At 40.1% G+C, this 60,948-nt stretch overlaps 4 protein-coding genes, 1 long non-coding RNA gene and 1 pseudogene across 10 annotated transcripts; 1 reads left to right on the forward strand and 5 right to left on the reverse strand.

Moving 5' to 3' along the window:
* Window positions 1-7,458: 7,458 nt before the first annotated feature.
* Window positions 7,459-11,186, reverse strand: LOC135645912 (uncharacterized). Of its 2 annotated transcripts, none has more exons than XR_010498917.1 (2): window positions 10,436-11,186; window positions 7,459-8,061 (listed from the first exon to the last, which is right to left on the reverse strand). It is a non-coding gene; the product is annotated as an uncharacterized LOC135645912 (long non-coding RNA). The 2 variants fall into 2 exon arrangements; XR_010498915.1 differs by having other exon boundaries at window positions 7,459-8,084.
* Window positions 11,187-12,926: 1,740 nt separating this feature from the next.
* On the reverse strand, window positions 12,927-13,993 carry LOC103981667 (fasciclin-like arabinogalactan protein 14). The gene has a single exon (XM_009398409.3). The coding sequence runs from the start codon at window positions 13,979-13,981 to the stop codon at window positions 13,052-13,054; it is 930 nt and encodes a 309-aa protein (XP_009396684.2). The 5' UTR covers window positions 13,982-13,993; the 3' UTR covers window positions 12,927-13,051.
* A 2,721-nt stretch (window positions 13,994-16,714) lies between these two features.
* LOC135645919 (U-box domain-containing protein 52-like) lies at window positions 16,715-21,985 on the reverse strand. Of its 5 annotated transcripts, none has more exons than XM_065164831.1 (12): window positions 21,574-21,985; window positions 21,294-21,477; window positions 21,082-21,164; window positions 20,190-20,311; window positions 19,902-20,101; window positions 19,742-19,799; window positions 19,389-19,635; window positions 19,126-19,227; window positions 18,633-19,061; window positions 17,719-18,474; window positions 17,095-17,220; window positions 16,715-16,995 (listed from the first exon to the last, which is right to left on the reverse strand). In XM_065164831.1, exons 1-11 carry the CDS (start codon window positions 21,817-21,819, stop codon window positions 17,119-17,121), a joined length of 2,529 nt encoding a protein of 842 aa, XP_065020903.1. In that variant the 5' UTR covers window positions 21,820-21,985; the 3' UTR covers window positions 16,715-16,995; window positions 17,095-17,118. The 5 variants fall into 5 exon arrangements, with proteins under 5 accessions (XP_065020903.1, XP_065020897.1, XP_065020894.1 ...); XM_065164825.1 differs by having other exon boundaries at window positions 16,715-16,992; window positions 21,568-21,984; XM_065164822.1 differs by having other exon boundaries at window positions 21,568-21,983.
* An 867-nt stretch (window positions 21,986-22,852) lies between these two features.
* Window positions 22,853-31,651, reverse strand: LOC103981199 (YTH domain-containing protein ECT1). The gene is made up of 9 exons (XM_009397834.3): window positions 31,451-31,651; window positions 29,709-29,776; window positions 29,454-29,631; window positions 28,780-28,850; window positions 28,353-28,695; window positions 28,141-28,265; window positions 25,422-25,922; window positions 25,079-25,291; window positions 22,853-23,620 (listed from the first exon to the last, which is right to left on the reverse strand). The coding sequence occupies exons 1-9, from the start codon at window positions 31,482-31,484 to the stop codon at window positions 23,276-23,278; spliced, it is 1,878 nt and encodes a 625-aa protein (XP_009396109.2). The 5' UTR covers window positions 31,485-31,651; the 3' UTR covers window positions 22,853-23,275.
* A 2,452-nt stretch (window positions 31,652-34,103) lies between these two features.
* LOC108952642 (uncharacterized) lies at window positions 34,104-39,528 on the reverse strand (annotated as a pseudogene).
* A 327-nt stretch (window positions 39,529-39,855) lies between these two features.
* LOC135645940 (chaperone protein dnaJ GFA2, mitochondrial-like) lies at window positions 39,856-51,947 on the forward strand. Its single transcript, XM_065164873.1, has 18 exons — window positions 39,856-40,090; window positions 40,179-40,257; window positions 40,386-40,454; window positions 40,576-40,667; window positions 42,276-42,356; window positions 42,429-42,467; window positions 44,408-44,533; window positions 47,319-47,369; window positions 47,463-47,550; window positions 47,650-47,714; window positions 47,807-47,881; window positions 48,699-48,771; window positions 49,266-49,357; window positions 49,429-49,500; window positions 51,057-51,113; window positions 51,220-51,268; window positions 51,448-51,511; window positions 51,616-51,947. The coding sequence occupies exons 1-18, from the start codon at window positions 40,004-40,006 to the stop codon at window positions 51,713-51,715; spliced, it is 1,359 nt and encodes a 452-aa protein (XP_065020945.1). The 5' UTR covers window positions 39,856-40,003; the 3' UTR covers window positions 51,716-51,947.
* Window positions 51,948-60,948: the final 9,001 nt, after the last annotated feature.

Consider the following 60,948-nt stretch of genomic DNA (forward strand, 5'->3'; position numbering starts at 1 on the left):
TGACAAATGGAGACTGATCATGAATGTACCTGAAGCTTCATCAAGCTTTTTGTTTCGCCCTTTCTGCAAGGTACTCTTTGCAGTTTCTCTTCCAGTGCCCATCTTTACCACAGTGGAAGCACTGGCCTTTGTCCTTTGTTGGGTCTTTCTTAGCAACCTTTGCTTTACCTTGTTTACCCTTGCCCTTTCCCTTCTTAAGGGACCTTTCTGCTTTCCTTTTCTTTCTGGTCTCACCAGTGTAGAGAACTGGCTTCTCTTTCTTAATAGTACTCTCTGCCTCCCTCAACATATTGAGGAGCTCTGGGAGAGTCACCTCAAGCTTGTTCATATTAAAGTTCATTATGAACTGTGAAAAGGAATCTAGTAGGGACTGAAGCACAATGTCCACACACAAGTTATCCTCTAGGACCATTCCTAGACCTGTGAGTTTCTCTATCCACTCAATCATCTTTAGGACATGGTTCTGAACCGGTGTCCCCTCAGTCATCCTAGCGCGGAAAAGGCTCTTGGATATCTCATATCGTTGAGTCCTTCCCTGTTCCTCAAACAATTTACGGACATGTAGGAGAATGGATCTGGCATCCATCTTTTCATGTTGTCTCTGTAACTCTGGAGTCATAGAGCCCAACATATAGCACTGAGCAAGAGTGGAGTCATCAATGTACTTCACGTAGCGAGCGATCTCATCCTCGCTTGCCCCTTCTTCGGGCGTAGGCATCACTGTATCAAGGACGTACACGATTTTCTCTGCTGTGAGAACAATTCTCAAGTTACGGAGCCAATCCGTATAATTTGGACCAGTGAGGCGGTTGACATCAAGTATGCCACGTAAGGGATTTGAAAGCGACATTTTCTGAAAATAAAGATGTAGCAAAAATGAATAACATGCAGATTTTGCAAGAAATAAACTATCAAGATATGGACTTCTATCTTAATATGCTCCCACTATTTTACTAACGAGTCACGCGACACCCTCAGCACATGAAACGGAAGTCTCCGGCAGACTTCTAGTGGGGATCAGGATCCAATCAGCGTCTTAGTGTAACCTCGAGGGACTCGACCAATCACACTAAGCCTAAAAGGTAGACAACTCTTGCCAATCACAACTCCTTGTGATTCCCGTCCTATTCGGCCTCCGAATCACCATGGCCTCGAGGGACTCGACCAACCATGATGCTCGGTTAAGTCAACACCTTCGTTACAAGATGAGTCTGATTTGATGATATACCCTCGAGGGACTCGACCAAGCATATCATGCCCTCAGGTCACCGGTGACATCTCTATGTCGTAAGCAATATAGCGAATCGCGATATAGGTGAGTCTCGAGGGACTCGACCAACTCAACCTACACCGGGATTCGGTTCCTACTCATAACGATGGAAGGCCACGTGGGTCAATCTAATTGCCTCACGTTTACCGACTTAATATTATCGAGAGATGTTTCTATGATTTGGTCTCCTAATATAACATGTCACACATATACATATTTAATATATATCTACATCGCATGCAAATATATATACATATCTAGTATGTGTATAAGCAATCACACCAGATGATCATGGACCACAACCTAATATGATTAGGCCCGAGCCAGTAGGCCTAATCACTCACATCAAGATCTATGTGTGCAACGGTGCATCTCCATGCCCTGTGATCGTCCATCTCGTCCTCGTCGGTTTCATCAACATCTTGATGCATCTCCATGCATCACGATCGTCCGTCTCGTGGGTCCCGCTATGGCTTCCACGCTCCCGCTGCGCCTCCTCATGTGATTACAACTTAATCATAGGCACGCAGGCCCGACAATAAACGAGAAATGTAATGGAGGTTCGCAGACCTCAATAATAATAATCACAAGTACACACATCACACGGTCCATGATCATCCGTCCACTCATCATACATCACATGTATAAATAATTGTCATTATGTAGGACTACTAGATAATAAAAATAATAATCAACTAAACCTTTTAATTAATTAATATTTTCTGAAATCAGGGATATATAGGGAATTTCTCAATTCCTAAGGGTATTTTCGTAATTTGGACAAAAGACAGAAACTGAAATTTCTCAAATTCCGAGGGGCAAAACTGTCTTTTGCGCAGAAAACCCTAATACCCTTTCCCCTTTTCGCTGCTGCGCCGCCGCCGCCGCCACCCTGCTGGCGGCGGCCTGTGCGGCGAGGGCGAGGGCACTGCCCTCGCCTGCAGGTGGCACGCCCGCTGGGGTCGCTACCGCTGCAGGTGGGCGCCCCCGCGGGCGCCGCCGCCTTCGCGGGCGGTTCTGCCCGCGAGTCAGCGCCCGCAGGTGGTGCTGTCTCGCTGGCGGCCGCCCCTGCGGGGTTTTTGCCCGTGGGAGCAGCGGCCACAGGCGCCGCTGCCCTGCGGTGCCTCAGCCCGCGCTGTTGCCCCGCGGCGCCTCTGCCCGCGGGCTTAGTGGCCGCAGGCGCTTCTACCGAGCGGGCTCCCAGCCCCGCCGGCCGCAAGCCTGCTGCAAGCAGATCGCCGGCCGGCTACTGCAGGCACAGCGCTTGCGCATGCGCCGGCGCTGTGCTGCCTGGCTGCGGCTGCGGCTGGCTGCAGGCATGCAGATCGAGGGCAGCAACTGTTGCTGCCCTTCCTTGCTTTTGCGTCAACGATTTTGACGTCAATATTCTTCCTAAACACAACACACGCAGTTCAAAAACCAATCATTCGCACGAACAACCTGGCTCTGATACCACTGTTGGGAAATCATGGGGGGCGACATCATATGCGCAGCGGAAGAACAAGAAAACAAAATCCCCGATTCCCAAAAAGATGTTCGTCGTCGTGCGAAGATTGGTGCGCAAAATCCGCAAATCACAAAACTGCGTATAGAGATTGTGTTACCTAGGGAGATCGTATATCCCTGTTTCCTTGCAGATCCTTAGGAGAGGGTGAAGGAGGTCAAGCGTCCTCCTCTCTAGCGGTGATCCACACAGCAGGGTTGCGACGACGCTCCTCAAAACTCCAGGCCTACTCTGAGGTGGAGAGGGAGAGGAGAATAGGAAGGGCAAGCAAAGACTCTAGCCTATGAGGCTGTGAATCCCTCCTATTTATAGAGATCCCGTGTCAAAACCCTAATGGGTCCTTTCCCTAGTGGGTATTGGATCTGCATCCAATAAGACAAGGGCTCCGTCGGATATCTCATATCCGAACCTCTACTCATCGCAATGCCTACCATATGTGTGTGACCCTCTAGGCCCAATATCGAGCTGGCCGTGAGTCATACTTGTCAGAACTCCTTCTAACTCAGTGAATTATTATCTCTGTAATAATTCACTCGACTCATCGACTACGGACGTACTAGGCCACTACGCCATAGTCCCCAGACGATACAGGGGAATCCAATCCATTGGACCTGTCTATCCTCAGTTACCATGTACCTATAGTCCCTCATCCATCTAATATCTCAGAGACCGTATATCGAGCATGGTGCTGTCAGACCCATACGGTTTCTACTTGAGTCTCGCTCTAATCGGATTCTCCCGGAGAACTCTTTCTCTCTCAACCCGAATGACCCTGGCCAGGGATTTGTCTGAGCAAGAACACATGGGATATTCCTCTCATGATACCGAGAGTGGATGATCCTCTATCGACACTCAATAGCCCTCGTAAGGTCGACTACCACTCCCAATGACCAGCTGTACTAGATCTGGGAACAGCCAAACCTATAAGTCTGGTATCAAAGAGTGGAGCACTCATACAGGACATCCTTGGTGTCTCAAGTCTAAGAACCAGATACACCACTAGGACTACGGAATCGTTGTCTGACAATAAGGCATCATCAACCATCCAGCATTCCGTAAGCGGATCAATCAGTGAACTCATTCTCCAATTAGCACCTGTACTGTATCCCTAGTGTCCCTACACGAGCAGCTATGAGACCAGCTGCATCCATCATATGGACGGGTATACAGCACACCAGTCTATCCGGTTATCACGATGTCCCTCTCGAGTAACCTATGACCGGGATTATTTAGGATATGTGTTTAAAGGTGAATCGATCTCATTATCGTGATCTCATCACGATCCGATTCCCATTGCACAAATCCAAGGACATCACTATACATATGCATTTATGCAATAGTTATAAAGTGATATACGCCAAAAATATAATAAGCAAAAAGATTCTGTATCAAGTCACACGTGCCATCACTCACGTGATTGGCTTGCTGGGCACTTATGACTAGCAACAACATCGCTCTGAGCTATTTCCAAACTCAGAAGAAGCTCTCCCCAAAGCAGGACTTCCTAGCTGAATTTGATATGGCAATGGAGTATAAGCCTGGGAAGGCAAATGTCGTGGCCAATACATTGAGTCGGAAAGTGGAGCATGTGAATGCCGCACAATTGGAGGGCGGAGGCCAAGCAAGTCAATTGCACTCCAACTTCTTTTCCAGGATCAGGGATGGACTATATAGTGACCCCCAGGTAGTTATCCTGATGCAACTCATCAAAGAAGGCAAGGCACGACGATTTTAGATCCATGAGGGACTCGTTTACACAAAAGGGAATATGGTTTATGTTCCCCGAATGGACAATTTGAGGCGTGAACTCTTAAAAGAGTGTCACGATTCTCTTTGGGCTGGACACCCAGGCATTCACAGAACGTTGGCTCTCGTGGAGAGGGCCTTCTACTGGCCGAAGATGGGGACTGATGTGGAGGAATATGTTCGAACATGCCTTACTTGCCAACAAGACAAGGTGGAGCAACGGAAGCCAGTGGGACTTTTGGAGCCGTTGCCCGTACCAGAAAGGCCGTGGGAGAGCATTTCCTTGGACTTCATATCAAGCTTGCCACTTGTTGGGAGACTCGGATCGATACTCGTGGTGGTCGATCGGTTTTCAAAGTATGCAACTTTCATTGCTGCCCCCCTACACTGTTCAGCAGAAGAGGCGGCCAAGCTGATGATGAAGGATGTGGTGAAGTATTGGGGAGTCCCGCACAATATCATTAATGATCGAGACGCTCGGTTCCTGGGACGATTCTGGACCGAGCTATTCAAATTGTTGGGGTCAAAGTTATACTTCTCTACAAGCCTCCACCCCCAGACGGATGGCCAGACTAAAAGGATAAACTCGCTCCTGGAGCAGTATCTTCGGCACTACATGAGTGCCAACCAACGAGATTGGATGACGCTGTTGGACATTGCCCAATTCTCCTACAACTTACAGCGGAGCTCTACATCCAACAAGAGCCCCTTCGAGATCATTACAGGACAACAACCGTCGACTCTGCCCACCATGGCGATTGGGTATATTGGGAGTAGTCCGTCAGCCTACCATTTCGCAAAGGAGTGGCATCGAAATGCAGATATTGCGTGGGCTTACTTGGAGAATGCGGCAAAAAAGATGAAGAAGTGGGCAGACTTAGGAAGGCGACATCAAGAGTTCAAAGTTGGCGATTTGGTGTTGGTAAAGCTCCAACCAGCATCACTCCAATTCTTTAGGAACAAAGTCCACAAAGGATTGGTGTGCAAGTATGAAGGGCCCTTCCCAATTATCAACAGGGTAGGCAACGTCTCTTACAAGTTGCAGCCGCCGACGTGGTTCAAAATTCACAATGTTCTTCACGCCAGCAACCTAAATCCCTACCACTCGGATCCGCAAGATGCTTCCCCAAGTGTTCCAACTCGGCTACCTCCCATCACAGCCTCCTACGAGAAACGAGTTGAAACCATTCTGGTGAACTGCAAGATAAAGCTACCCAACGAAGTTGAGCAGACAGAGTACTTGGTGAAGTGGCGAAAGCTTCCCCAAACTGAAGCCAGTTGGGAGCCTGAAGACGCCCTACGACATGAAGAAGAAGTCATCAACAACTACCAACAAGCGTCGACGAGGGCATCGACAGTTTAAGTGGGGGAGAATGTCACGAACGATCGTTACGCACTCGCAACAACTCTGTTCAACGAACCATTCGTCGCTCTCATCTACATGTACAGCTACTTGGTAGCCTGTTTTGCCTTGGTTTTGAGTCATTTTGCTTGTAAAAATGGAAGTTCGAACAAGCTGCAGCGTTACAAAGCGATCGCTCATCGAACCGAGCAAAACAGCCCCAAAACAGCCCAAAATGGCTCCGTTTTCGTGTGCCGCGGGCTGATTTATGGAATCTGCCTCCGCTCACCAAAACGTCAGCTATCTCAGCCCCTTAGAACCCCCCGGGTGGCACAGGGCTGGATGGGGCTTCGGTATAGTACCGGGCATTGAACACTCATTCGCAAGTTCGCACGTTGCCTTGACGGGAACTTGTTGTCGCGCCCGGGACTCGGTGAGCAGTTGTTTGTGGGCTTGCAGTTGTTCGTTCAACCTTCTAAAGCCCTTGTTTTCCCCCTCTCCCTCTTTTCTCTTGTGCACGCAAGGTGCTCGCTGAATTGCTTGTAAAGCTTTCCCTTTCCGTGAGACTTCGAGACTTGTCTATCGCTTGTTCTTTCGAACTAATCAACTTTCTCTTTTACAGGTCCTTCGGGACCTGTGAGAGGTTACAAGTGAGCTGATCTTTGCGGAGCAATATCGCAAGGGCGGAGCGCGACTTAGGTAACGCAAGCTAAGTTCGCGTCTTAGCCGCAAGGGTGCCTCACGCCTTAGGCAATTCCAACTAAGGTCATGATAAGCCATCCACCATATATCAGATGGATGGTTGTGATCAAATAGAAATCCATTTCACTGCACATATTTATGTCCCAAAGATTAAACATATTCGAGTAGAGAGCTGGGTTGCGTAGCCATATATTTGCCCTTATAAATAAATAGATAATATATTACTTATTAGCAGTTTTCTAATAAAATCAACTCAATAATAACCATGATTATCGATAAATAATTTGAGTTTAAAACATAAGAATTTTCATTACCCCCTTCATTGCATTAACAATACAACATTTGATCAAATGATAACTAACACTGATTAGATAGTTAATAACTATGTCATATCATATCATAAAACGTTAGGGGTGCTTAATGGTGAATTTTCAAAAAAATTTTTGAACTTTTCTCAGAAATACTCTCATTTTCAAAATTTCCTAATGACGTCCTCTTTGCCTGAGACATGAAACATCTTCGATCATCTCTCTCTCTCTCTCTCTCTCTCTTTTTGGTTCTGACTGATTCGGTTAAAATATTTTTACACTGTTTTCAATAATTTCAGAAAACAGTGTAGCACTGTATAAGAATATTGTAACTGTAGCGTGCGTAAAAACACTATAAATATAATATTTTTTTAATATAAAATTTAAATAAAAATATTATTTTATAATGTCGTAATCATTTTCTAATATTGTGGAAAATATCATAACACAATTTAAGAATATTATAATTGAAACGAGAAAAAGGAGGAAAAATGAATAGGTGATCGATTGTCAAATTAAGAACATTTCAAATATTAGGAAAAAGACAGACGATATTAAGAAATTTTAGAAATGGAGGCACTTCCCATTAAAAGCCCAAAAACAAAAGTTTTTTTCTGGAATTCGTCCGTTAATCTATACAAATTTAAAGAAAAAAAAAATCTATAGTAACTTATAAAGGCAACTCACAAGACCGCACTCTTAATGAACGCATCTAATAGTATAGACTATATCACTACTTCAAACAGTAGTCCACCTTGATCTAATCATGATCTGACCTATTTAATCAGAATACAAGGAAGAAGAACATGGAACAAGTTGACTCGGAACTCAACAACGTTCTCATAGTCTCAAGGACAAGTCAATCTCTACTGCTAGCTTCTTCCTATCATCCACACCGCCATTGCTGGTAGATCCGAAGCCGTCTGTCTTCTCACGGATGGCCAAGGCCAGCTCCCGGCGCTGCATGGCGAGGATCCGCTCCAGCTTGTGAGCGTTCTGATGACCTCCTAAAGCCTGGGAGCTGTGGAACTTGCGGGGGCAGTAGGAGCAGGTGAACATCATCACTGGCTCCGGCAGACTACTCCATGGCTGCAACCCCAGCTCCAGATTCAGGTCATCATCTGCGTTCTTGAGTCCCAACTCCATTGCTCAATCATCTAATGAACCGGAGAGAGCAATGCTTGTGTGTCTGTGAACTGTGGTGTTATATAGCTAGAAGAGAAAGGATACAAGACAAGCGACATGAAGAAAAAGGATAAGGACAAGAAGAGAAGACACTGTATTCAAAAGGAAAACATCTATGAGCAGACTCAGCAATGTTCTTCACGATTTTAAAATGTCACTGAAATATTTTCTGCATATTGTCACATGCATTTTTTTTTCTGAACAAAGAAACTTAAGGGAGCATGACAAAACATGCAACTGAGTCGTTAGCTGCAAAGTTACAAAAACGGGACATGTTCAATTTTTTGCATAATTGTCACATGCATGTTGACATGTTCAATTTAAGCTTTCATTTTCATTGGAATTTGTAATTACCAATTTGTGGTGTTCAAGAGTCTCAAGTCTAAATGGAAATTTCTCAAGAACTCCAAAAGACAAATCCAATATTATCAATTATTTGTTTCCTGTCAATGCAATACATACTGTTCATAGGAACTATCCAAGCTGTGTAACACAACAAAAATGAGTGACGGAGATGAATCAACCGCATGGTGTCAGAAAGAACACAAGCCTCATGAAAGCTTAATTTTATGTTAAACTCTAAACAAAATGGTTTTACCGAACAAAGATACACAATTTTGAAGGAATCCTTCTGCTCAAATTTGTTGTAAAATTCCCGATGTTTATTATGTTAAATTGACTGAAGTTACAGTGATTTCATCTCATAGCACTATCCATCAGAAAAGCCAGTCAGTTTTTACAAGTAGGTCCTTCTCATCCACTTATCTATTGAGATGCATCTGTAACTAGAGGACATACATCCATATTGTCATTTTGGACATGTCAAAATACTGAGATCATAAGCTTGTGATGCTCAACTCAGTACCATGCAGAAAAATTTGCTCAGTGGGCAAGAATAATTCAACACATGCTTGATGTGCCATGATACATCCAAACAAGTCTAGACCATGCAATTCTTATCATTTCAACCTTCCCGAATTATTGGGTGGTGACTGGTGACAGGAACAGAGACCTTGTACCATATGACAAAGGGTCTGCTTCACCAGTGGGGCAGTGAGTCAGTTGCGGTGGCTAGAGAGAAGTTGCTTGCTTCCGTGTGCATGTAACGGACCTAAATTGATGGAGACAACACTAACAAAGAAAACTTGCTGGCTAAAGAGAATGTATTTGCCAGCAATCCGACATTCTTCCATGTGATAGCCAGAAATTGACGAAAGAAACGTGCTGGCTGAAGATGCAGCCCCACATCCTTTTCTTTTGTGAGCCCATGATGTTTCTAGACCTAGTGTGACATGTTCAAACGACCAAATCTTATTCTGTACCTAAAGCTGCTCAACAAATGACCACTTCATTGTTTAAATTGTGCTAATCTCGAATTAGTAAGAAATTCCCAGTATCTAAATTATACAGTCAAATGCCATGGATCAATATAAGGTTTGAAATACCATACGATATAGATTATATTAACCAGTCCAACAATCCACCAGTATGCATACCAATGTAAATGACACACGACATCTACCACCAAATGAAGGGGGTTTAGGCCCTGTACAGGTTATTTTTTTTATTGTTTCAGTTTTTTACTTTTCAGAAATTTCTGAAATCCAGTACACTGGTACAGATCAGTATGATACCGGTCTATGCCCTGACCAGTAAATGAAACTGTGAACCTTCCATTAACATCTAACGAAATGTCCATGTTAGCAATATTAGCAAAAAAAGGTCTACATTTCTGTTTAAACAAGGCTAGCATTGTCAAAAATAATTTTAAAAGACTATGTATATCGATCCTCCTCGAGCCTCATATTAGCAGGAGGCTCGTTTTAGGGCATAATTTGTTTCATGTTACACTAGAAAGCCAATCCAAACATAACTTCAATTGTGCTCAACTCAATAAAACTCAACGCTAACTAAAATGACTAAACATATGTAACATCAGATGAGAAGTAAAGGATGTCTTTGGCCAATACATCTTGCAAGTGGGTGGGTCAGTATTTTCATTTGATGAATGTAGTTGCTATCATTTCATCTAAAATCTCAAGTCTTTACACAAGACAAAATTTATGCATTTATATTCTTGATACTAGGAGAGTCAATATTTTCATTTGATATTTGTTTAATTATTTATTGTTATCATTCCATCTAAAAACTAAGTCTGTATATAAGATAAAATCTATTTATTAATATCCTTCATACACTGTGTATGAGATGATAAAACCCACTTTGATTCAATGTTCAATCATCGATTGCTATCTCTCCATCTAATCGTTAGTTCGTTCTCCAAAGACAGTGACACTTCAATGATTGACATATTTCTTCAAATAATTAACATGCATCTCGCTGTAAGACAAGACAAGAGGGGTATTTAGCCCAAATACCTTTTCCTCGAGGTTGAATCCGGCAACTTCTCGTTCCCACCAACGAACAGAGACCTTCGTGAATACGACGGTCAGAAAAAGAAGCAAGAAGCTACCACGGATCGGTTTCCCATCTCAAGGGCAAAGCGAGCATACGAAGACCATCAAATAAACGGCATACCATCCGCCGCGGGAGTCCACCAGATCCGCGATCCGGGTGCGCAGCAGAAGGCGGGACGAAACGGCACCGGAAAGTTCCAAGGAACAATAACTAGAGGATCAAGAAGCCGGCGATCGGGCGGCAGCCGCGTATGGGCGAGGCGAAGCGCATCTCGGCGCTCATCTACGAGGAAACGACGGGGCGCTTAAGATCTATTCGGAGAACGGCCGCGACCCGCAAGATCGTTACCGCCATGGGGCGCCAAGGCCGCACCTCTACGGCTTCGGTCTTCCCATCCTCCCTCTCCTCGGGTGGCGAGTTCGATCGGCTCCCACCACAGAAAGGGCAGAGTTTAGTTAGTTAGTTAGTTAGTGAGTTAGTTATTTTGGTCTTCCATATTAATTGGGATAGAAAATTAAATATTTTAAATTAATATACGAGCGCTTCTCAGTAATTTGGAACCATTAATTTTACATTTAAATTAAAATCCCAAATTAATATATTTGGGATGACATATTCCTCTCAGTACTAAAAATATGGCATGGTCACTTCTATCTTTGATTTAAAATATAATATCTAACATATATCCAAAGGATACTAAATATTTTTATCATTGTCATGATTTAAAAAGGCATCTATTAGACTCCTTCCAATAATAATTATAAGAAACATATATATATATATATATGTTTTTAGAATAATGATAACATATTTATTACTGTTTATGTCATATTTTTTCGGGTATAATATATTTTTTTGAGTCACGAAATTTTTTATGAGATTTTTATTTTCGAATGAAATGGATAACTATTGATTTTTTACTTATTCATGATAATATCTAAAATGGTGAGCTATATATCTCACATCTAAAAAAAAAAACATTGAGAGAATACATTACGGCTGAAGATAATAGGAAAGGATAGAATTTATGGTAATATATTATTATGATTTTAATAAAAATATGGTAGTAAATATGTCTTTATTCTATTCACCATAATATTATTGGTAGGTATTTTTTTGCATTTATTCTTGATTGACAAAGCATACAATTTTCCTATTTTATAGTATTTGTTTGTGTAGATATATTTCATAATCAAAATTTAAGTTTGTGATATGTGGTTCCATTGTTGTGTCACCTCGTTGAGAGAGAGAGATATGGTCCCTCCTTCCCATTAGATTCTTCCTTGCGGCCAACCTTTCTCTCTCGTCATATGAAGTCTCCGCTCACCACCCCTTCCTCCTCCCATCATCTCCTCCCAACTCCGAAGGCCAAGGAGTTTCCTTCGACGCTTCCCCAAATGGCCGTCCCCTCTGGCCCCGGCGGCCGCTCTGATCCCGCGGCAGAGCCTGATCCCTTCGAGTTCTTCTCCTCCTGCTCTCCCGGCTCCCTCCCGCCCATGTGCGCCGCGACGGACGTCTTCCTCGACGGCAAGATCGTCCCCTTCGGCGCTCCCCAGCCCAAACGGGCAGACGTCCCTAGCGTCGTCGTCCGCTCGCCGAAGAGTTGCGCCGTCTCCGATGGCTCCGACCGGCGCAGCCGGTTCTGGGTCATCGGTGGCAAGAAGCCAGAGTATCGGAGGCTGAGGAAGGCGTCGAACTGCGACGGAAATGCGCTCCCGCAGACTCAGGTGGCGAGGCAGCCGCCGGGGTGGTATCTCTTCGTGCTCGGGTCGTTGCGGGTCCCTGCGAAGACGGACATGAGCGACATCAGGAGCCGGCAGAGGCGGCGGAGCGCCGCAGCCGGGGCTTGCGCGAGGTCGGACGGCGACGTGCTCAGGGGCGCATGGAGGCTGCTGCAGACTCTGAGCTGCACGGCGCTGGAGAGCTCCACCGACGTCATGCCAACTCTCGAAACCAACGGGAAAGGCATTAAATTGGCAGGGGCGGGACGTTGGGCGTCACGAGAAGAAGCACAAAGTAGGTCACGGATGTATATCAAAGCAAGTAATTAGGTAATGTTATCTGTAGGAATACAAGGTGAGGTTAATAAATGTTACGCTTGCAGGTGTGTCTTAATTCATTGTTTTAGTAAGCTCCAAGAAGTGGAAGTAATGAATGAATCAGAGTCTCATTAGTGTTGGGATTGAAAGACTTTGTTGCCTGGAAAATAAGAAGAAGAGTGTTGTCAATGGAGGAGATGCTTGCTTTCCCAGTGAGCAAAGAAGGCTTCATCGAGTTGATTCTGACTACAAGCAAGCATGGAATAGCTGCTTTTATAAGCTCAAAAGTAAAACTTTGGCAATTCATATAAATCAGAATTTAGATAATCCACATGAATAATGCATAATTTTAATGCAATTATTCTAATATGTCGTAAATATCATATGTAATTACGTCGGCTAAGAAAGCCTTCTAAGATACACATAGTTAATGATTTAGATTGACCGTGCGCCAACGTGATACCTCCCAAAACCATGCAAGAGATATGCATGCTTGGCCATGCACGTAGCTAAGAGCTTCTCCTAATCGACTATCATTCAGAGAGCGCCTAACATGGCGAAACCCATGGCAACAGCAAGCCCAACAACACCAGCACCCACCCGGTCCGCAGCGGATTTCCCGCCACCGTCGCCTTCCGGGGCGTCGGCGCCGTCGGACGGAGCTCCCGCTGGTGATCCGTCTATGCCCGCTGAAGCCGGTGCGCCTGATGGCGCTGGCTCATCATCCGTCTTTCCGCCCGGAGACTCCGCATCAGATGCCCGCGGTGACGCCGCTTCGGACGGGGCCTCTGAGGGCGCTGCTGTGGGTGGCGCAGGGGCCGTCTTGGGCGCCGCCGTCGGCGTAGGAGATGACCGTGGCGCAGGGGCCGTCTTGGGCGCCGCCGTCGGTGTAGGAGATGACGCTGGCGGTTTCGTGCTGTGGTTGCTGGAATCCCCGCCGCTGAGGCTAGGAGGAACGATGACGCTGCTGATCTGGAGGACCGAGATGTTGTAGGGTTGCGTGGCCAGGACCTTCACGAAGTTGGCTGTGAGAGAGGAGCCCGCCACGGCGGAGCCGAAGGCGATCTGCCCGTTTTCCATGTTGGTCACGTTGAGGAAGCCGTTCTGGCCTGCGGCGCCGCCGCTGGCCTGGAAGAGTGTGGTAAGGATGGCAGTGTGGTTGGAGATCTTGTGGATCTTGTTGTCGTCGTAGTAGTCGAGGATAACGTGCAGGGAGAGGATCTTCTTGATGGTGTCGATGGGTTCGTCGGAGACGGACGACACGGCGCCGTTGCTGACGGCGAGGATGGTGATGGTCGAGCGGCTGTTGATGTCGGCGGCAAGGTGGGTCTGGGTGAGGAGATCGTTGAAGGTGGAGAAGTCGGGCAACTGGGCCAGCATCTTGGTGATGTTGTGGGGAGCCACCAAGGGGAAGAGGAGGGAGAGGAAGAGGGTGAGGGTGAGGGAGGCGGCCGGTGCCAAATCCATGGCGGTGAGGTCTTGGGAAGGTGGAGAGAGAGGTGAAGGGAAGAAGAGAAGGGCGACGCTTTATATATACGTAGAGTTGGAGGGAGGAGAGGAAGAAGAAGAAGAGTGGTCGTCTATATTTGGATGTTGGTTGCTACCTTGGTCGGATATGGATGATGGGAGGGGAGGGGAGGGGAGGGGAAGCAGGGGGGAGTGTTGAAAGAGATATGGTTGACCTGGTGGGTTGGTCAAACTGGTGTTTCTTTGGGAAGAAGAAGTTTGACTTTTTCATTGAGGTCAATTCTATCTGGTCCGACCATGAGGTGTTGACTAGTCCAAAAAGAGTATATTTAAAGATATAATTTAAAATAATAATTACAAAAGAATTTTTAAATTTGTAATTAAAATAGTAGTTACAAAAGAATATTTTGTATAATATAGTTTTAGAATCTTAGACATATGTGAAGTTATATGTTCTCATTTTAAAGGAATAAAATAAGAAGAAAAGAGTGCTTAATTTCTTAATGTAATTAATTCCAAATATGCTGCATAAATACTTTGCAAATTGTAGCTTTTATTATCAATCATACCGAATCGTACCATCCGGTACGGACGATACGTACCGGTCCGACAGGCTAACGGTACGTGGACTGTCCGCTACCGATCCGCATTGTAGCAGTGTAACAGTATAGTTTACTATTGCAGTGCACTATTATAGTAGTAGTACAGTGCACCAGTATATTGTAGCAGTGCTATAGTACTCGGTACACCTGGATGTATCGCTCGATATACCGTACCATACCGGTACCAAGCTCAGGTCGAAATACCGATATGATACGGTATTACGAACCATATTTATTATAATAACAATATATAGCCAAAACCAAATATTTAGTGGTATTGTATTTGAAATAAAAAACTAGCCATTGTTATAGAGACTTTGATAAGAATAATTTTTTTTGACTAAAAACTGCAATGGAATTAATATACATTTTTGTATATATATATAATTATATAATCACTCAAAAATATGTGCAAAGCAAAACAAGAATGACTTTGAGTTTCATAAAATTATAATATCGATATTTGATATAGTTGTGATATGAGATTTGATCCTCAAACTTCATAGTTAGAGATCTAAAGATATTATAGATGAAAATTCGATCAATATATAGTTATCTATAAATATCAATACTCAATAATCATTTTTTTCAAAGATGTTTTGATTGGACAATATATCATAAGAGGTGAGGTGGATTAATTGATCTATCAACTTATATTCAGGTTAATCTTAATCTTATTCACTTTTGACATGAGAATATGTTATAATTCAATTTTCACCGATATAATAAATTTAACTTTCCAACTATAATTTGGTTACTTCAATGAGATTTCTAAAAAAACACTTACACCAATTTATAAACAAATATAAAGAAATAATACATCATCCATCTGTCATCTGTAAGTCACACACAATATATGGAAGCTAACACACACTCCAGTAACTTAAATTTATAGATTATCGATTGTATCGATGTGTTCGATCCCATTAGTTTTGATCAATTTAATTCACTCTAATTTAATTATATTTGAGGTGAAAATTTTTCATGCAAGAACTAACAAGAAAACTTGGAATGGACAAAATATGATGTTGGCATGGTCACTTAGCAGCTCTGATTCGTCTACGAGAAGAAACGATGTAGGCCAAAGTTATTATTCTGTTTAGTCTCTCATATGAACAAATATTTGAATCGATTTATGACAATTTGATGAGTTTATTGTTGACTTGTACTTATGAATTCTGGATCAGTGATTTGCCTTACGGAGAAAATTTTTGTCATCACTCTCTTTTGGGACTTTCATGCACAAATGAGTTGGATCATTACTAGGTAAGATGTCACAGTGCTTGGATCCCCACATTTCTTGGGGTGTTATCACCCATTAAAGATTTAGATGTGTATTTTGTTAGATGTATTCAAGAAGTTTTCACAAAGCCTGAAATGATTGATGGCAAATATGGTTTATAAATTTGGCATATCTAATTGTTTATGGATTGATGCGTGAATTGCCTTTTGTATTTTCCTACTCCCAAAATTCTCCAATCTTCCAGCATCAAAATAGGAAATATATGATGTCACAATTTCGTCTCATAAGTAAAAAAAGATGATTGTGAAGGTACATGTGATTAGATTAGTCCACTATTGTAAAGCGAGTTAAATATTTTTGGTGGTATGTTTTAGTCTTATCAAGTTAATAGGTCAATTATCTAGTCAAATCAGTTTGAGATAATTGGTATTAAACCAAAGCTAATAATAGACATAGTGGGGAATCCATTTTTTTTTTTTTAATCCTAAACTAGGATAGATTTTGATGTTCCAATTTAGCTTCATATTGAAAATAAGAATGAGTCAATTATCACTAACTTGGCTTAAGTATTTGGAGTTATGTGATTTAGATTCACCGAGTTAATAGGTCACTCATATTATTGAACTTGGGTTATGATTATATATATATATATATATATATATTGTTGTGAATTGTAGAAAATCAAGATGATAAGCAGACTATAAATTATCATTCATGAACATGGAAAAGAAACCTATGCTTTTCAACGTTTATATATTTTGGAGTCGAGGAAAAAAAATACTCAAGTCACTATTGAAGGAAAAAGTTGTAGTCATTCATAACATTCCACAAAGAGAGAGAGAGAGAGAGAGAGAGAGAGAGAGAGAGAGAGAGAGAGAAGAAGGCAAGGCAAGGCAATGACGCATGCAATATATACTAGTAGAAGCAAATCTTCTGCGACCTATACATTTCAAATTTCTTGATGTTGTCATGAGGTAGAAGTAATATGCTTCAAAAGAACACAAAGCCAGTTTCTATAGGCCTTCACTTGCTGTTGGTTTCCATCAGCAATGCTTTTCTACATCTAAACACAGTCCCTTAGTACAAAAATTGTCAGAAGACTCCAAGAAGGAGAGTTCTTTTACTCCTGGTATAGAGAAGGAAGTTATGATATCTGCTTGGCAATGCTGCTGTCACCACAAAAAAAAAGCAGGATATTACTTTCGACTTGCACCACAAATATTTTTGAGATGTAAGAAGCATTTCATTTTTTGTCTGTGGAGATATACCCCAGAAGAACTGCTTCCTCCATCTCAGGAAGTGCTCAATCTTCTTCCAGGAGTGGATGATTCACTAAATCGGCTTATCGAACTTTCATATCCAGATTGCATAGTTTCAGGGTCGCTTCTAGTTTCCTAAACAAACAGATAGAAAAAAGAAGTATCATATGGGGCCATCTACTATTTCTCATTATGAGATGTTGATGATCTGACAATTTTGAGCTTATCTTGCTCAAGTTGGAAATCATATGTCATTAAGTTGAGCATTTGTTCTAAATCTGGCCATTTTATCAAACTGAAGAATATCAGTGCAATAATAAATCTACAATCAGCATATTATCAATTGCCATGACATAGCATGACCATTAGAGGCCTTTAAAGCTTTTTCATGGATGATAATCTCTATTATTGTTTCTGTACAGTAATCTCCAGGTTTGGTTAACTAATGCATTTGCTAAGGAATTGGGAATATTATATTGCATGTTCCCGATGCCACACTTCCTAATTTCCTTTCATCTACTTAAAGTTTATTGTTCCACAGGTATTTCCATAACTTAATGACATGCCTTATCTGCATTCATTTGAGTCGGACAATTCCTAACAAACTTAATTGTATTAGGGAAGTTAACATACTTGAGTAGAAACTTGACTCTGCATAGGTGAGAGGTGTGAGCTGTTCCCAAACAATGAGTACTGCATATTCTCCTCCGCGAAATCCCTGAGCCTGTTGAGTTCTGGCAAAATGACCGTCGCAAGATCTGGCCGATCCCTGCGTCTAAGCTCTGCGCACTTCAGTGCCAGCTTGGCTAAGCTTAAAGCTTCGTCCATGGGCCAATCTGGCACTGTGTAATCCAACATCTCTACAAATGTTCCTGTCTCAATTGCACGCTCAAAGTAGTGTGTCAACCCCATGGGAGGTCTGCCACTAATGATCTGCAACAGCATGATCCCAAGAGAGTATATGTCGGATTTTATACCGAGCATGCCAGTCTGCTGATACTCTGGATCGATGTAGCAAAATGTGCCAGCCGTCGCCGTCAAGCGATACTGGGTGACACTGTCTGCTACAGATGGAGGAACCAAGCGAGCGAGACCAACATCACTGATCTTGCTGACATAATTCCTGTCAAGGAGGATGTTTGCAGGTTTGAGGTCTCTGTGAACAAGCGGCTCCGGCTTAGTCTGGTGAAGGAAGAGGAGGCACATGCCAATCTCTGCAGTGATCCGGAATCTGTGCTGCCAAGGGATTGGTGGTGTATTCCCTCGCCTCAACAATCGATCTTCCAAGCTCCCATTTGCCATGTACTCGTATACAAGACAGCCATATTCTGGGCAGGCACCCAGTAAAAGAACCATATTTGGATGTCGAATGCAGCATAATATTTCAACCTGTCCATGGAAGATGATACAACAAAATTGTTACAGTCATACATTTATACTTAGGCAGATTCCATATAATTTGTACTGCTACAGGAGACTCTGAGTATATGTGAACTGAAAATTCAGAGTTGTGATACTGTGAAAGCATGGGTGCCCGTGTTGCATACCTCTTGCTGAAACTGTGACCTTCCTTGGGCAGCATCAGGACGAAGAACCTTAACGGCAACAGGTGTATGATCTAGGTAACATCTGTAAACAGGACCGTATCCACCTTCTCCAATCTTCCTCTCATTCGCGAAATACTCGGTGGCTACTTCTATCTCCTCTATTGTGTACCTCCTGTACCTGAGACTTGTATGTGACAATGAATCGATGGCCTTCCTCCTCTCCTCCTCCTCTTTGAGTGCCTGCATCTCTGCACTGATTCTCTTTTGTGCTTCTGATTCTGCAATCCGTTTGGATGCTTCAGCTGTTTGTATTGCTGCCATACACTTTGCTCTCTCTCTCTCTACTAGAGCAAGAGCTGCTTCTTCTGCCTGTCGAGCTTCTTTTAGTCGTTGCCCTTCCTCTACCTTCCAGCGTTGGAGCTCCATTGCCTGCAGAGGAAGGCATTTTCACAAAGTAAGTTCAGTTTTTTGTGGGCACCGATGGCAAGATTACCTTCTGTTTAGCTGTAAGTGCTTCTTTGCATGCTGTGCTGTACATGTCCATCGTCTGCTTGAGTTGTAATCTTAGCCTCCTAATCTCTGCTTCCACATCTTCCTGCAAGTTGCAAGGTAATATGCATGCCATTTGTCATTGTGAATGGCTTATATTACATCAATTTAATTGATATGATTTAGACATCACTGTCTGTAAGTAAAACTCTTTTCTTTTTTATATTTAATTTTTTCTTCCTAGTAGTGAGAGAGGAATAGACTAACCATAGCCTGAGATGATGAGCTCTCATAAGAGAAGGAAGATAAATCATTCCCAGCAGAGTTTGAACCTAAGGATCGGGACAGTGACTCGAAACTGAGATCAAAGCTGTCCGAAACATTTGACGATCTTGGAGGGAAGCTGTGCTCCATGCTTGTCCCACCACTGCTCACAAATGATATATCGCTGTCCAGCATCAAATCTCCATATGATTTTGTAGTTGAAGTACGTCCTCCCCTGGTAAAAGGTGACCTATTTGAGGCAGAAATCTTATTGTTCAGCATATTTGGAGGGTACTTATGGTGTTTGTTCACACATTAGCCTTCTACATATTTTTTTTGATGATGGAAGTTCTTACTTGATTGATTCAGCATCTTTTTGCAGACACCATGGAGACAATGCAGCCTCATGTGGCACTGAGAAATTTCATAGTTTTCTTTAGGGGTAGAAGCAGCAAAAGCCAGAAAAAAACACACACACACTGATATAGTGCTTGTAGCAACACAAATTTTTCATACCATTCTTGGGTTTATGGTCCTGTGGATCAGGATTAACACTTGCTTGTTCTTGGATTTGATTCCGGAGAGAAGAGATGGTTGGAGGAGGCCGGACAGCATTCCTCATCGATGAGACCTTTCCCTTGGAGATGATGTAGACAGTGCAGAAATCAGGCACACCTTTGCAGATACTGGCACTGAGGTCAATGGTTCTAAATGATCTGAGGGAAATACGAAAAATCAAGTATTATGGGGAGGTCCAAGAGACTTCCACTTAGTTAAAGAAGTGTTCAAGTAGTTCAAGACAACCTAACAAATCCGCCTCTCGATGATGAACCAACGACTAGCTTTTCAATTGCGGCATGTGTGATGAAATCTGAAATTGCTTCGGCAACATCAGTGTCTTCAAGTATGACATCTTTGCATTGCACCTGTTCAGGAATACACAAATCATGCTTTCAGTTTGTGTTGTGATTGAAGGATGAGCTTTTCTCGATAGGATGGTACATATATCAAAAGACTACAATCACATTTTGGAGCTTAGTCTTGGGCAGCATAATTTGTTGTGATGCGCATTAGGTGGATTTAATCTCATAACACCACCCACCATCGACTGGTAGGTGTTTAAAAGAATATCAAGAGAACAAATTGTCCATACTGTGAGTCTTCTCGAGTTGGTGACAGCGGTCGACTTCCTCTTGCCAGGGGCTTTCTTCTTGAAATATATCCAAGTATCTTAAGAATTTTCCTTGTTCGAGGAGGACCATTGCATGAACCTGAGATGCTGCTTTCGGCAACAGGAGGTAGAATACAACCTCAAGGTACCTTGACTGCTCCTAAATATTTTGCTTGCTAGGAAAGGAACAGTAGATTCTTCACCAGTAGTGCGAATGTGGAAGTGGTCTAAAAATATTTGAGATGTTAAAATTTCTTCATCAATAAATTTCACCTAGTGCTGAATTTTTGCAAAACTAGGGGTTTCCAAACCTCAACCATTTGAGCAACAGCTTAGGCACATCTTAGATATTTATGCTCATAAATACACTCGGTTAATTTTTCTATCGCCTTATCTTGGCTTGAGAACTAATGTTGTTGCTCATTTAGTTTTCGCACAATTCAAGCGCCGAGACCTATGCCCAGGCTACAAAATACTCGCATTTACTAAGCTAAAATCTTAAATTAAGGCAAAAAGGTGGCTTACATCTTTTCGGGTGCAAAAACATCGAAATGGGATGAACACGTCCCTCGAAATCGCCGCAGAGGAAGCATCATCTCTGTAACCCGCTGCATCCCATCGAAAGGAGAAGGAACAGTTAATCAGAAAAAATATTTTGCAGCGTTCTGCATGGATAGATCATGCAAGGATCATGTTTGCATAAGCCCCGCGGGAGGAGCAAGGATAAGGCATCTTACATGAGGGCCTGGTGTTGACATGAATTAGGGTCAGGGTCTGGCCTCTGGTGACAACATTGTCTAGAGCCCACTTGAGAGCACTCTGGCTGCTCTTGTCCTTGTCGATGGCCACTGCTACTAGTCGGCATGCTGCACTATTTGCCTTCTCCCTGTGCGACATTCCTCTCAGCATTGACACAAACATCTGTTCTGCATCACAGCAGCGTATAAGGAACAAGAAGATGGAACGCAAAATGGACATGGGAAGAGGAAAAAGATAAGCAAAAGAGCTTGCTTTTACACTTTCTTCCTCTCCTTCTTTGGGATCCGTCGGTCTCTTGATGCCTCTGCCGCTGAGAGGCATAGGAGATGATAACTGAAAAGTTTTTCCTCCCTCTCTTGCTTTGTTGTTATCGTTCGTCTTCCACCACTTCCTCCTCCTCAATTTCCTCTCGATATCATTCAATCTGAGAACTTCTCTTTCTCTTGTGAGGTCCAGCGGGGATGGAGGGGTGGGGGTTCCATTACCTGTTGACACATTGACCATGCATGACCCTGAATTGCCTCCCTCTGCTTCTCTGCAGTCTTCGAATTCGTTGCATGGCTTTGGGTTCTGCAGCACTTCGGATTGCTACAATTGTATGGCACATGGAATTCGGCTTAAATATTTCTGGGTCACAATGTGGCTGCTACGTTTGTTATCGAGTCAGCAGGTGACAACACTCTACTTACTGAGAGCTTCCTCCATATCATGGCTAATACTAAAAACCCAAGCGATTTTAAGTTATTATTAGTCGGTTCAAATTAAATATCGTACAATATAAAAATACTAGAAAACCTATATATATATATATTGGGACCCAGAATATATATCTTTTCTTTTCTTTTTTTTCTCCAAATATAGCTTTTATGTGCTATGTTATGTGATTTTTAAGGAAATAATCTATCATCCTCTTCGTCTTTCCTTCTTATTTGCTTGCTTATATTCTGTCATCAGCATCTCATCATCATCGTCGTCCCTCTGCTGATAAAAAGGAAAACTAAATTTATTCTGAGAGAAACATTTCATAGAAAGAAAAAATAAATTTATTCTGAATGAAACATTTCATAGAAAGAAAAACTAAATTTATTCCAAGAAAAAACATTTCATAGAAGATTAATCGATCCACTGGTTCATGGAAGACAAAGCTGTTCAGATTGATTCATGAGCTTCTTGAAATTTTGGGAAATCATCACGGGCAACATAAGAGTTGAAAATGGAGAAACAAGCAGAGACCTAAAATCACCTTCTCAGAATGACAAAGCTCTACACCACAGTAACTTTTAAACTCATTTAGGACTGATCACCTCAAAGCAGAGAGAACATAATGCTACTTTGATTAAACAATCCTTGAGCAACACAAGAACAATCAACTTTAACTGATGTAGATAGATCACAACTAAGAGATAGAGAGCTCAGTTCCAAAACTGGACTGAGCATCCAGTTTTAATTAAGTGGCCTGCAATATTAACATAGCTATTGAATCATGTAATAATCAGCAAAAAAAAAAACTCAAACATGTCAATGACATTACCACGTATTACCTGAAACATTTCAGCTTTTTTCATGGTGCCAGACACAAAGTACTAGCGTCACAAGAAAACTAAGATCGACAGAGTTGGAACCGAACGATACGGCCAAATTATTCATATGCCATTCAAATGGAACTTTACAAAAGCTAGTAGAGAACTCCAGATCTGCCAAAGACTGTCAGAAGGAAACAAAGGGAGGAAAAAAAATAGAGTTCTCTTTTTTCCCTTTTCTTTCTTTTCTTTTTTCTTGAATGGCCAACAAACTGTACAACTGCTTCAACAATACTAGAAATCCTACTCAACAGCTTTTCCAATGCCTAATTCACCAAACCTAGTCATCAGTCATTCTGAACATTAAGGATCTGAATAAGAGGCCTATACTCTTGAATAACTTTCTAGCTGCTCATTGTTATGGCTGCAGTTGCTGGTTTCTACAGATCCTTGGGCATGGAAGCAACAGCAGTATTTAAGGAACTATTTTTATCTGTCGAGGGGTCAGCATTGCTTCTTTCTTCCAACGTGACAGCATGCGTAAATTTCTCTGAGATCTGGCCAATGAATTCTCCAGACATAGTAGCTGTGTTCCTCTGATCATCCCTAAGAGCTGCTGGAACAGGCCATGCTGAGTTGGATAGCTGTTGCTGGTGCTGGTGGGACTTCCTCTCCTGCATGGCTTTCTCCCGCTCCTCATAAAACTCGAAGTCATCAAGGATTGATACCTCATATTCATGCTTCTTAAAAATGCTTAGCATCTCCAGACCCTGCTCCAATTTCACCTGTAATTGTTCAAACACAAGTTAAACAAGTGAGTAGACCAGGCAACCATGTGAGTCAAATGTAAACCACGTAGAGGGCATAACTAAAACAAGAGAAGCCCCAAGTTAAATTATGGAGTATCAAATCAATTTATGAAATGAAGTAATGCTCAACACATTGGTTGAGATTTAAGAAAGAGCAGACTGAAAATTTGAAGCTTTTAAGCATCATACACCCAGCTCATACAACTGTCTTGATGGATTTCAATCTTGACTAGGTTCACACATATGATGATGCAAATTATGGATAATTTTAAAAGTCCTAGTAGTTAATTATATCATGGAATAAAGAACCCATCAACGTCTGATTTATTCTTCCCTCTAACTTTGACATTTGGATCTGACGGTATACATGGCATTACCAGATAGAAAATCCAGTTGATTCCATAGGAAACTTCTAATTGTCGGCAATGTTTACTCCAAAAAATTATCAAAATCATTGACAACAAGTTTGGCACAAAATCAACAAAATGCATCACAGGTGTGAACCCCCACAATAAACCAAAGCTCCATTCAAGGGCTCAATTCATACTGTAAGCAAGATCAATGATCATCTAACATAGCTCATTTAGAAGAATTGGTTTCGGATCCCAAAAAACAAAATGCTGTACATTTAGAAGAATTACAATAGTTAAACAATTCTATGATCCTCAATTTGAAAAGTAAAAGATATAAATATAAATGAAGGTGGACCAGAAAGAGGGAGGGGGAAAGATAGGTGACACGAAGATGATGCAAGGAATGCAAAAAATATTCTAAAGTTGGTGTATTCGAATGGAGACTTAAACTATTTAAATAAAAATAAGATTGTAATATGGGAATCTGATCTCAATGACAAGCATTAAACTAATAAATTTTTAGTTTCTTCATTACATATAATAATAAATAGGTAATGTCAAATAAATACAATTGGAAAGAATTTATGGCTGCATGTTGTAAGCTAAAAGGATGGCCATGCCAGAGACATATCAGCATGTGCTATGCTGAATCTGTGTCACGATACATTACTATAGTGTTGTAGGCATGCACCTTCTCCCCTCCTAGGGTATATCCAACTATAGTTGAAACAGTTTAGGCCTTATGCCTAGAGCCACAGACCATGTTCTAGACATAGACCAGACTATTTTCGCAACATCCCACCCTGTCCATGGTAGCTCTCCAAGTTTCAAGGTTAAATTATAATTATTAAGAACTCCGTCATCTCTCAGCAGAAATCTCAATTTACAACCTCATGCACAATTGATATCCAAAATGATCAGGATTCTTGACTCCTTATGATTTATAATCTATCCATGTTCAATATTCGCTAATTAAACTCATTTTATGGTAATTTTCACATGCCAGGTACTTAATTCAAGAGTAGCTAGATATAAACCGTCTGTACAATCATACAGTTCATAGTCAAAAGAAGAAACTCACTTCTTGGGTGTCTCTGCTGTTGGTGACAGGCTTATTGTCATTGTTTTCAAGAATAATATGCCGAAACAGATTGTTGGGTACATCTTTCACTATCTGCCACTTCACAGGGAACTGGCCACTCCACTTGTCTTGCTGCCAGTAGTCCACACTTTTCTCAAAATCAACAGGTCCAATCATTTCAGCCACCCCGCAGAAATGTGCACTTGCATTTACCTGTACAATTTTTTTTATTTTGTTACAAAGCTAATAAAATAACGCCAACTTTCTAACATGGGAAACTGTTAAACCCAAACAGAAATACAAAAACTTGAAAAGAGTACATGAGAAATAAGAATGAAATTACCGAGAAAAATAAGAAAACTGGACAAGGATCTTCTTTCTTATTTGCTTCATGGTATGCAGAATCCAACTTCTTGTTTCCATTGGAAGTGCTAGCCCAAACACCATATTTGATGCTTTTATGAACATTATCCTCGCTGTAAGACTTAATTACAAAAAACTTGGCATCCTTGTACTCTGTAATAAAGTCAGGATTATTATACAATTTTTGATCAACCCTTGAAGAACTGTTTCCATTGTCAAGCGAAGGATTGTGTTCAGTCATCTGATTATTTGTTCTACTTGCTCGTGGCCCTCGATTTTGTTCGTTTAGAAAATCAAGATTGCCATTGCGACTGTACATGGTTCCCTTTCCTCCGCTCCTTCTGTCCAGAGCAATCAAGCTCTGGTCCTTGAATCCGAAGCTAGGAAAAGATGTCTCAAAAATGCTACCATGATACAGCCCACCATGGGGCGAATTGATAGAGGATCCAAAACCATACAAAGATCTGTGTTGTTGTGAAGCCTGAATGCAATTAGACAATCAAATGAATATACTGTAAGAAACAATCAGTAGGCATGAACATTTAAAATAATAGAGCAGAACCTTATGTACAGTGTATAAATTCAGTCTTGCAACCTGAAGCCACATCCAGTGAATATATACACACTGTGCTTTAGAATTCTCTGACAAACTAATGTTTTAATTTATTTCATATGGATAATAAGAAAATTGATGTAACCCATACCTAAATTTAACTAATATAGACCAAGCAAAAGCAATGCCAATTCAAATCCCAAGACCCAAGAATATTTAAAGACTTGACCTCTGCTTCAATGAAATAAAAGGTGAGAACAAAGGCACAATACTAAGATGGCTTAATCTTTAACAATACAACTCTTTTCTTAGCATGGTACCTTGCAACAAATTTAATTGTGTTTCTCAATGAGAGCATTTGTGAAAGGTTCCTAAAATTTGTAAATAGGTTTCTTTGGTTTAAACTTTGGCAATATGAACATGGTGAACACTAACCAACAATAGCATATGTCAGGAATATATGTAAAATCATGACTATATACCAAAAAAGTTACACCGTTAGAGAGAATCTATGAGTGTACTACTGCTAACTTCAGCTTATGCATTTTCAATCAGTGATTGACAGTTACCTCATCATGTTGGATCGTGATAATTGGTATCAGAACTAACATAGTATTGGAGAATGGTGAGAGACTCGAGTAGGTTAGGGTTACTCATGTATGGGGCCGGTTAAGCTACATGTGAATGGGGCAGGTTAGGGCTACTTATGGATGGGGCCAGACGGTACGTCATAATGTAAAGCTATCACTGGACTATGTCTCACATGAATAATGCTAGAGTTTGATCTGGACTAGTGATTTAAAAAGCGCTAGGCACTAAGGTCAAAAAACGCTCAATGCGCTAAGTGCTCGCCCGAGCAAAGCGAGATACTAAAATATAAAAATATATAATATAATTAATAAATATAATTATTTAAATAAAATATGATATTAAATTAAGAAAGTCTAAAGGACAAAATCACAAACAAAAAGTCTCAAAATTCAAAACAATAACAATAATTTCAAATAAATAAAAATTAGTAGTATTAAAATCAAAATAATATATTATTAATCTAATATATAAAAAATATTGTTACTCGTATACGGTTTACGATATACTGTTAAGATACTATTAACAGTATATTATCAAGTCGATGTGAGTAAGAGTAAGACCGAGGCTGCTGACTGAGAGCAACGGCAACGGGAGTGGCGAGTGAGCGAGTCACGACAGCGATAGCGATAGCAGCAACGAGTAGCGATAGTGGCAGCGACGAGCAACGACAACGGAGAGAGGCAACGACAGCGTAGAGGGATGCTGGGAGGTTGATGTCGGCGACAGAAAACGCTGGTTCGGCCGCTTGGTTTAACTCGAGCGCTCGCCTCTTTGAAGCGCATCGCCTGGACATGAAGCAAGGTTCTCGGGCCTCGCATCGCCTTGCCCGAGCGCCTATTGAAATCGTTGATCTAGACTATATTGGGCCTTGACAAGGACATCAAACCCTTCAGTGGGGGAGATTGCAACACCCTGATGAGTGTACTCCTATTAACTTCAGTGTAAGTATCTTGAGTCAGTGGTTCAGACTCAGGATAGTTATCCCATCAGGTCGAATCATAATAGCATCTTGAACAAATTGTAAAATCTCATGAATCATATTAATACCTTATTTGATTAAAAAAAAATTGTAAACATGGTTTATCTTATGGTACACTAGTGTTGATGCAACTTCTTGTTGTATTACAATTAGCAGAAAAAATTAACAAAATGCATGGAACACAATTATCATAGAGAAAATGAACTTTTGGGACAGATGTAACAAAATTATATTAGTCTTACAGACCTACATTAAGCTTAATGATTATCTGTTACTTTCTCATAGTTAATCTATTATGTATGTATCCATCTTTTCATCTATTTGTCACAATTCAAAGGTATTAAATCCAATTGGCAGCAATTATTGGTTCAACCTACACTAAGCTGTATAAGAAACAAAATTCTACTATGGAAACTAAGCATGTTAAACTGATAAAATTATATCGATGTGTTTAGAAAGTCACAAACGGTGAACAAATACAACTATGCATTTAGAGATACGAAGACACAAAAGATAGTAGTCATCGAAGAGGCTAGAAAACTCTGATACAAAAGAAACTAGATAAGTAATCATTACCATTCCATAAGTTGGAGGCATGGTGTTTTGCCCAAATGACATGAGTGCACCAACTGGCTGGGGAGAAGCTGCCGGTGGTGATAATGGAGTCACAGACCCAGTCCCCTCTGGGGATCTCAACCAATCTGACCAAAATCCACCATTGCAAAATCCATCAAACACTTGTCGTGAATCACAAGAATCAGTATTATATTAATTGCTGGCAAAACTACCTCTACCAAAAGACCCATAGGATAGCTGATAACCAGGTCTTGGTCCAAACGGGTGGGTGTTGAAGCTTGAGGTATCAACAGGAAATGCTCCTTGCTGATCAATGGGCATTGTCAAATCAGCTTGTGGTATTGGAGTTGGTGAAGACAGAAACGGCATATTAGGAGGAGCTGGCTGCTGGTAGTATGCACCTGGGAACTGGAACTGCTGCGGGGTGTAGAGTTGGCCATCTCCACTAATAGAAGGTAGAGGCGTTGTAGCTGGGGAATAGGGTCCATAAGGCATCTGAGGACTGTACCCATATCCAGTATGATATACGAGTGAACGATTCTCATTGTAGACACCCTACAATACAATAAAAGTTAAGAAGATTCAAAAGGAAAATAGAAGGTAAAATGATAGAGTTGATGTATGGATATTGATACTTACAGTGGAACCAACTTCTAGGCCTTCAACATTTAAATGTCGAGAGTACTCATCAGCAATTGGATTCTCATATCCTGAAGCAACATTATATGTTCAAATATGTTTCTCCAATTTCATATATCCGAATCAAATAACTACGAATTTGCATAGAGAAAAGAAAATTGATCCAACTGAAGAAAAATATGCAAAACCAACGTAACCTAAAGCAACTTTGTTGAACTTTCTTTGGATGCAAAGTTAGTAGTTTAGAGGTACTATAAATTTATGTAAAGCATCAAACGATAAAGAGAGGCAAACAAAGAAATTCTAATAACAAACGATAAGACAAAACCTAATAAGACACAAAGGCCCATTAAACTTCACCATAACAACATTAAAACTGCTTTCAGGACTAAAACTTTTACGTGTATGCTCTCTTACAGATAATCCATCTTATAGGTAAACTCAAGCAAGCAGTGTTTTTAAGGCTGAAATATCCGCTTTATCTCATGCAAGTTCAAAAAGAAGAAATTTAGAGTCTCAATGTAGATTCAGAAAATAAGAGTTAAATTGATGTAATAAAACTTTTGAACATACAAAATTTACAAGCTTGCTATGATGATAAAAATGCCATATACAGGTATGCCAAAAGATAATACTATTAGAAAGCACAAATGGATATTGGGACAAAAACTAACCTCTATACCAGAAGACATGTGCCGGAGGGGGCAAATTATTTGGTGGAAAAATTATACTGTCATCATTAACTGCATCAGAAGAACCAAAATGGTCTTGTGCATCTCTTGGGAGACCTATGTTACTTGACTCATCTGAAGCATTAGAGGTTGTCACTTTCTCATCTATAGCAGAAGGTGGCTGATAAAAGATAAGATAGTTATTAATGACTAGAAGTTGGATATAAGGAAAAGAGAGTATGTTCAAAGTGTAAATACCTGTTCGTTCAAGGTCTCAACAGTAACAGGTTTCTGATCACCATCTACAGTTGATGATTCCAAAGGCTCTGGTGAGTTTTAGGAGAGTACAAATAACAACTTATTAGTTAACTACGGCAAATGCAAGTATAATGTAGGTGCCTGTAAATACATTATGTGTTTGTTTGAACAAATATGTATATTTATCTATATGCACATATAAGCTCGTGCATAGGTAAAAATAAACATGACATACATAGTGTGAAATACACATGAAATATTACACGTATGAATGTATGCTTATTATGGTGTATATATGTACATAAAAAGAACATCAACTTGAACGTAAAATTACAGAACCAAAGGTCAAAAAGACAGACCGTAACCACAAAAGGTAACCGGAAGTATTGAAGAAAAAAGCACTAAAAAATTCAAGGAAATATGCTCATTCATATATCAGAAACTTGGTTTATATGGAATAGTATTCCACAAACAGCAATCGATTTATTGCACTAGAAAAAGTTCTGAGTTTAAGCACTAAATCATACAAGGACACAAACACTGGATTAGGAAAATAAAAACTCTAACCTTTTTCTGAAGCTAAACATAAGAAGCACCAGTAATCTGAAATTGCAAACATCCACATCCAAGGCCAGAAAAAAGATATTCTGTCTAATTTAAAAAATGCAAATCAAATGCAAATGTTTGAACATGGTCAATGCTTGATTTGTCATCTCACGATGTGTATGACTGAATTAATTCATGTGGCACATCCTAAATATTAAATCAAGGATGAATATTGATTAAATCAACACATTTCTGCAGGGCTAAATCCAACAATTGCTAAGTTTAAAATGTCCAAGGCCGCACCAGATTCACTCTCTAGCGTAAAATCTTCTGTTCACTTCTGAGACAGTAGTTAGACCCCATTTTTGAAGAAAGAGTGTCTAGAAACTAGAAATTGTGACCGACAGGACTAGATCTATCAAATTCAAGTTGCAAAAACAAGGATTTCAGACCACTAATCAAACTTATGGAAACAACTCGAGCGAAGTTTTCAAGTGTTAAATTCCAACCCATTTATGTTACTTCTCTGATCTCTCGAATTCTCCATCCCAACGATATATAAACGAAATCACCAAACACTTTTTATTATCTAACAGGAAAATGGGAAAGTTAGATCCATGCCAGTTGCCCTAGATCAAGGTAACAAAGGAGGCCTTGGAGAATCAGACTTGTGGTGTTTTCCAGCATCCTATATCCGCAAAATAGTAGATGTGGCAATGACATTCTTCACAACACAAAACCATATTCTCAAATTTAGCACAAAAACTCGTATCCAAGTCCTGGCGACACCAACTTCCCGCTATAGTGGTGGATCTGCCCATGTTACAGGTTAACGTAATCTCCATCTCTCTACTTGATACTACATACCAGAAAAAAAAAAAAAAACACAGATTATCTGAATGACACAAGGATTCAAAGGGAGATCTAAGAAAATTCACCACAAAAGTCACCGGATCGCTCTATCACAACCTGTTTCAAGGTCACGAGAGATTTCAGCTTACCCAGCTCCTTAACCCACATTGCCGCAAAAAAATCACGTCTTCATCAACAACTCGGGACCGACACAACGCCCAAACCACAAGAACCGAATCACGCCCCGCAAAGATCACATCCTTATGAATCAACCATGCAACAAAAGCCAAATATATTGGCAAGAATACATCAATACATAAATCCGGTGAAGGAATCGGGGATACCGATACGATCCAGCGCCTGCTGACTCGTCTCCATATCGAACCGAGATCCCGAGGCCCGTCCGCTTCCAGAAGAAGGATTAAGATGTAGACTCTGCGGCCCCCTCTTCCTCGATTCTCCTCGGGGACGAAGGGTTTAAGAGAAGAGAGAGAGAGAGTCTTTGTTCCGAGATGCGGCTTGGATTGGGAGGGGCGAAAGAACGGCTGCGGCCCTCTCTTCTGATAATAACAGAGGAAGGAAAAATAATAATAATATAAATAATAAATAATAACATAGGAGGGAGAATATAATATGTTTTTTTATATTCTTTTCCTTTTTGATTTCTTTTGTTCTAATCCGTCCCCAATTCTACCTAATCATACAACTTATAGTACACGTCCAATTAGGGAAATAATTATTGTGAGGCATACTCTAATCGAAAGATTAAAGACTCCTAATAGATTATCTTGAAATTAATAATAATATATATTTTTTTGTAATTAACCCTGATTAGGATTATAAATAGTTTTAATTGGCTTGGACACCCATGTTAATAGGATTGCTCTTAATCCAGGTTTGACTTAAATTAGGCTCATTCTAACTCAATTTGTACACATCAAGAAGAAGGATTGGAATACAATCAAGTCAAAAGCATGGCTGGGAAAGTTGACCAAAGACATTATCATGTCATTAAAAAAAAAGCTAGTTAAACATATAATTTTTATTTATGTGAATTCCTATGTGTTGTGGGGAGATCTAAGCTAACCTAATTTGACTATTAGACTTTGACTTTTAGATTTGGATAAATTTTAAGATTAAAAGAGTTGTCTTTTTGTCAAAAAAAAAAATTCTTCACTGTATAAATCAAAATCATTGTCATGAACATACTTTTCTATCATTTATTGACTAAATTAGTTCGCTTATAATCGTCAAAATTATTCAATCAAGGTGGTTTTTAGTTGAAATAGCTATGAATAGCCTCATGTAAATAGAATTTGTATTAAAAATTAGAGGTAGATAGCATTTATTAATCTTTTTTATATTATTTTGTATTGTTAATTTTTTTAATAGTAGTAATTGGGGGATAGAAATAATATACAACAAATAGGAGAGAGCAACAAGTTTTTCTTACTCCTTTTTCTTTTCTTACCATTAACTATTGTTGCAATGTCACAATATTAATTAGAAGGAGAATGATATAATATAAGAGAGAGAGCGAGAGAGAGAGAGAGAGAGAGAGAGAGAGAGAGAGAGCATTTTTTGGTAGTAGTTAATGGTCTTTTTCTTGTGGGTTTTTGTGTTAATTTATAACAATGACATGAGGGGTTGAAGAATTTATATGATAGCAACTTGTTGGTATTAGTTTTTGGTGTTTTCCGGTGAAATCAAAGACCCAAAAGAAGAAAGTTAGGAAGGAAACATGGGTGGATAGGTGGATAAGAGCAAGGTTAAATGAAGCCTTGGGAATGGATTCGAGGGATCATGTGAGGGACAGTGTTTGGAAAAGTGGTGGAAAGTGGGTCGGATCTACGTGTAAAGTGTGGATGAATGTTGGTCACTCAATCAGTGTTGAGGCTTTGGATTATTCCTGGCTCCTAATCAGTGTTTACTTCTGCTCTAATGTTGGTCACCCAATTTTGATTCTGACCCAGGTCAGGTGGGGCTACCCGTTAGTTTAAGCATATAAATAAGTGGAGGAGAAGAAACTTACGAGGATTCCCTTGGTAACGACGAGCGAACTGAGATCAGCCCAGCTTGAGAATCAGGCGGCTGCGTCGTCTAAATTGTAGTCTGGAAAAGCGCCCTCAGCGACGGACCGGGCCCAAGTCCCCTGGAAAGGGACGCCGGGGAGGGTAAGAGCCTCGTCCGACTCGGACCCTGTTGCACCACGAGGCGCTGTCGATAAGTCGGGTTGTTTGGGAATGCAGCTCCAATCGGACGGTAAATTCCGTCCAAGACTAAATATGGGCAAGAGACCGATAGCGAACAAGTACCGCGAGGGAAAGATGAAAAAGACTTTGAAAAGAGAGTCATCAAAGTAGAGGTGGCATTAATCCAACTTTGTATATTTTTTCTTGACTTAAATCATACATGATCAAAATTATTACGATATAAAGATTTTTAATATATTTGTTATTATTGATTTAGATATTGAGATGAAAAATTTATTTATAAGGACTTATAAACATCACATTAAACTCAACAAGTAATTAGATTTCATTACCAATCTATGTCTCTAAGGAAATCCATCACATCCTCTCCTTCTAATAATCATTTACATTGTTTTGCATTTTTATATACAGAACCATGCTTTTAATATGTATGCACCTTTGATTCACCAAGTTTCAAACATCATGTTGCTATCATTGCCAGGTGCTTCTCAACTTGATACATCTGAAAGCCCACTAAATGGGGTGCTCAAAAGAAATCAAGAAGCTCTAGTTGGAAGTTGATGCTCCAGTCCTAGTTACATGTCTTCATTGCATCTTAGTGTTGGATCACAAGGTCACCTCCTCACATGTTGTCAGGGATTTTGGACAATCTGCTCACCATGTCCAAGTTGAGCCTTTTTTCTGCACAAACTGAGATGAAAAACATCAGATAGAAATATTGAACTGTTGTCAAGTTATGATAACATACCAGTTTCTCAGTTTGCCATCTTCATTTCCACATTACCTGGGCCAGTTTTCTGTCCTTGCAGAACTTTTGATCCTTCAAGAAACATTGTAGAAGTTCATTGTTGATTAAATTTCATAGAAGAACTGATCTTCTGTAATGATTTAATCTGCATAAAGAACATGATAGAGTTGTGAGTGTCTTGATTAGAAGTCATCCACTTGACATGATCAAAGGCAGTGCTGCACAAAACCTCCTTTTCTTTTTTTCTGAGATTAAACAAATATGTCCTACCTCAAAATTGGTAGAGGAACAGCTTCAGGCATGACTGCAACTCTTCTGACCTTGCTCATGATTGTTGCATCACCAATCTGTAACCCTGCAATCAAGGTTTCAGCTTTTGCAGTAGAACCAGCAACTCATGTTTTTTCCTTTCTGCCCCAACCACCACAAGATGCAGAGACTACAGTTCAAGAATGTTGCTGGGAAGATTACCAGTTGTCTCAGGAAGAAGATTATGGTGACCTGAGTCCAGTACCAATCATCGATCCTGGTCAGCATGCTCCAGTCCCCCATGCTTGATTTGCTTATGTTTTGGGAAGCATTCCTTCTATCTATCTGCACTTCTACATGCTAATGAAGCACACTGCATTAAAGTGATTTATATTTTGGTGTGACTGTGGGTATTTGGGTATTGCATGAATTGCATAAGAATTCAACTGAGGTGACCTGTGTTTCATCATGAATTGTCTCAGAGAAGAAATCCTAGTTCCTCTTTACTTATTCCTTGTTGACTTTATGTTCTATGCCAGTCATCTTGTTGTATATTTAGAGCTGCTTCAGGACTTCCACCTCTTTCCTTCCCTGCAAAGTTGACTACACCAAAATTTGCTCACAAGCACTAAATTTAATTTTAGGGAAATCTTATGGCCTTGGATGGGTTAAAGAATTGCTATAATGTACCTGAACTAACACCTTTATCTGATCATTTCCAAGAAACAAACAAAGCCATCAGGAGAGTTCAGCAAGCTCTGTACAGCAATATATTATGGAGGGAAGGTCATTCAGATCTGCTGAAATATTTCATTCTCCATCAATGTCCTGAGAATGAGCACACAACTTCTGTAGACATCCATTCTCTTTTTCTTCTTTTTTTTTTGTTGGATATAAGTTTTTAAGTGTCATACAAGCACTCATGACTGCAATCAAGATTCTGCTTATCATGGATTGATACAAGTTGCCAAGGATACCTTTAAAAACCAGCCAATTTAAACACATTAGGAATAGGAGCTACATCAAATGTTATTGGAATTGATCTTCTTATTCAACTCAAGCAATGACATCCTTACCTTCAATTCTAAAGCAAACAAAAGCTCCATCATCTGTTTTCCAAAGAGAAAATTTTTGTTGACTAAATTGATTTGCAATTGTGCCAAGAATCGAAGCAAATATAAAGAATTTAGACCCAAAAGTTCTTTACAAAAAAATTAAACCCATAATCCTTGACATATAAACCAGCATCTTATTCATTGGGTCACAAAGGCCTTCTTTACTTCAACCAACTGTAGCCTACAAAGAAAAAGAATTCAAGTAGACAATATTGTGCAAGTCCTGTACTCTATCGACACAAAGGTATGTCCATCATTCATGTTGTGGTGACTAAATAACAAGCAAAACCAGGTTTCATATATAGCAGGCCAGGTAGCATGCATCATTCCACTTGCAGGTAATCCAGAGAGAAGGTAATCTTTAGACCTGATTTATTCCATTGCCTGATTCAATTAAAGCAGAAGAACAAGGGACTATGATAAGTTGCTAAAGTTCTTGTTTCTCTATGAGCACTTGGTGCTGGTTCAGCCATCATTGAACCAAGCTAAATCAATGAAATATCACTCATTGGCAACATAATTTGCCACTGAAAGCCAAGACAAGCTTATGATGAATCACCCTACTCCAATCAGCTGGAAGATTTGGTCAGATGAACTCATTAGTTGATCAGTAAATGACTGGCAGATTCATAACCTTGTCATTCAGATCAGTTAGTTTCATATTCTCTCCATCACAACTTCCGCAACTCATCAAGGTGCTCATAAGAATGGTTTAAATAGATAAATTTAGCAAGCCAAAAATTTATCAGAGCTATTAGATTGGCCTAAAAATGGTTTTTCTATTGCATGTGATAGAAAACTACAACATCAGATGATGAAGACCCTTGCCAGTATAATCCTTCACTGAAAACCAAGCTGCAGTAGGCCTATAGCAGGTATCTCCACAACAGTTCCTCCAAACTTCTCCTGAACATCCTTGGGGGTCTTGATCTGCTTGGTTGTGCAAATTATATCCTTTCAAACCGATAACTGATAATGAGACAGAAAAATCAAGGCAAGCACAGTTAGGTAATATCCAACTTACAGCATTCAGTGCTTTGAAGAGAGCCTTGAATACGATAGTGGGGTTCCTTGAGCCAATGATCTGTAAATAAGACAACCTAAGTACAGCCTAGATATCTAGAAACATAAAAGGAGTGCGAGGTCTTCACACCTTCGATTTGACATTGCTGAAACCAGCCAAGTACAGGACAGTTTCCACAGTTCTGACTGCTGCTGACATACCACTTCTCATTGGACAAGGCCAGAGGTATAATCCATCTTTAACTCCTGAAAATAATAAAAGAAAAGATGAGATGGCAAGGATTTGTGAAATTTATATACACCTTGGTTTTCTCATACTTGGATTGGATTGGATTGGATTGCATGAGCAATTATGTGATCTTCATACTGCTCCACATAATGAAGATTTTGGAAACATTTCTCATATCCCTTTGGATTGCTCAACTGGACAGCAATCTAGCCACTGTCTAAATCGAGGGATACATCAAATCTAAAATGTCTAAAGTTACTATCTATACTGTGTGCATGATATGTTGGTGACAGAAGGGTTTAAATGACTAAGTTCTTATTGTGGAGATACAATATTAAAGGCCTTCATAGTGTTGCTCAATTTCCAACAGAATTGCATGAAAAGAGTAGGAAAAGCATGGAAGAAACCAATTTTACTTCTTTAAAGCATAAAGCAATTCTGTTGATTAATTTTCTTTGGGGAAAAGAAAACAAAAGCTTGATTAAAGCTTTCACTGGTCAAGATTTGATACTCACATTGTACCCATAGTGAAGTTCTCACAGAACATCAATCACTATTGGACTTCTTGATGATCACACCTCATGGAAAGGAATCAGATGGATTCTTTGAATCTTAAGCTACTTTTATTTTATGAATAAAGCAGCAAGGAGAAAAAAATAGTGTCCTGCAAGGGGGAAAAAAATGTTGTGATGACTACCTGTAAATATAGTATCCATTGTTAGCCTAAGAAGGAACTTCTAAAGCTTATTATTCCAGCAAACCCATATGTACTATCATCTACCATGAACATAACATAAGCTTGCTGGATCAAGATAAACCTTCTCATGTAATTGAATATACAATAAACCATTTAGTTAATTTGTGAGCATTAAAAAAACTATGGGACTTATTTTTCTGTAGAGAGGTCTTCTTTTTTTTCTATGTCAAGGAATTTCTTTCCTCAACAAGACCGTCAATTTCCTCTTCCAGGACCCTGCCTTTCTTTCCGAAAGCATGATCAAGCTCTGCAAGCTTCTCCTCCAGTTTCTCTTCAATGGCATTGAATTTCTCTATAAGAATGTTATCTGTCTCCTTTGTTTCACTGAAATCTTCATCATCTTCCTCCAGGCCTGCCCCTTGTATCATTGTCTTTTCCTTCTCAAAGTCAGCACTGTCTACTATATCTTCAGGTGATCCTACTTGTTGATGCTAAATAACTCCAAAGTTTGCAGGATTATTTGGGTCATAGGCCTCTTTGCAGTCCGTCAACCGAACAGCTCGATTTAGCTTTTGGAGTAGAATGAATCTATCCTTCCCAATTGATTCTTTCAGGCGTGTCATCAGATCACGTATAACTCTGTATTCCAAAGGCAGTTTCAGATGTCGCTGCTCAAACTTGTCAATTTTCATCATCCATTTGTGAGCTTCATCAAGTGTTTCTGTAAAAAAACAACAAAAATGAGCTACCATGAAGCAACTCCCACATCCAAACAAAAGTAATTCTATGATGGAAAGATGCTTGAATTTCTGCATCTCATAAGATAATGACAAAACCGAGTGAAAATGAAACTGAGTCTTACCAATGATTTGGGAATTTTCATGCAAGAATATGCAAATAAACCTACCTCAGATAAATTGTAGACTGGATGGTTTAATTACAAGCTGAGAGAAATGCAACGATTTCCCCATATCTAGATTCATTTCCTGCTCATGAAGGCTGATAATTGCCTAGATCATGCTCACTAATACTAATTAATCCTGTATCCATTTTTCTAATTTCATTATCAGCATTACTTAACCCATTTCATGACAGCCCAAATGACCAAATATGCATCTTCAATGTACCAGAGGCTTCCTAAAATTGTTTGTATTATCTGTTACAAAATGGTACATCTAGAGGAATGAATAATTTACAGAGGAAATTTGCAGTCAACAGTTCAAACCCCATGAAAAATTCCCTAAAAGAGTGTTTCTGGTTTGCAGAATTCATATAAAATAACAAGATTCAACAATTTAATGTAAACTGAAGAAATGAGCTGTAATAATGATGAGACCAAAATATCATCTCCATCAAACCTTTGTCACTGGAATCTTTTATTAGTCGAAAAAGCTTAATTCCACTACCCAGATAAAGTAAGCTAGAAGACAACAGATTTGTTCTATCCCGACAACAATATGCAGACTTTGCACCACGCACGACTTCCAGTCTGACACCAGTTATCTATGCAGAAGACAAGACCTTTAACCTTAAGTAACAAAGAACTACACAATGTGCTCCAATCGAACAATCGTTCCTCAGATTTGGAAGATTACCAACATGCACGTAACAATCATGAAACATACCAGCCTCGGCGAAAAGTTCTTGAGAAGCTCCGAGTGGCGCTTGCACTTCTTCACCTCGTCGGTCGAGAACCTCTCGTCATCGTCACTCTCGAAGTCGGTGGGCACGCAGAACCGGTTGATGCTATCCGAGTCCTTAACTTTCGTCTTCTCTAGCTTCTCGATGAGCGGGACGACCCCCATGTAGTCCCCCTCGTCCTCGCCATCGAGGGCGATGCCAGCCTTCCTCCTCTCCTCCCGCGCCAGCTGCTTCGCCCGCTCCACCTCGGCGAGGAGATCCTGCACGACGCGGTCCCCCATCACGGGGTTGGCGGAGAAGTGGCGGACGGAGGGGAGAGCGGAGAGGATGGAGTTTGTGGGGAATGGTGAGGGATTCGAAGGGGTGGGGAGGAGGCGGAGCGGGGGGGTTCCGAGAGGGTGGACGGAGGGAGAGGAGGCGAGACCAGATGGTGGTTGCCGCCATTGATGCGGGAGGAGAGCGGGAGGGAGAGGAAGAAGGGGGCGGGGGAGATTAAACAATGACGGGTTTCACAGGGGATGATGAGAGTGGGTAATTTCTTTATTATTTTTATCCCTATAAATCTGCTTAAATCGAATGTGAAATCAAATTCTTTACCATTATTATTATTATTATTATTTCTTTTTTATTGTATAATTTAATAGTTGTCGACTCTCCATAGCATCCGTAATGTTTCTCATATATTTGTAACGGTCAGATATGTCCATTATATACACCGTTATAATAGGCCGCGACGACACCGACCATCCGTTACCAAAGAGAAATCTCCAGAAGGTGCGCTCACTCCTAAAGAAAGCGCATGCTTAAAGACCCACATTTCCAGAACGTGCCCTAATTGCCCCTCACTTTAGCCTTCCTCCGCCGCCGGGAAAGCGCGCAGCGGTCGCTCCAAGTTCACCGGCACCTTCGTCCTTCTCTGAGCCCTTCACCTGATGGAGAAAACCTACAATTAGAGCTCCTGAGGTTTAGTTGGTTCTCCACGATGAGGCCTCACGCCGCTCGCCTCGCCTTCTGGTTCGCCCGCAGGTCTCTTCGATCGAAGCTCCTCGATGAATCTCCAATCATCGCTGTGCGTCTTTGCTGAATCTTCGTTCTTTTTTCTGTCTTCTACTTTCTTCTTTGACTTGCTTTCGGAACTTCGACGTGTTTTCTTATAGATTGAGGGCGCGTCTGGCCGGTTGGCTCCCGGCGTATGCAGCTCGTCTCGGGGATTTCGGAGTGGAATTTGTGATGAAGGTTCGGTGCGTTTGATTTTATCTTGTCTCTTCGGATATGGCGTGGTGGAAAAGTTAGGATCTTTTTCGGCTTTTATTATTATTATTTTTTTCTGGGGGTAAATTGTGTATATCCTGCAAATTCTGCAGCTAAAGTTAGGCATGGCATTTTTGACGGAGCATTTCAGAGGCACTTTGTCTCGAGCAGGTCGTTTCATGGTACGCTATTGTATTTGCTTAACGCTTAGGATTCCCAAGTAATTAAAGACAATAACATTTTAAAGTGGGATGGGCAGAGGCTTGTTATCTTGAACTCTACATTTGCGTTGTTCCTGTTTAGGTACACGATCGGTATCTGCAAGGGATTATTATGATGTACTTGGTGTGAGCAAGAATGCAAGTGCCTCGGATATCAAGAAAGCTTACTATGCAGTTAAGTTTTCAAGCAATAGATTGTTGAAGTTATATCTAAGCATTATCCTTTCTGCAGATGTCTCATGTTATTCATTTTGTCATTTATCTTTTCAGTTTGCAACATGAACATGCCATATTCTATGACATCCTTAGCTAGTTTAGTTCGATTAGGTGCCTGGTAATTCACACATCAAGTGAACTCAGAATTTCTAATGACATACATGTCATGCATCAAGATATTTAGGTAGCTCGGTAAGACAGTAACTATCTTATGTGTTCAGTTTGAATACATAACCCGCAAAAAAGAATGTATATTGAACTCTCTCACTTATACAAAATCTGTGATATCACTCCTATTGAACTTAACATCAAGAAGGAAATAATTAGTGTAGGTCTGATAATTAACTTTAATGTATGCTAAATCTTGGAATATAATTTGTGAAATTAACAATAGGCTCAGACTTTGTCCCTGGGCTCATGCGACAAGTTGCAAGGGTCAGTGGAGCCTTATATGAATCATCTTATGAACCAACACATGACAGGATGTATGAGAACATCTTCATCAGAATCATGCATGTCTTTGACATCTTAGGTCTCCTCTTGAAATTGAAGGTGATATCATTCAAATTGAATTTACTAATTAGCAGGACATAATAGTAATGAAAATTAGCTTTTGTTGTATCTTGGAATCCAATTTGGGTATTAACAACAAAGACCAAGGGATCATATGGATGTTATGTGAATATGATGAATCAACATGAGTGCGTGCAGGAGAGAACATTTTTATCATGTAGAACATATCTTCTACACCCTAGGTCTCCTGTTTTGTTACTAATGGTGTGTTTGGACTAATCACATGTGAACTGTGTTGACAATTTTAACTAAATATGGATGATAAAAAGGTATTAGTTACCATCACAAAGCTTTGAATTCATGTTGACTATTATTGTAACTTCCCCACTTTGTTCTTTCGTCATCGCTAACCATTCATTTTACTTGATTAGATAGTTCAAGTCAGCTATATTTTTTTAAGAAGATTTCTCTGCAATGATAATACATCTCACCCGTCTTTTATTCTATATTTTCTTCTTTTCCACCCTTCCTCCTCCTCCTCTCTCTCTTTCTCTCTCTCTCTCTCTCTCTCTCTCTCTTCCTTTCACCTTATTGTTGTTCCTTTAACCAGAGACCACAATCTGTCCTAAGTCATAATATTTGTTCCAGAGTCATGGTGGTTATTATGAAAATGCATGGCCCAGATTGGACTCACCAAATCTGTTGACAGCTTTTGACCTATCACAATGAAGAATCTTAAAACATGTTTGATGATTTCATCATTCATGCTTTGTGGATCCACAAAAAATTGAACTTTTGATTGAATGATATCCTTTATAGTGATGTGAATTGTGAACAATTATTTAAGCCATTTTGGGAGTTTTTCAGTCACAAAAATTCTCTCTCTCTCTCTCTCTCTCTCTCTCTCTCTGTGCTGTGTGTAAATTGTTGTCAAGATTTTGTATGAGAATGATCCACTAGCTAGAGCACCATCATAAATGTATTTCATCTTTTTGTGTTCCATGAAATATATGCTCTCTGAAATTTTCTGACTTTTTTTTGGGCATTTTGTAGCTTGCCAAGAAGCTGCATCCTGACACTAACAAAGATGCTGATGCAGAAAGAAAGTTCCAAGAAGTTCAACGTGCATATGAGGTAGTATACCGTGGAACTGTTCCATCATTTAATTCCAACTTTACCAACATAAAACATGAATTTTTTTTGCAGGTTTTGAAGGATGAGGATAAGCGAAGACTATATGACCAGGTTTTGTAATATGACCAGGATGACTATATATCTGACTATAAGACTATATGACCAGGATGACTATATATATATATGTGTGTGTGTGTGTGTGTATTTGCTTTTGTTTAGTTTTCCCTTATGATGTTAGCATATATGGAACATGGGATAGTAATTGCTCATAAGTCCCTCCATTTTGGATATGAGTGGTTCTAATGGAATTAGAACAGAGGGCAAGTAAGAAGAGAATGAAAGAGAGAAGAAAATCTACAGAAGAAGAACCAGCTTAACGAGATGTACTCTAGGGAAAGAAAAGAGCACAGAACAAAAGATTGATGATGAAATTACCGGATATGTGAAATTCACGTCCAAAGAAGATATTTCATTCAAACTATCAATAATCTTTTCATCCTCAAGCTATATAATCTTGTGTTCTAGACTTTTAGAGACGGTCCTTGCACAATATGGACTTTAAGTGTGATGGATACTCTTCTAAGTTATGTTTGATGGAATGAAGCAAAAAAAGCAAGTGAACAAGGTGCACTTCAAAATCCCCCGGTAAAGTAGAATGTAGCTGTTCCCTGAAAAAAAAGGAAAAATTCAATTATGATACATTTTCAATCCTAACGATTCTAAGAATTTGAACAATTTTCTGTACAACCATAAACGAGTAACATATTATTACCTGAATTTGAACTGCATCGATGTGGATGATCCATTGCATCAAAGAGTAGTGTTTGACTGAAGGTTTGTTTGAGTCGGATTTAGGTTTAGTCTGAGTCATATTAGATTTAAGTCTTTGTGTTTCAAGAAATTTCATATTTTATTGTTATATTTATCTGCCATTGTGAGGGGTCATATATGATTTATGTTTGAGAGTTTTCTGAGTTGGAATTACACTAGTTGAAGAGGATTCAGTTTGTTTTTAACCTAGTTAAAGGGTCATGTCACAGATAGAAAAGGCTAGTTACAGTACTAATTCGATGTAAAAATCATGTTGGTTGGAAAACTTGTGGGAAAATGATCCATGAAACAAAGCAAAACTGATTGGAAGATTATGGGAATATGATCTGTGAAAGGACGTGAATCTGACGTTCAAGTTAAGGCGATGTCTGTTCAGTTGACGTGACATTTATGTCAATGAACACAGATGAAATTTCAGGGAGTCGAATCTTCCTATTTTTTTGTGTATGAAGATGAATTCGAAGAAGAATGCCTGTTGCTTCTATAAGTATTAAGCCTTAAAAGTAGATTTTGGTCCTGACATAAGTGTCCTAAGATGGTTCATTTAGGAACCAGGGTCCAAAAGAAAGAAGATATTCTACTCATCTGTGTGCAAATTAGGATAATTATTCTCACTAAGGTAGCTCCACTCAATTTGTATTGATCTTAGATCTTCACTTGATGATTTAGTAAAGAAAGAAGGTTTTTCTTTTTGGAATTGCCCATCTTCCCCACTTTTCTCCTTTCTATGACATGATCTGTGCCATGTTTGCATCATTAGCACCTTTTATCTTGAGCAAGCTCATATCTTTTGGACAAATAGTATGCTCACGTGGAGTATTCATTGGGGTATGGGTTTATAAGTTCTATAGAACTCTACAAATTTGAGATCTGCTTAATTTGTTTTCTTGTGCTTGGTATTTAATTATGGAGAATTGGGAATGTAGTGATTGTTAGTGTTGATCAGTTGATGTATTTAAGATGTTTTCTAAGTGAATTGTAGACCTGTAAAAGTTAAATCCAATGAGGAGTTCATGCTCAAGCAGCCATTGCATTGTCTGATGATCATTTTACAGATTAGAATCAGCAGTTGGCTGTGTTAATGCATCTAGTTTATGTACGTTTGTGTTCTGCAGATTCACAAATGTATTTTCAGTTAAGTTTGTCACTGAGCAACTTGGATGTATGAATATTCGTAAACCTCATTCTTTCTGATATATCTTCCATCTGATACCTGGCAGGTTGGCCCTGATGCATTTGAACAAGCTGCAGCAGGAGGTGGTGCAGGTCCTGGTGGACCATTTGGAGGTGCTGGATTTGGAAATCCATTTGAAGACGTATTTGGTGGTGGCAGTAGATTCAATGATGTATGTACACTTTTGCAAAGTGATCTTTCAGTTTGTTTGCTTAATGTAGAAAGATGACTTTTCTGGTTACATTTGCTTTTGTATGCTTGATAAATTTGAGAGACAATTAGCCATGACCTATGAAAAGAATATTTGGTCTTGTTTATTATCTGACTGTTTATAATCTGACCTTGAGGATCTAGGTTATTCAAAATTTTAATTTCCACCTAAAGCATTTCTAACCCCACATCGTTGAGCCTAAACTTACCATAAAATTGTATTTAAAGTCAATCAATTATCTTTTTTGTTAAATTGTTTCTAACCTGATTTGTTAAGTGATATATAATGAAAGCATGACGTAAATTTGGACCATACAAAAAGGTTCCAGCATGTAGGACTTAAAATATTTCCTTGGCTTGGTGTTTAAGAAGTTTATTTTAAGAGTTTCTGGCATTGGTCATTTGTTTATGCTCATAGGATGATTAGAAAAAGTCATTATGGTGGAAACATTGTTTCTTAATTCATACTTGTTATATGCATCCGTTATATTTAGGTGATAATTTACTTCCACTATTATCATCATTTACCAAACAAATGTTATTATCTGTTGTTACTTTGGTATCTGTGTCTCATCGATTCTCGTCTGTGATTTAAACATAAAGTTAATTTAATTTTAGGCTTTAGGTTACTGATTGCTTCATAGTGTATATCTTTTTTTACAACTATCCATTTTGAATATATTTGTCATGCATGACTCATGTGGCTTCTTGGCTTAATTTCTCAATTTATTATTTTTAGTTTAATGATATCATTTTGTCCCATTTGGGTTTTGTGTTGGTTGGACTCTATATTGCTTCAGTCATGTACTTCAGTGAAGTTACCGGCAACCTGGGCACTTGTCTAGGTGCCCAGGCGAGGCGTGGCCTGAGTGCCCACCTTTTGGGCTGGGTGGTCTTCGCAGCCCGAGCACTGACCTGGGCCCAAGCACTAGGTGGGCTAGGCGCCTGCTTGGTTCAACTCATACTAGGTCGAGCCTGAGTTGAACCAAAATGTAGAACCAATCACTCTCTGGTTCGATTGAACCAGGTAATCTCATGCTCGAACACTTCGAATGCCCCTGCATGAGCTGTGCCCTAAATGCAGAATTGAGTCTTTCCCCAGCATTTTTTGCATGGTGGCAAACTTCCCCCCAATCAGCGAACGACGGCAACAGTGATAGCGACATCTTCCTCTAGCGGTAGCAGCATCGACGTCTTCCTACAGCAACAGTAGCAACCTCTTCCCCTAAGGCAGCGTCTTCCTTTGATGGTGTCTTCATCCAGCAATAGTGGCGACAACGGCTTCTTCCCTCACAGTATATCTCTCTCTTTCTCCTCCTCATTCCTCCCTCCTACCTCTTCCCCGTTAACTGTAGCCCCCTGTCCCCCCTGCCTTCTCATAGGCTCATAGCCCCTCTTCCCTTATTGCCGCACCTCTTCCCCTGTTGTTGCAGCTCGCCCCCCTCCCTGAACCAGAGCTTTCATCCCTCTTCCCGTCTCTCTTCCCTGAACTGCACCTCTTTCCTTGTTGCTGCAGCCCCACTCCCTGGACCACAGTCCTCTTCCCTCTTCCCCTATTGCCGCAGCTCCCCTCTTCCCCGGACCACAGCTCTCTTCCCTCTTCCTTTGTTGCGACAGCTCCCTTCTTCCCTCTTCCATCTTCCCTCTTCTCTTCACTCTTCCCCTGCTGTCATAGCTCCCCTATCCAACAGTCACCCCTGTCGTCGCAGCTCCCCGATTCAACTTTGATGTGTTATTTTAGTTTTAGTTTATTTTTTATTAATCATGATCTATAATTCTTAAATTATAATATTCGGGAGCAACTTGCTTTGCTCGGGCCAACGCCTTGGGCATTTTGGGACTATGGCACCTTTTGGCACCTAGCGCTTTGGACAATATTGATGTACTTTGATATGATGACTCTATATTGCTTCATTCATTTCATGTGCTTTTATAGGATTTAGTGTCTCCTATTGGTTACCTTCTTTTGGAGGGAAGGACATCTCCTAGAGAGAATTGAGGAGAAAGAGAAAACAAGAGGAACAACAAAGGAAATTTGATAGCTTAACTTGTGTTGCCTCTGGGGCTTAGAAGATCTTTACTTATACTCTCTCTCTCTCTCTCTCTCTCTCTCTCTCTCTCTCTCTCTCTCTCTCTCTATCTATCTATCTATCTAAAGCAACATGGGTTTGAACATGAGCTTAAATACTCATAAGAAAAGTTTATTAAGCATTCCTCAATATTCCTCTTAAGCAACACTCTAGAACTCTTAAATTTGTGGATTAGACCCTGAAATTTGTTTTTCTTTATTGTCAAGATCTAAAAGGGAGTAATAAATTGTTTTTCTTTATTGATTATGGCTTCTAGGGAAAAAAAGATGTAAATTCAGAAAACATATCGTTTATGTCTTAGCTTTATCAGAGGTATATCTTCATAATATTTCTTATTGTTGCAAGAACCATATGCGCTATGCTTTGGGCTTTCAGGAACTAATGTACAAATACAAGAACTAAGAAATTCACATTTGTTGGCATGATAGCAGAAAACCAATGTGTGAAGTAGGATTATAGAGCAATCAGCTTTTGCCTTGTGTTGACAAATATGTCATCAATGAAAACCCTGTTGTTGCTTTTAGTCATAGATGACCTGTAGTTGTTTAAATTATTCTGACCAACAGTTCAAATTAGCCAAGTTGAATTATTTATCCTTATGTTTCAATTGTTACTAGTAATTGACTTTGACAGTTCTTTTTTTATCTCATGCCCTAGTTTTTCAAAAGCATGTTCGGAGATAGAGATTTTGGAGGACAAGATGTTAAGGTTCTACTTTCTCCTTTCCTGTTATGCATTCATATCTGAAGCTGTTATTCTTTCCTGGTTGCTAAATATTGCACTATCATTTTGCTATTACAGGTTCCTCTTGAAATTTCATTCATGGAAGCAGTCCAAGGGTGCACCAAGACAGTGACGTTTCAAACTGCTGTAACTTGTGAAGAATGTGGTATGATTTATGTTCTGCTGAGGAAAGCCAGCGATATCTAACTGTTTTTTTACATAGTTCTACCAAGTCCTTTAACATTATAGATTTGTTGCTTTCCAGATGGTGCTGGTTTCCCTCCTGGAACTAAGCCTGAAACCTGTAGGGCCTGCAGAGGTTCTGGAATGGTTAGATCATGAATACTTTGGTTTTATACTATAGTCCTTGTTACTTGACTGATGTTGTTACTTAGTTAAATTATCAATTTTTTACGTGGCAGATTTTCATGCAAAATGGCCCCTTCAGGCTGCAGACAACATGTTCACAGTGTGGGGGATCAGGAATTACCGTTAAGGTGAAATTTATTTGATGCATGGTTATTGAATTCTTTGGTAGTTACTTACCGTGATTCTAGATATTCTTGGAGTATGGTGTGGTTTCTTTTTTACTTAAAAACCATGAACAATCTACACATTTAGGTTACAAATAAGAAATCTGATTTCTTCAGAAGCTTAATGAACTACATAGAATTTCAATATATGATTGTTCTTCAAATCAGAAAATTTGAATGGCAAAAAGTGAGATAAAAGTCTAGCACTAGAGGAAGAATATAGAGTAGTATAAGTATATACTTTTCCAGCTGTTTCTGAGTAATGGCAGTTTTCTTAAACCATTGTGTATATGTTGGATATGTCATGATAATTTCAGACAAGAAACCATGAGAATTTCTTCTGCCAGGTTTTGTTTCTATTTGTGATTCCTAGCCGATTGAGGTTTTCCTTCAAGACTGTGCACTGACTGGTAGTAAGTAACCAAGCATTGGATGCTTTGCCATGCCTGAAACCTAAAAGGAAGATGGTTTCAGCATGAGACCTGAAAATTCTTGCGGGAAATCTGCATTGCTTATGACATCATCATCTTATGCAGTCGTAAGAAATTTTTGTCTACACCTTTTTGAAAACTCGTACCTCACAAGTTCCATAAAAAGCAGTGTTTAGTCCTTGGTAGGATTTAGACAGCTTGGCATTTATATTAGCTGCAAAGCATTCTTAAATTAGATTCATATGATAGGTGGTCATTCTCATCAAGTTTTAGTTCTATTGCCTGTTCTGAGCCATCCTTGTTAATATGCCTGCTGATGAGGGCCAAACAAAATATTTTCCTTCTTGTAGAACCTATGCAAATCATGCAAAGGACAAAGAGTTGTGAGCGGTGTAAAGTCGGTCAAGCTGGATGTGATGCCTGGTACGTTTGAAAGATGAAAGCTAGTTGACACGTAACTTATTGATTTTGATGCTATATTCTTAAGATACAGTTTGTTTGCTATATGATTAATAAACTTGTCAATCTCCTCTACTTCTGGAATTTGCACATCCACCCAGGTTTCTCCCTTGTTCTTTGTTCTATTTCTTCTTGGTTGACTAATGTAGCAAGAGAGTAGCGAAGGCCAATTTTGTGTCTGCTTGTCTGCTATAACATGTAGTATTAAGGTTTTTTACATTTATAAATAGTTCTGTAACTCTTGCCCATGTGTGACTTTAACTCCATCGAAAATTTTGAATATCATATTAAAATTGAAAAACATATTTCTGTAACTAACTGATTGATTAGATGTCTATGAATCTTAACCACTTAGCAATTTTACAAAGAATCTGTAGTGAAAAAAGAGGACGTTTGATATACCTTTTAAATGGTCCACCATTTGTAAACTTTATTTCTCTTGCTACATTTATATGCAGGAGTGGATGACGATGAGACTATAAAAGTTTATAGAAGTGGGGGAGCAGATCCTGATGGCAATCAACCTGGTGATCTTTATGTTACTATAAAGGTGAGCAATTTTTCTCCCTATCAAAAGATGAGCTGAAGTTAATTTACTGAAACGTGGAAATTTTATTGCAGGTCAGGGAGGACCCTGTTTTTAGGAGGGAGAAGGCAGACATTCATGTTGATGCTGTCTTAAGTATCACCCAGGTATTTACTACTATGTTCATATTTACCTTGTAGCACACTTGGATTTTTAGTTACATAATAATTGTTTTCCGAGAACCATACTGGTGGACTGGTATGGTCTTGGTACGCTGGGGCATACCATGTGTTGGTTCATACTCGTATGTTTTGACACTTAGATTGTCAAGAAAAAAAGGGGGTTTAGGGTGTGAGTAAATTTGTCCTAATAAGTTGATAAACAATAAATAGAAGTTTTGACTAAATAATGAGTGAATATTGGGGATTGAAATATGCTTTAAAAGTGGATTACAATTGTACATTAAGAAAACATGTCTAAATTTAAAGTCCTAAACATGAAATATTAAATAAGAAACTAATCTCATACCATAAATTATGCCTTCAATGGGAGGTGATTCAAGATCCTTGATGTCAAGGTTTTAAATCTCAGCCTGGTGGTAGTTTCGATTGGCAGTGGAAATGGAATTGCATTGGACACCTCGGTACTAGTTGGTGCCACTTGGGCCACAAAGAGATGGAGTGAAGAGGGGAGGAGAAGGAGAAGAGGAGGATTGGCAAAAGGGAGAGGAAAAGGTAGAAGAGGTGCAGATGAGATGGAGGTGGCAATAAAGGGGAAGAGGAGGATGAGATGACACAATGACAATATAGGAGGCAACTACATTGGAGGCGGATAAGGCATACTGGAGATGAAGCGGCGATCCTTGTGGGAGGCAGTGGCTATGAGATGAAGTCGAGTGGAGGTGGTAACACCTCAGGGCAACGGAGAGGAGGATGAGGTGGAGGGGTGAGAGAGATACATGAAAGAGAGAGGAAAGAGAGCATAAGAGGTCTATACAAAGAAAATTAGAGAAAAAACTAACAACTGCTAAAAGATTAAAAATAATGGGCATACTGAGCGGTAGGCTTGTTGTCATGTACATCTGGTTTTAACTATTAAGGCTTTGACTGTATTAAACGGTAAGCCAATATGAACTAAAATTGAGCGAAACCCAGTGGTTTGCATACTATTATACTATTGGACTGGTAATTATGGGCCTGTACCGATCAAGTTTGATTGGTTTTTAAATTGTGTTCAATATGACTTGGTTGTAGATCAAGATTGTAAAATTGAAAAACCCTGTGTGTGAAACCAATCCTACGATATCTGATAATAGTAAACAATCTGATTGAATGTGGTAGCAGTCGTGGTCTCATCATCATTTATTTACTGTGTTTTTTATTTACATTGTATTTGCCAGACTTTAGAAATAGTTTTCTGAAGAAAAAAGTTATATTCAATGCTTAGTCTGTCTTTGAAGGAGAGAAAGGAACAATTGCAACAGATCAAATTTCGGCTCCCAGAGTGAATGAATAATTGCAACAATGGGGCATTTGGTCATGTGCATATGAATATGGCAGATGTTATTAAGGAACTATATATAGTTCCTGTATCATTAGTATATGAACTCTGACAACGTGGTCTTGGACTACAGTGTCTAAGCAGTTGTAACAACTAGCTTTTTACTGATTATATATATGTGTTATTCGTATAAACTGCTGTTGATTGAATGTCATATCTTCAGGCAATTTTAGGAGGAACAATTCAAGTGCCAACTCTCACAGGAGATGTAGTTCTTAAGGTTGGTCAGATTGTATTTGTTGCCATTTCTGAAATATTATCAATTAGAACTTCCTCTAACCATTCAACGAATATCACACAACCGGTGCCATTTCTCTACTTTTCAGGTTAGGCCTGGTACTCAACCTGCTCAGAAGGTTGTCCTGAGGGGGAAAGGTAAGCATGGCTAAGATTAATTCAATCAATTTCCTCGTGGTCCTTTTCGTGGGAGGTTGTTGATTGTCATTGCTGATAAACACAAAAATGATGCTAATTTGTTTGACCATCCCTATTCGAGAGAAAGTAAAATGATGTAGGTTTAGTATCAAATCTTATTCTGAGCATTTGATTTGCAGGAATAAAGACGAGGAACAGTTCCTACGGGGACCAATATGTTCATTTTAACGTGAACATACCAGTGTAAGTTTCTTTTAACCTTCTTGTTAATATAATTTGAACCTTCATTTGGTGTGCATCATGGAGAGATCTAGGATTTACTGGTAAAACTGTCTTTGCTTCGGCAGGAATTTGACGCAGAGGCAACGAATGTTGATCGAGGAGTTTGCGAAAGAGGAGCAACGAGAAGACGAAAAAGGAGCCACAGCTGCAGGCGCATCGGGATGAATTGCTCCCACAGCTTTCAAAACATGTCGAGGCTAAAATTACTTTATATCTCAAGCTTTAATATCATACGATACGTATTTCTATGGTCCTATTTAGTAAAACTCCATCATAGGATTTCGTAGTCGAGCTGATGATGTAATTAATCAGAGACAGCAATTCCCCGCAGGGCTGAGATTCTGTGCCTGATGAATGCATCATCGTGAATGAAATCGAAGCTCAAAGTTTTATTTGAGTGTTGATGTTCACATTTGAGGCTTTATGGGTTGATCCAATAGTTCGAGTATTATTGCAAATGGTATTGCCTCGGTACTAATAATAAAAAATAATTTAAAGCAACAAAACATTGATAATATTACTTGATCGAAATTCCACTTTGATGCATTTTCATACACGTAATAACATAAAAATTGAATCAAGTAAAATATTGATAAATTTATTTTTTTTTATTTTTTTTGAATTATGAAATAATCAAAGTACTCTTGAAAATAATCGTTTCCTTGATAGGGGTAAATTAGTCATCTACCACCTTGGGTCCACCGACCATGGACCCAAAGCATCCGGTCAATGGTCTGACCATTGGCTATTTAATTATTATTATTATTATTATTATTTATTTTTTTTTTTTAATTTGATCGATTCGAACCATAACCAAAACGTCCAAGCCTGATTCCAATTTTGTTCCAATCTAACGAACCACTCGATCGAATTCCGATGCTTTCATCTACTATGCAAGATGTAAGCATCCAGTTAAAGATTTTTAGTTCGATGCATTGAGCCGAAAGAGCACAGAGGCAAGGAAAGCAATATCCTACCCGACCATCGGATCTGTGTCAGCCAGTATTATCGGTGCCAACAAGGAAAGCAATACTAACACTAGTAGTGATTTAAAAAACGCTATGCGTCAAGGTCAAAAAACGATCGAGACGCTAGGCGCTCGCCCGAGCGAAGCGAGACGCTAAAATATAAAAATATATAATATAATTAATAAATATAATTAATAAATATAATTAATAAATATAATTATTTAAAATTTTAAATAAAAATATGCTATTAAATTAAGAAAAACTAAGATACAAAATCACAATGTCACATTAACAAAAGGTTTCAAAATTCAAAATAATAAAATTTTACATCAAAGTCATTCATCATAATCAATATTATCGTCATTTTCACCCAAATCATCTTCATTAAATTCGTCTTCTTCCTCTTGTCCTTCGATTCATTCCTCTTCATCAAAATATGTTTTATTCTCTATGTCTTCAACAATAGCAGGAGCCGAGCTTGATGCTTTTGCTCTCATTTTTCTCTTTGACATCTGTCTTGTATATGTTTATAGTTCTCCAATACCTGAAGCTCTTGCCACATCTCCCCATGTCAATCTATCATCTTCAAATACAAGCTCGTCTTCAGCATCTTGCAAGTTAGCACTCATTTCTCCTACTAACCACTCATTTGAATCATCAATATCTTGCAATGAGATTGAATCAAATCTATTTTTCAAATCATGACGAGTCTTCAAAGCTTGATTATACTTTATGTAAACAAGATCGTGCAATCGTTGATGTTCTAACCGATTTCTTCTCTTCGAATGAATCTGTCATGTCATATAATTTAAAAATATATTAATACATATATCTAAATAAATAAATAAATTAAAATAAAAATATTTAGTAATATTTACATGCTCAAAGACACTCCAGTTTCGCTCACAACCCGAAGCACTACATGTCAAACTAAGTACTTTGATAGTAAATTTATGTAAGTTCGGGGTGAAATTTCCAAATAGGCTCCACCATTCAACTGCAAAATTTATGTTATTATTAGCAATAACATAGTAACATAATATATATATAATTAATTATATCAAATTATTAATACCTGGAGAGGTAGTTGTCCTGGATCGAACGATAATTGAAATTTCAAAAAGACCTTCAGCATTTTTATATAAAGATAATTCATGAATAATCTTATCTTGAACCTCAAGGCTGGGAACTAATCTTGCAACGCACTGATATAACCCACCTAAAACTTCTGTATCAAATCCAACAGATTTAATCTTATAAAAGAATTCAGGGTTCAAATAATATCCTGCTGCATGTAAGGGACGATGAAGTTGATAATTCCATCTTTCGTCAATGATTGTAAAAATTTTCTCATATTTTTCTTCATTTTCATTAAAAGATCTTTTAATCGTCTCATTTACTCTATCCATAGCCTTATAAATATATCCCATTGCAAGTTTATTTTCATTATCCATCAACCGAAGGACTCGAACAAGAGGGCCCATTACCTTTAATATATAAACTACATGATTCCAAAAAGATGGCATTAAAATGATATCAACAGCCCTATTGCCTTTTGCTTCTTTTGCCCATTTGCTTGTCACCCATTTCTCAGAGGTAAACATATTTCTCAGATTATGTTTTTGACGATGCACGCTCTGTAATGTCAAGAATGAAGTAGCAAATCGGGTAACACCATGTCTCACTAATTCTTTATTCCCTATAAATTCTCTCATCATATTCAAAGCCCCAATGTGATTATAAAGAAATCCAACAACAAAAATTGCCCTTTCTAAGGTTTTCTTGATTTCTAAGATCTTTCCAATATCCTCCAATATTAAATCAATACAATGTGCTGCACATGGAGTCCAATACAAGTGTTGTCTTTTTTATTCAAGCAATTTACCTAAGACAAAGGATAACAAAAATGATAAGACTTAAGAGTTTAACACACTTAATTGAAGATAAAATAAGTAACAAAATCAAAAGATGAATATTACCAGCTAAAACATAGTTGCTTCCATTGTCGGTTATAATTTGAACGATATTTTGTTCTCCAATTTCTTCCATGAAGTTGTCAAGTAAATCATATATCTTGTCTCCAGATTTTACAAAAGATGAAGCATCTATTGACTTCACAAACATAGTCCCTAAAAAATAATTAATCATAAAATTAATTATACTCCTACGCCTCCTGTCAGTCCAAACATTTGACATAATAGAGCAACCATGTGTTGCCCATGATTCTTTATGACCCTTTAGTAAGTCATTTGTATAATTCAACTCTTTTTGCAGCAATGGAACTCGCATCTCATAATAACTTGGAGGTTTTAATCATGCACCATATCTTCCAATAGCTTCAATCATATCCTTAAAACTGTCTAAACGAGTTATACTAAGGGGAAGACCAGCCTGATAGAAGAAGCAAGCAATGTGCTGAATTGTTCTTCCTCTTATTTCTTTATCACAAGCATCACTTATATTTATTTGTCTAAATTTTGAGCCTCCTGCTTGCCCTTGTTGTTTCTGGGATCCTTGAAGCATATATAGATCCATCGGTCCTTTTTTACCTTTCTTAGTACTCATAACTTCTTTTCGCTTTTTTTCGTATACTCTTTTTTCACTTGGGTTAATACTCATAGAATAATCTTCTTCTTCATCCCTGAGATGTTCAACATTGTCTTCTGGTAAATTCCCGTAAGATTCATTCTTTTGTGTCTTCTTTTCATTCATATAACTCAACAACTCTTCTTTTACCTCAGGTGAACATTTTTTGCAAGCTGCTGCATTCTTGAAATTTCCTACTAGATGTTGTTTTGCACTAAAAATACCACCTCTGGTAGTCTTATCGCAGAATATGCAAGTCACTGCATTATGATCTTTCGGATCCTTCAAATAATTATACTTCAATGTAGGATCTTTTTTTGATACCATTGGAGACTCTATTGAGTTGCTCTCTACACTTGTCATTTATGTTGAAACCTAGCAATAATTTCAAATAAATAAAAATTAATAACATTAAAATTAAAATAATATATTATTAATCTACTAATGAAAATTAATCATTTCAAAATTCAAATAAACTTAATATTAAGAGTATACTGAGCCTGACGGAGAAAGGAAGCAGCGGCGAGCGGCGGTGGGAAAGGGAAAGGGAGCGGGAGGCGCGAGTAGCGGGAGGGCTCGCGGGAGGTGCGAGCAGCGGTAGGGCTCGCGGGAGTCGTGAGCAGAGGGAAGGCTCGCGGGAGGCGCGAGCAGAGGGAAGGCTCGCGAGAGTCGCGAGCAGAGGGAAGGCTCGCGGGAGGCGCGAGCAGCGGCAGGGCTCGCGGGAGTCGTGAGCAGAGGCAGGGCTCGCGGGAGGCGCGAGCAGAGGGAAGGCTCGCGAGAGGCGCGAGCAGCGGGAGGGCTCGCGGGAGTCGTGAGCATGAGTCGCGAGCAGAGGGAAGGCTCACGGGAGGCGCGAGCAGCGGGAGGGCTCGTGATTAGGCTCGCGGGAGGCGCGAGCAGCTGGAGGGCTCGCGGGAGGCGCGAGCAGCAGGAGGCGCGAGCGGTGGGAAGCGCGAGCAGCGACAGCGACGAGCAGCGGCAGCGGGAGCAGGAGCGACGAGCAGTAAGATCGGGAGCAACAGCGACGGCGGGTTAGGGTTGGGTAAGGGTTATATCGGTTTAGTTGGTTCGATTGAACTAACTAATAACCAAACCAGGACCGAACCAGACCTAAAATCCTGGTTTGGTCACTTGGTTTACCCAGGCGCTCGCCAGAAGCGCCCAGCGCCTGGGCTCGGGCGAGCACCCAGGCGGCGCCTGTTTGAAGCGCGCCGCCTGGGACATTAGCGAGGCGCTCGGGCCTCGCCTCATCTCCCCTCGCCCGAGCACCTAGGCGAGCGCCCGAGCGCCTCTTTCAATCACTGAACACTAGTATGACAAAGGGCGGAAGGAGGATAAGTCACATAGGAGAAGAGACAGATTGTCACGACCTTAGCTGGAATTGCCTAAGGCGTGAGGCACCCTTGCGACCAAAGATGCGAACTTAGCTTGCGTTGCCTAAGTCGCGAGTTACCCTTGTGGCAAAGACGCGAACTTAGCTTGCGTTGCCTAAGTCGCGCTTTGCACTTGCGATATTGCTCCGTAAGGATTAGCCCACTTTATAACCTCTCGCAGGTCCCGAAGGACCTGCAAAAGAGAAAGTTGGTTAGTTCGAAAGAACGAGCAACAGACAAGTCCCGAAGTCTCGCGAAAAGGGAAAGCTTTACAAACAATTCGACGAACACCTTGTGTGCACAAGAGAAAAGAGGGAGCGGCAGAAAAACAAGGCTTTCAAGGATGAACGAACAGCTGCAAGCCCACAAACAACCGCTCACCTGGTCCCGGGCGCGAAGACAAGTTCCCGTAAAGGTCACGTGCGAACTTACGAAAGAGAGTTCTATTGGGAAATCTTGGGGGCGACATCACATGCGCAGCAAAAGAACAAGAAAATAAAATCCCCGATTCCCAAAAAGATGTTCGTCGTCGTGCGAAGATTGGTACGCAAAAATCCGCGAAACATGAAACTGCGTATAAAGTAGATTGTGTTACCTAGGGAGATCGTATATCCCTGTTTCCTTGCAGATCCTTAGGAGAGGGTGAAGGAGGTCAAGCGTCCTCCTCTCTAGCGGTGATCCACACAGTAGGGTTGCGACGACGCTCCTCAAAACTCCAGGCCTGCTCTGAGGTGGAGAGGGAGAGGAGAATAGGAAAGGCAAGCAAAGACTCTAGCCTATGAGGCTCTAAATCCCTCCTATTTATAGAGGTCCCCTGTCAAACCCTAATGGGTCCTCTCATAGTGGGTATTGGATCTGCATCCAATAAGACAAGGGCTCCGTCGGATATCTCATATCCGAACCTCTACTCATCGCAATGCCTACCATATGTGTGTGACCCTCTAGGCCCAATATCGAACTGACCGTGAGTCATACCTGTCAGAACTCCTTCTAACTCAGTGAATTATTATCTCTGTAATAATTCACTTGACTCATCGACTACGGAAGTACTAGGCCACTACGCCGTAGTCCCCAGACGATACAGGGGAATCCAATCCATTGGACCTGTCTGTCCTCAGTTACCGTGTACCTATAGTCCCTCATCCATCTAATATCCCAGAGACCGTATATCGAGCATGGTGTTGTCAGACCCATACGGTTTCTACTCGAGTCTCGCTCTAATCGGATTCTCCCGGAGAACTCTTTCTCTCTCAACCCGAATGACCCTGGCCAAGGATTTGTCTGAGCAAGAACACATAGGATATTCCTCTCATGACGCCGAGAGTGGATGATCCTCTATCGACACTCAATAGCCCTCGTAAGGTCGACTACCACTCCCAATGACCAACTGTACTAGATTTGGGACAGCCAAACCTATAAGTCTGGTATCAAAGAGTGGAGCACTCATACAGGACATCCTTGGTGTCTCAAGTCTAAGGACCAGATACACCACTAGGACTACGGAATCGCTGTCTGACAATAAGGCATCATCAACCATCCAGCATTCCGTAAACGGATCAATCAGTGAACTCATTCTCCAATGAGCACCTGTACTATATCCATAGTGTCCCTACACGAGCAACTATGAGACCAGCTGTATCCATCATATGGATGGGTATACAGCACACCAGTCTAGCCGGTTATCACGATGTCCCTCTCGAGTAACCTATGACCGGGATTATTTAGGATATGTGTTTAAAGGTGAATCGATCTTATTATCGTGATCTCATCACGATCCGATTCCCATTGCACAAATCCAAGGACATCACAATATATATATTCACATATGCAATAGTTATAAAGTGATATACGCCAAAATATAATAAGCAAAAAGATTCTGTATTAAGTCACACGTGCCATCACTCACGTGATTGGCTTGCTGGGCACCTATGACTAGCAATCTCCCACTTGACCTAAAGCTAATCACCTATGTGTCTGATCCCCATCAGACCCCTGTGACGCTCAAAGACAAAATGAGACAACGGCTTTGTCAGTGGATCTGCAATGTTATCTTCGGATGGAACTCTTTCCACTGCTACATATCCTCGGGTTACGATCTCTCTGATAAGTTGGAACCTCCTCAAAACACTTCTGATGAGACCCGGGTTCCCTTATTCGAGTAATCACCCCATAGTTGTCGCAATATAAGGAGATCGGCTCCTCGCTACCCGGCACGACTCCCAAATCTGTGATGAACTTCTTCACCCAGACTCCCTCATTTGCTACATCTAATACAGCAATGTACTCCGCCTCTATGGTCGAGTCAGCAGTGGTATCTTGCTTAGAACTCTTCCAGCACACTACTCCTCCATTCAAGGTGTACACATACCTTGAATTCGACTTGCTATCATCGACATCAGACTGAAAACTTGAGTCCATGTAGCCTTCAACCTTAAGGCTATTACCTCCATAGTAAAAGATCCTTAGCCCTTCTTAAGTACTTAAGGATACACTTTACTGCTTTCCAGTGCTCCAAGCCTGGATCCGCCTAATACCTGCTCGTGACACTCAGAGCATGCGCTATATCAGGCCTAGTACATAGAATGGCATACATGATAGACCCTATTGCTGAGGCATAAGGTATCATATTCATGTTTGCCTTTTCTTCTGGAGTCTTTGGGGACATACTCGTAGAAAGCAATATCCCATGTCTCATCAGTATGAGACCTCTCTTGAAATTTTTCATGCCAAACCTTTTGACAATGGTTTCTATGTACCTGGACTGGGACAAGCCAAGCATCATTTTGGATCTATCTATATAGATTCTAATCCCCAAGATATAGGATGCTTCCCCTAAGTCCTTCATGGAGAAGTGTCTAAATAACCAAGTCTTTACCGTGGATAGCATTCCTACGTCATTCCCAATGATGAGGATGTCATCCACATATAACACCAAAAAGGTGATAGCGCTCCCACTTACCTTTCTATATACACAAGGCTCATCTTCGTTCTTAACGAAGTCATAAGGTCTGATTGCCTCATCAAATCTTATGTTCCAACTTCGGGAAGCTTGCTTTAGTCCATAAATGGATCTAAGCAACCTACACACCTTATCTGGGCAGTTCTTCGACACGAATCCCTCAGGTTGCATCATATACACCTCCTCCTCGAGGTTCCCGTTGAGGAATGTGGTTTTTACATCCATCTGCCAGATCTCATAATCATAGTGTGCTGCAATAGCCAATAGAATTCTGATGGATTTTAGCATTGCTACAGGTGAGAAGGTTTCGTCTTAGTCAACACCTTGCCTTTGACGATACCCCTTAGCCACTAGCCTTGCTTTATAGGTCTCTACCTTTCCATCTACTCCGATCTTTTTCTTAAAGATCCACTTGCAACCGATAGGTACAATACCTTCGGGCGCATCAACTAGGTTCCAAACCTTGTTGGAGTACATAGAATCCATCTCAGAATTCATGGGTTCTTGCCACTTCCCGGAGTCTATACTCATAATAGCCTCCTCGTAGGTTTGAGGATCAATATCCTCAACATTCTCTCCTCTAATATATCCCACATATCTCTCAGGAGGATGAGATACTCTATCAGACCTGCGTAAAGTTGAAAATTATGTATTAGGTACCTGAACAGACTCGGGCTGTAGAGTGGTGCTTGAACTTGGTTCTCCAACCTCGCTCAACTCTATCATTCTCCCACTGTCTCCGCCAAGAATGTGTTCCTTCTCAAGGAACACTGCTCTCTTAGCTACAAAGACCTTTTGGTCCTCGAGATGATAGAAATAATACCTACAAGTTTCCTTGGGGTATCCCACAAATTTGCATTGCTCTGTCCTTGATTCTAACTTATCGGGGTTGTGTCTTTTAACATGGGCAGGGCAGCCCCAAATCTTAACAACCTTAAGAGCAGGCTTCTTCCCTTTCCATATCTCATATGATGTAGACACTACCGACTTAGTTGGAACTCTGTTCAGAAGGTAAGCTGCGGTTTCTAGGGCATATCCCCAGAATGAGATTGGTAGGTCAGCGAAACTCATCATGGACCATACCATATCTAATAGCGTACGATTCCTCCTTCCAAAGACACCATTGAGCTGAGGTGTATAAGGAGGTGTCCATTGGGATAATATCCAATGGTCCTTGAGGAACTGAGTAAACTCTATACTAAAGTCTCACCTCCTCGATCTGATCGAAGAGTTTTGATACTCTTTCCAGTCTGGTTCTCCACCTCATTCTTATACTCTCTAAATTTCTCAAAGGCCTTGGACTTGTACTTTATTAAGTACACATATCCATACCTTGATAAATCATCAGTAAATGTAATGAAGTAGGAGTAACCTCCAATGACATGAGTTGACATGGGTCCACATACATCACTATGTATGAGTTCTAACAACTCAGTGGCTCTCTCTCCAGTTCCACTAAATGGAGAGTTGATTAGTTTTCCACGAAGGCAAGGCTCACAAGTTGCATATGAC

The sequence above is a fragment of the Musa acuminata genome, chromosome BXJ1-4, assembly GCF_036884655.1.
Source record: "Musa acuminata AAA Group cultivar baxijiao chromosome BXJ1-4, Cavendish_Baxijiao_AAA, whole genome shotgun sequence".
NCBI classification, from domain to species: Eukaryota; Viridiplantae; Streptophyta; class Magnoliopsida; order Zingiberales; family Musaceae; genus Musa; species Musa acuminata.

What these genes read in the sequence shown, in the direction of transcription:
- LOC135645940 (XM_065164873.1), top strand. Translation starts at nt 40,004, where the DNA reads ATGAGGCCTCACGCCGCTCGCCTCGCCTTCTGGTTCGCCCGCAGGTCT. An exon ending in ATGAATCTCCAATCATCGCT is followed by an intron (nt 40,091 to 40,178) that starts GTGCGTCTTTGC and finishes GTTTTCTTATAG; the next exon opens with ATTGAGGGCGCGTCTGGCCG. An exon ending in CTGTCTTAAGTATCACCCAG is followed by an intron (nt 49,501 to 51,056) that starts GTATTTACTACT and finishes TCATATCTTCAG; the next exon opens with GCAATTTTAGGAGGAACAAT.
- LOC135645919 (XM_065164825.1), bottom strand. Translation starts at nt 21,819, where the DNA reads ATGGTCAATGTGTCAACAGGTAATGGAACCCCCACCCCTCCATCCCCG. An exon ending in GAGAGGAAGAAAGTGTAAAA is followed by an intron (nt 21,478 to 21,567) that starts GCAAGCTCTTTT and finishes GATGCAGAACAG; the next exon opens with ATGTTTGTGTCAATGCTGAG. An exon ending in GTTTTTGCACCCGAAAAGAT is followed by an intron (nt 20,312 to 21,081) that starts GTAAGCCACCTT and finishes ATTCCTGAACAG; the next exon opens with GTGCAATGCAAAGATGTCAT.
- LOC103981199 (XM_009397834.3), bottom strand. Translation starts at nt 31,484, where the DNA reads ATGGAGACGAGTCAGCAGGCGCTGGATCGTATCG. An exon ending in CTATGGGTCTTTTGGTAGAG is followed by an intron (nt 28,266 to 28,352) that starts GTAGTTTTGCCA and finishes GATTTTGGTCAG; the next exon opens with ATTGGTTGAGATCCCCAGAG. An exon ending in TGCCTCCAACTTATGGAATG is followed by an intron (nt 25,923 to 28,140) that starts GTAATGATTACT and finishes AATTGCATTCAG; the next exon opens with GCTTCACAACAACACAGATC.
- LOC103981667 (XM_009398409.3), bottom strand. Translation starts at nt 13,981, where the DNA reads ATGGATTTGGCACCGGCCGCCTCCCTCACCCTCACCCTCTTCCTCTCC.